Source organism: Dermacentor andersoni, chromosome 5, assembly GCF_023375885.2.
Source record: "Dermacentor andersoni chromosome 5, qqDerAnde1_hic_scaffold, whole genome shotgun sequence".
Lineage (NCBI taxonomy): Eukaryota > Metazoa > Arthropoda > Arachnida > Ixodida > Ixodidae > Dermacentor > Dermacentor andersoni.
Genome location: NC_092818.1, coordinates 199,603,829 through 199,675,917, shown reverse-complemented (window position 1 = coordinate 199,675,917; position 72,089 = coordinate 199,603,829). Strand labels below are relative to the sequence as shown.

Below are 72,089 nucleotides of genomic sequence, written 5' to 3'. Positions count from 1 at the left end.
TATGCCTTTTGTACCGTATGGCTGCAGCCAGAAGGAAACCGAAGCGTCATTCATTAGTAGTATGAGCCATATTGAAGATATCATAATTCCCCGGTGGAGGGTCAAAAATCAAGTGAAATATGTAGGGATTATGGTGTCTTCCTTATGAAGGTTTGTGAGGTTCTCTTATGTGTACTGACAAAGCGAATAGTTCTCCCTTTGTATAATTAAACAACGCTGGATCGAGACGTGGAGAGGCAGAAGGTGCTTGAACTTTCCTTTTCTTCCCACCCTAAGCTGCGCTGTAGTACCTCGAGTATATTTTAGGCGCTGCAATTTGCGCTGTAAAAAACTGCTTCATGGTTTCAATTCAAAGCTGTAGTGAACTGATGGGTGTCGCCATATTTGACTAGAATAACTCACCAGAGTAATTAGAATCATGACGACAACTTCGTTAGGCAATGTCTTTCTAACATGGATAACGTGTTGACACCAAATACGAAGATTTTTCTTCCATGTTAAATGCAATGTGTTTCATAGCTAAGTACTAAGGGAATGTTAAGTGTTTAGCAAAGCATCATGCCCAACTTCGCGTGTTGAATTTGACGACATTCGTTTTACGCAAAATTTGTGGGCAGATACGGCGCATATATGCATTACAAAACCAGCAGACCCCTTCAACGCTATATAGATTGCGATATTCAAGCCGCAAATTTTCTCGACTCACGCGCTTTTGAAGAAGGAACTGTGGTTCAGGCATTGCAGCAGAATGAAGCCGACATATTGACACGTGTACTTGTTCATCTTTATCAGGCGACCGCGTTTCACAGCCTTACAAATGTTGTCGCACAGCGCAGGACGCGCCTGCATGTATCGGAATTTTCTGGAATGTTATCGGTGGTTCCATCCGATGTCTGTCACTGAACCTTCTGTAATCAGATAGCATGTATGATCGACGCGAATAGTGTAGAACTTTGTGGAAGACACGCGGGTCCCAGTGATTACTCTGGAACGTTCGACGACTGATGTATAAAAGTCGACGCGCTTGACCCGCTGATCAGATTTCGACGACCGCCGATCGTGTTCGCCGCTATTGCTCTCCTTTGAGTGTAACTTGCCTTTTGCGGACACAAGTTCGCCCATTAAAACGCTAGTTCCGCCATTCACCGTTTTGCTTTCTTCACCGTCACTACCACGTGACATCTGGTGGAGGTGCTTGTGCGTTCATGTACCGGACGCCCCCGCAAAGCCACGATCAAAGCCCGAGGACAACAACACCATCGCCGAGAACCGGCGGGCTAGCCGCAGGCTGCAAGGACTGCACCCGGAGCGCGGACGTTTGTCTCAGACGACCAGGAAGATCGTTACCAAGTCAACGACCACAATAGCAGCACCAGCGTCCCCCATCGTGCTTCAACAACCTAGAGAGCCACCCACCTTCCGTTGAGCTACGTCGGAGGATCCAGAAACCTGGCTGGAGACTTTCGAAAGGATCTCGGTCTTCAACAACTGGACCTCTGAGGACAAGTTGCGCCACGTGTACTTCTCCTTGGAAGATGCCGCGAGGACATTGTTAGAGAACTGGGAGTCGACCCTTACAACGTGGGAGCTGTTCCGAAGTAACTTCTTACGGACCTTCCCGAGTATCGTCCGGAAAGAAAGGACTGAGGTTCTATTGGAAGCCTGAGTGCCTGCAATAAGTACGGCTCGAGCCACCCTACCCTAAGCATCAACGAAGGGAACGAGCGCGCTCGGCATCCGAGCGAGCCGGAGCGAGCGGCGTCCTGGCCGTGACGTCACTCGCGAGAGGGCGCCGCTCCAAGTTAGCAAAGCATATAACTTTGCATAGCAAAGCTAGGGAAACTATGGAGCATGCTTTATTAGAATGTGAAGACGTCTATCCAGCGGTCGATTTAAGCATCACTGGCCTCCTTGAAGCCCTTGGGTTCAGTGAGAGCAGTGGAGAAGTAAACATGTCCGCAATAGGGATTAGTAAGAGGCGATTGGAGGATTGGTGGAATCAAAGTAGTGAAACGACAATAAATGGAGACGTACAAAAGCAGAGTTCGCAATAGGGGATCAGAAAATTTGGTTGTGGAAGTTCATAGTGTTTTCTTCTTTTTTTTAATTGTTTAACCTAGGTTGGACATTAGGCAGTACACACTCTAAGAACAGTTTACACCCTTTGGCGTGCCCCTTCTGCCACACAACAATAATCGTCATCTGCCTTGATGTGTTTCCTTTCTTTAACGCTGCGAGCCCGGAACTTTCCAGTAACGAACGGCACGCGCGTTATCAGCATAGAACAGTTTACACCCGTTGGAGTGCCCCTTCTGATAACGCGCGGGCCGTTCGTTACTGGAAGGTTCCGGGCTCGCAGCGTTAAAGAAAGGAAACGCATCAAGGCGGCAGATGACGATTATTGTTGTGTGGCAGAAGGGGCACGCCAAAGGGTGTAAACTGTTCTTAGAGTGTAATAGCAAGAGCTTGATGGCGCCACCCACCGCCCTGTTCCAAAGGGGACGCTCATAACATCCATCCATCCATACATGCTTGCACGTCACCAGCGTTCACAAAGTGAAACCTCAGTAACTTTTTACTGTACCTCTTACCTGGCCACAACAGCACCTGGGAGAGCACGGTCTACATAACACACTGGAACAAAACACGGATACTAACGAAATTCTGCACACACTACGCCTTTGCCACGGTTTAAACCCGCGGAGCAACACGTGTGGACGCAAAGAACCATAGAAAAGCCGCCCTTGTGGCCCGAGAACGTGGTGCTATAGCAAAAAAAAAAAAAAATACCAGGTGACTTCCACACTTTTCTCCTAGCGCGCCGAGGTGGTAGGGCTAAAATTCCTCAATGGTTAAAATTAGCGCAATCTCCACCGCCCTCCCCCGCTTCGCGCATGTTTCTCCATGCGTGCTCTCGCCCCTCGATTGTAGTGCCCCCTGGTCCGATGCAGCGCAGCAGACGGTGCCACAGGCTAATGCGAGCGGGATGACAGCTTTCTAGTTCGGGGCTTTTGTTTTAGCTCCTATTTATTTCCTGTCGCACTGAAATTACATCTGAGAGCCTTATTTCAACCCCGGGAAGAAGAAAAAGTGGTACTAACGAAATTTTAAGGAAAAAAACATGTAAAAAATGTATGCTTTGGAGCCACAACAAGAATAGCGTGAGAGCAAACGTTCGCGTCTCTGCACGGGTTTCCGCTGAGTACGGTTTGTGAATCTCCGCAAGTAGCTGTGAAGCGCGGTTGCCTCATCAGAAATAGAAGCTACAAATCTGTTCCGAGTATAGCACAACTGGTTTCCGGCAGAACGTACTGACACGGACAGAGAGGAACGACGACACGATCCACATAAGCCATCCGCCATGATGTGGCTGGAGCCTAGAGCCTTGCAATAAAGATGAAAATTTATTACGTTGGCCCTGACTGTGCGCTCTGGCTGATAACCGTGGAGAATGCCGGATACAGCGTCCGGCTCCAGCTTCTTGTTGCCAAAATGGCGCATAATCAAAGGCTCAAACTGGTCATCCGAAAAAGGATTCTAAATATTAAACAAAATACAAAAGACATCCTACATGAATTAAACATCATCGCCTCGAAAACGATTCATCGTCGACAAACATTAATGAAAAACCTCAGTAAGGATATCACACATTTTGATCGAATGAGCAGCGCTTCCCCCAGAACTTTCAAAGCTGAAACACTATATTTTGCGCAAGTATTATCGCACGCAAGTCTGATTTGTTTCTTGAGCATTATAACAGTTTAATTGACGCTGCATTTTTTTTTTCCACGGCAAAACACAGATGCTTAAAAAGGCAAATTGTAGTTTTTAAGTATCATTTCGTTTTTCTTCTATCAAAAAGCACACAGAAACTCCACTGGAACTATATAAGTATTTGTAAGCACACCGCCAAATTTCATTTGGACCGCCCCCAAATTTTAAGTTGGCCCAGCCGCAAATTTAAGTTTCTCCACCCAAAATTTAAGTTGACCCACCCCCAAAATTCAAGTTGGCCCACCGCTAACCTTAGCTTCCCCATGCATTTTCTGTGGAGCCCTATGGAGTCTGTGGTATTCGTTTCCTTGTGTCCTCGTCTTTTTAGCGCTGTTTCACCTCACTTCTAAGTATGAACCAACTAGCCTTCATCAAGATCTTACCTATGGATCCTACGGGTATTCTCTCTAATCATTTTCATTTCTTTCTTTTTTGGTTTCAACTATTCCATATCACTTATAAAGCTGCCAATCATCTACATTTACACTATTGTAACGATTAGATGTCACGACTTCGCAAGTTCCACATTTTTGCGCAGGTACAGGGCATTACACTTTTCGCGTGATGGACAAACTTTCCTGTAGTGTTCTCCAAAGAATGCTTACGCATTAAAGAAAAGTGCGCACCACTGCTCAAGGAAGAAAAACTGCGTCGACACGGTGCACAGCGAATGAGCGCATGACTTCCGCGGTAACTTGGCGCGGTGTGAAAGCTCGGGAATACATGCCTCGCATACACACTGTGTTATCGACAAACCTCCTACACTTGCCACACAGACGCGCGGGGGCCCGCCCAGTTAAAAAGGTGGAGGGGCTTTAGGCCCAGTTTGCGCGACCGATCCGGTGGATCCACATCTTTCTTCGCTCCACATCGCGCTTGCAGGACGGCAGCGTACAAAGCTTCTTCATTGAAGCGATTACGGCAACCATAGACTCATGGCGAAGAGTAGAAACAGCGCCAAGGAGGCGCACTGTTCTTAACGACGCGCTCACGACGGAAGATACCGTCCCCATATAAACCTACATACTACGTACACTACGGCGCGTATTCATTAATTGCATCGAAAATGACGCTGGAGAAACGCCTGAAAGCGCGCGCTTTCTTCTCACATGAAAAAACAACGAAATGAAAAAACGCGCAATGTCACGTGACAGGGGTAGTCCAATCAGAAAGGGAAGATGGACGGTGGAGGGCGCAAGTAGTACACTGTAGCGCGGGTAAGAGAGAAAGGCGAAGAGCCCGCGCGGCGGCGGCAAAGTTTAGAGGATAACGCTGCTTTTAAACGTTGAGGGAATTTAGGTAGGCCTCTCCCCAATTTCTTTCCTTCCTCCATGTCCTCCGGTATTTTGGACGTATTGTTTAGCTCTGTATTGGCTTATCTTTCGATAGTAGCGCTTTCGGTTCTGAGTTACCTTTGGCTGTTAAAATGTTCAACTACGTCTTCTATAGTAGTGCGCAGGCGGTTGGTGGAGCTGAAAGTGGTGCGGCAGAACAGCCTACTGATGATGCTGCTTCAAGGCAGGCAGCATCCGTAAGCATCTTGCTCCCTTTCGAGTTACCGCATTTGTGCCAAGTTTTTTTTTTTAATTATTATTACTTCCCCACCCCCTGCTTTGATGAAAACAACCACTCTCTGGGCTTCGTTTCTGAGCCACCATTTTGTTGTCTTGTTGCATTATTGTGCCATGCAGCTTTTAAAGCGGCCCAAAACACTTTTTGAGCATAGTAACTGTTGGGAACGAGAAAGCGGAGCCGAAGTAGGGAATGTACTATTTATTTGACGCTCGCAAAAACAGCTAAGAACAATGCGGGCGCATGCTCGTGTCTATTCCATGATAGTTTCGATGGCAGTAAAGGAGTCGTCCAGTCTATGATTTTTTACGCTGATGAGATGCCAGTCTGCTCCTACAAGTACGCTAATCCCATGCTCAGGCAAGACCTGAAATACGGTGACGGCAGCCAAACGTAAGTCCTTACGTTTCACCTTTTCAAGTACATTTATCTCTGTCAATGCTGACGAGTAGTTGCATACTTCTGGAACTTCTATAGTCCCTATTTCAAGTGAGTTTGTACTGACTATACAGCGTGACTTGTACACTCCGATAATATTTCTGAGGTGCTGAAATGTTTCCTAATCCCGAGATGGTGAGCTGCTCTTCGGTTAACACAGTGGCTTTCAGCTTCCTAGACAACTCTTCCGTGATGAAGCTGCATTAACTGCCACCATCAATCAACATTCTTACGAGGCGTTTGCTTACAGTGCACTGAACTCATACTTGTGTGGTCTGCAGAAGAACTGTGTACTTTAACGAGTTTGTTGACGAGCTGAAACCAGTTGTCTGCGTTTCTGTATTCTGCTTCCAGTTTGGGTTGCACATCAATATGATATGTCATCCCTTGCATTTTGCACAGCTTAAACGATGATGGAACCTTTGAGCAATACTACGCCGTGTCACCTGCGCACGTGAGACTCCGGAACTACAAGGCAACTATGTACGCGATAGGAAAACACTCCTATCGCGGACAAATCAAAGAAGTTTTTAGGCATGTAACATTTACAGAATGGGAAGCAATAACTTCCGAAGCTTGTTGCCGACTGTACCTACTGTAATGTTTGGGTTCGGGCACGAAATAGACGGTAGCTAGCCCATGCCATCGTCCAACTTATCCACGCTGAGGACGTTGTTGAAGGGAGAGACTTGTTCTCATCGAGAACGAGGAATATGAGATTTATTTACAGTATCTACATGATAACGTTACAGTTCATCAGTCTAACATGAGTGAAACAGGAATGCACCCTGAACAGCCAAAGACGGCTGCTTATAAACACTCTGTCCTCCCTATATCCCTAGGTGAGGGATAACGGTCGTTTAACCTCCGACCGATTCGGAGCGTCCAAAGGCATCGTAGCCGACCCGCGTTTGAGAGGGAGGATTTACACACTCACTTCCGCACAGGTTGCACTAACCACTCCAAGGTGAGAGGGTTTTGGCAGACACGGGTCTGCCCCGAGCAGGCGCCTCTTAATCGCAGAGTTGACCCCGCAGACAGTGGCCGCCGCGTCTGTCCATTGACTGACGATTTCTAAGGCCCGTGAGATGGCGCCGCAAAACATATCCTTCCAGGAATCACCCCGCTCCAATCTAACCGTGAAGGAGGCGGCGGCTCCACGAACTATACTTGGTCCGCCGACTGCGTCTAGACATCTCGGCGCCTCACGGCAGAGGAAACGGGGCATTGTGGTCCTTACAAAGTGAGCCGTTGCAGCAGACATGGTGACGCCGAAGGACTGCTGACTTGGCGCATTGTTGTTTTCACACAGTGAGTAGTCGCAGCAGACCTGCCGGCGCCATTCCGACGGTCGCTTCCCCGAAGATCGCCAGCTCCCGCCGGTCAAACGTTACAGTACAGAGATGCCCCCTTCTGCTATCAAAGCGAGCGCATCGTGCACGTTATTATTATATTATTATTCGAAACACGAATGGTAGTATGGGCTCTATACAGCAGAGGAAAAAAAGAAAAATAATGCGTGCGAAAGGAAAAGAAAGTATTATGAGACAGTTTACAGTATCACGCACATCATAAGAAAATAACGTAGCGATAACAGTAGCAAAGTTCGCAATACAGATCTTCACCATGTAAAAGAGGTCGTAGTTCGCACCCATCTATTTCCTCTACATTCGCACTTTCATTAGTTTTCGCGGGTTTTCGTTTGTACTCAAGAAGATGACTTGCGCGCATTTGCAACTCCTAAATTACAAGTATTGCAAGTTCGGCGGTTAACGGGACGTCAATAGGTCTCCCGCGCGACGCAGAAGCTTACGCTGTAGCTTAAAGGAGCCGTCGTATAAGCTCTTTCCAACCATAGAGCAAGGCCGCTTCCAAGGTCGCATATTTTACGCGCGGCTCAGAACTATTGTTTGGCGGCCCGCCTCGCCACTGAAAATTTGGCTTTGAGCGAAAGTCTCAGTCAATGCACCGTCCTCACATCCGACGTCTCAGCCTTGCGCGGTGCATCAGTACCAGGTCCGTCTCGTTCGGAAAGACTTCTCCGATGCATTGGACAGGCAGCCAAGACGATGAGTTGTTTGGTGTACCGCCTTGAACAAGCTACTAGTGAATTCCCGGCAAGCGGTGAAAGTGTTTTATTTCTTCTCATATTTTTTTTTCATCACTACATTTAAATATTGTTCAAGTTCACCGAAAATGTATCGTATATCTAGCCGCGTTCATGGCCGCATGCGTACGGGTGACTCCGAAACCACGATGTTGGAACCATTGAGCAGTACAACGCCGTGTCACCTGCGCCGGAACCTGTCACCGGAACTGCGAGGCCGGAACCGTTTAGAAATCGCTCTATATTGAGTTACCCATCGCGATCAGGAAAACACTTCTATCGCGGACAAATCAAAGAAGTTTTTAGGCATGTAGGGCCCTCGGAGCTGTACTTGTCGGCAATAAGGTAGCCTCCCCGCCTGCGGGATTATCTGACTGAGCTAAGGCGAATGCTTGGTTGCCATAGTCGGAAGTTCGAATCCCGCTATAAATTATACACACACACACACACACACACACACACACACACACACACACGCACACACACACACACACACACATACACACACACACACACACACACATATATATATATATATATATATATATATATATATATATATATATATATATATATATGATGGTGAGCTTGAAATTCACCTCCTCCAGTGCACAACTTCTGCAGGCTTGGCGTCACGCCTGTCACCTGCACAAGATGCCGAGAGCGAGTGGGGCTATGCTAGCCCAGGTACAACCACATTAGGAAGGCCCACAAAGCTTCCACAAGACACTACCTCACCAGATCAGGAATTGGCCTCCCTGGTGCAGTATTCGGCCACCCTCTCCCAAATGACTAATTCAATTAGCCAATGGCCTTGAGTCCCCAGCAGCTGCGGAGCACCTGACCAAGGCGGCGATCAGACCTGTAACGCAGCGGAGGCTGCTAAGAATCTCTGGATCCAGACAGGCCGCCAATGGAAACTGAACCTTGCAACGTTTAACACCCGAACCATCTCGAGTGAGGCTAGCTCAGCAGGCCTCTTAGAGGAATTATCAGACATTGTTTGGGATATCATCGGCTTTAGTGAGGTTAGAAGAACTGGTGAGGCTTATACATGTCCTGTGCTATAGAAGTCTCCTAGATAAGCAGCAATACGGGGTAGGATTCCTAATCCATAAGGACATAGCGGGCAACATTGACGAATTCTACAGCATTAATGAGAGGGTAGCTGTAGTTGTAATCAATCTTAATAAGACGTACAGATTAAAGGTAGTACAAGCCTACGTTCCAACATCCAGTCACGATGATGAGGAAGTAGATCAGTTTTATGAAGATGTTGAATTAGCGATGAGAAAAGTGCAAACTCAATATACTGTAGTAGCGGGCGACTTCAATGCAAAAGTGGGGGAAAAGCAGGCTGGTGAACAAGCAAGTGGCAACTACGTCGTCGATTCTAGGAACGCTAGAGGAGAGATGCTGGTAGAATTCGCAGAAAGGAATAAGCTTCCAATAACGAACACCTTTTTCATGAAGCGTAGCAACAGAAAGTGGACCTAGAAGAGCGCTAATGGTGAAACAAGAAATGAAATTGACTTCATACTTTCTACCGATCTCAGCATAGTCCAGGATGTAGAAGTGATAGGTAGGGTAAAGTGGAGTGATCATAGGTTAGCGAGGGCTAGGATTCACCTCGATTTGAAGACGCAAAGAGTAAAATTGGTCAAGAAGAAACAGGCCAACTTAGAGGCAGTAAGGGTAAAAGCATACGAATTCAGGCTGGTAGTTGCAACCAAATATGCAACCTTAGAACAGATAGATGAAGATGACATAGAGGCAATGAATGAAACCATAACTAGGCTGGCTTCAGAGGCAGCAATTGAAGTGGGAGGCAAGGCACCTAGTCAACCAGTATGCAAGCTCTCCCAAGTAACAAAGGACTTAATAAAGAAACGACAACTAATGAAAGTGTCCAACTCAAGAGATAAGATAAAAGTCGCGGAACTGTGAAAACTGATCAACAAGGCGAAAATAAGTGATATTCGAAGCTATAATGTGAGAAAGACTGAAGAAGCCGTAAACAATGGATGCAGCTTGAAATCAGTGAGAAGGAAACTTGGCATAGGACAAACCAAGATGCATGCACTGAAAGATAAGCAGGGTAATATCATCAGCAATCTCGAAGGTATAGTAAAAGCAGCGGAATTATTCTATACTGACCTGTACAGTACCCAGAGGACTCAGGAGTACTCTATTCGAAACAATAATGAACATTATACAGAATACTCCTCCTATAACTAGCGATGAAGTCAGAAGGGCCTTGCAAGACATGAAACGAGGAAGAGCGGTAGGAGAAGATAGAATAACAGTCGATTTAATTAAAAATGGAGGAGACATAATGCTTGAAAAACTGGTGGCTCTTTACGCGAAGTGTCTATCGACTGCAAGGGTCCCAGAAAACTGGAAGAATGCAAACATTATACTAATTCACAAAAAAGGAGACGTTAAAGAATTAAAAAATTATAGGCCCATTAGCTTACTCCCAGTATTAAATAAAATATTTACCAAAATATCCTCCAATAAAGTAAGGGCAACACTGGACTTTAGCCAACCAAGGGAACAGGCTGACTTCAGGAAGGGATACTCTACAATGGATCACATCCATGTCGTCAATCAGGTTATCGAAAAATCCGCAGAGTACAATAAGCCTCTCTATATGGCTTTCATAGATTAGGAAAAGGCATTTGACTCAATAGTGATACCTGCAGTCATAGCGGCAATACGTAATCAAGGGAGTACAGAACGCTTACGTAAATGCCTTGGAAAACATCTATAGAGGTTCTACCGCTACATTAATGCTACACAAGAAAAGCAGGAAGATACCTATAAAGAAAGGGGTCAGACAGGGAGACATGATCTTTCCAATGCTATTCACTGCGTGCTTAGAAGAAGTATTCAACCTATTAAACTGGGAAGGCTTAGGAGTAAAGATCGACGGCGAATATCTCAGCAACCTTCGGTTTGCCGATGACATTGTTCTATTCAGCAACAATGCAGACGAGTTGCAACAAATGATTGAGGACCCTAACAGAGAGAGTGTAAGAGTGGGGTTAAAGATTAGTCTGCAGAAGACAAAGATAATGATAAATAGCCGGGCAAAAGAACAAGAGTTCAGGATCGGCAGTCTACATCTAGTCTGTGAAGTAGTACGTTTACCTAGGTCAATTAATCACAGGGAACCCTGATCATGAGAAGGAAATTCACAGAAGAATAAGAATGTCTTGGATCGTATACGGCAGTCATTGCCAGCTCCTGACTGGAAGCTTACCATTATAACTGAAAAGCAAGGTGTACAATCAGTGCATTTTACCAGTGCTGACATATGGGGCAGAAATTTGGAGACTGACGAAGAAGCTTGAGAACAAGTCAAGGACCGCGTAAACAGCGATGGAACAAAGATTGCTAGGCATAACATTAAGAGACAGGAAGAGAGCGGTTTGGATCAGACAGCAAATGGGTATAGACGATATTCTAATTGACATCAAAAGAAAAAAAAATGAAGCTGGGCAGGCCATGTAATCCGCCGGTTAGATAACCGCTGGACCATTAGGGCTACAGAATGCGTACCAAGAGAAGGAAAACGCAATCGAGGACGACAAAAGACTAGGTGGAGCGATGAAATTAGGAAATTCGCGGGCGCTAGTTGGAAACGGTTGGCGCACGACAGGGTCAATTGGACATCGCAGGGAGATGCCGTCATCCTGCAGTGGACATAAAACAAGATGATGATGATGATGATGATGAGTTATATTTTATTTTTAAGCACGGCGTGCATACAGACGTAATAAATTCGCGGACCGCAACCTTTCCACTGGAAAAACCGTCAAGCTTCTCGAAGAACCTAAGCAAGGTTGATTAGCTCATGCGGTTTGGAAAAATAATGCTATCGGAGCTGTCTTTATGGCAATATTTTGCAGTTCTTGAGCCGCTTTTCTCTGCTGCACATAATGGGAAGCAATGGTTCCATACTAAAAAGATTATTTTTTCTTGTTTACATTGCGAATTGCACAGAAAAAACAGTCGATCACACATTTGATAAAGACACACAGAGACACAGATCACAACAAAAATGTTTTAGCCATGAGAAGCAACGCGTCAGGTGAAACTAGCACTTGCGAATCGGCCCAAGCGCGTCTATTGTGCATGTAGAGTGATGTAGACATGCCATCACAGAACGATCCCAAATGCGCATTAGCCTGCTCGAGCCGCGCCAAATAAAACGTTTGTGTGACGATACGGATGAGCCACAGATAACAAATTCTGCGCTTTAAACCGAAGGTGCTGCAAGTGACTTTTAGAAAATTAGTCATGCATGTGCTCTCCCAGAGAAGACAGGTGCAGAAACAAACGGATGGCTGCACGGTTACGGGCGCCACGGCTCATAGTCCATACTACACATGCAAAATACATAGCATAACAAACGTTTTGCTAATCTTGCCAACAGTGTTTTTATCTCAAGAAACAGCAAAATTATTACGGCAGGCAAAAGGAAACAACTTACCGCAAAAGCGAGGCGACACGTTGAAAAGCGCGGTTGGGTGGGCTACGTAATTGTTGTTGTGGGACAAATTTACACCCCAAAGGGTGCAACAGTTTTAAGAGTGCACACAACGATGATCGTCTTCTGCCTTGCTTGCGTTTCCTTTCTTAAAAACGCCGCGCCCGCTACTTTCCTGTCGGCGATGCTATGCCATGCTGATAATGCGCATGCCGTTCGTACTGGGAAGTACCGGGCTCGCAGCGTTAAAGAAAGGAAATGCGGACAAGACGGATGATGTTTATCGTTGTGTGGCAAGATACGACTCGGAGGGTGTAGACTTTTCTTTGAGTGTAGAGTGCACGGGGTCACGGTGCACGAATTTCCTTTTATAGCGGAATATGATTCCAAAGGTAGGCAACGCTGGACACAAGTGCTCTTTATTTCGGTTTGTTCGATCGCAGATGACGTGCTCCATCGTCCTCGGTTGTAAACAGCGCAGACTCGACTACTGAATTTTTTGCCGTCGTGTCGTGTGTGCGAGGTTCTGTTGAGTCATATCAACAAACAAAATTCACTGATTATACCAAAGCCTCGTTCGGCCCCAGGTGTGCGGCTATGAAGTGGTTCGAGGGCTCCATTCCAGAGGCAATCGCTCTGGCAAAGTCCAAGCAACAACTCTTCCTAGTGTTCATCGAAGGTAATCAATGTCGCTTAACGTTATTTGTGTATATGAAGCTGCTGACGCGAATCGGGACATGTGCAATGTCGGCGCCAAAGCTTTCATATTTGACGTGTTTTGCTGGTTAAGTTGCGCGTTCGTGTTGCGTTCACGTCGACTACTACCAACGTTACTAGATTACGTTGACTACTACTACGTGTGCCTTGGTCGTTTTGTCTTGCGCCACCTTTGCCATTTTATTGTAAGCTGCGAGATCGCGTAGCCGTCTGTCGTGGCAATTAGCCGGCGTGCATGCGCTGATGATTTGCACTGTGTAAGCGGTGCATTTGCATCACGGCGGCTGTTCAGTAATGTCGCCGCCCGTAGCTGCTTGCAGGATGCCTTGCAATTCACCACTTCACTCTCGGCTAGCTGTTGAAGGAATCGTTTCATTGAGGAGCTTAGTTGTTTGAAAGGTTGTCGTCGCTGTTGTGCTTATTGTAGTGACCCTTTTATTGTACGCCGCGCTATTCGGAGCACAAGTTCACTGGTGGGGGCACCGGTCAGTTCACGACTCTGTGGTTCACGCGTTCAAAGAAAAAGAAAAATGGCGACCATTCGTCATTATCCCACTTGTTTCTCAAGTTGTAATTTATTTGAATGAATGAAAACCTGTAACTTCTAAGAGGCTGCTGCTTTATCGTGTTCGTAGAATATAACATTTCTTACGTTGCGACACTAGTATAAAAAATCAACATTTGATCCCGGTATTCAAATTGATGTTCTGTGATTTTTTTGCAGAAAGATTGTCGTCTGTAGACCTAGAAACAACTCTAATAGCGCTGAGGGAAATTCTTGGTGCATGTTTGTGATGCTACGTGAAATTTCTGCACAAAAGTCCAAACTAGCATTAATATCTAGGCAACTGGCGTGAGGTTCCTCTCCAGTCATGTTCATCCAGGAAGCTGCTGCCTGGGAAAAAGTGTGAACCATTGTCTTTTTGGTGTGTACAGCTGCTAAATCTAAATCAGACACGTAATCGTTGATGGGTTGGCTACAAGGGACATACATGGCAGTAATGGGAGGCTTAAGGTTCAGATTGTCATGCGAGCTTTTGCCTTACATGTAGCGGCCATCATTGTAATTTCTTTCTTTCTATGCTTGTTCTCTTAGGTGCATACTTTATGCTTTATGTTCAGCATATGCTTCCTACTTCTAATGCTTCCATAGTGCATGTAGTTGCCTCTTCCTGCTAAGTCCCTCCTTAATTCTGTGTTTTGGTGTTTAAAGCTGCCCTCTTTTCAGCTTTCGGGATTTCTGCTGTCTTGCTTTCTCCAAAGGCTCACTTGTGCTTCTGAGTGCACCCCTTTCCTATGTGATTAACAGTTCACTATATGAATTAACTGTTGTGCTAGTATATTTGGCCCAAAATTTTATTGGAATTGAAATTTAATGTGCCTTACGATGCATATCAAGCTGCAGCCACTTATTACAGTTTTATGTGTAGTATTCATCAAAACTTTCAAATAAATGCTGTCCACACTTGGCATGATCATTCAGCTGGGTTTGTGCCACAGCACCCAAAGCTCTGGAGAGTGAAAAGAAGCTGCAGCCCTCTAACATTTGTTGCCTTTGGGACAAAAGTTCTTCAGCATTGGCTGCACTGTTTCAACAACAGATTCAGAAGTGTGTGCAGTGGTTGGATGCAAGACTTGTCAAAGATATTACACATTATATGACTGCTCATGATTTGTGACACAGTTCCAAACTGTCCTTGCATTGCAGTGCAGTATTAAGGGGCAACTCTGGTGATCTTTGGTCTGTGTTTGTAAAAAGAGCTCTGTAGCAGCATTACTGTTAATGACATCTTGTAAACCTCTTTAAACAAAGTGTTGCAACTATACTTTTGCCATGAGAGACTGAATCAGCTGTGTTTACTGCCATAAAGGTTTTTATGACACTATAATCTTCATTTTGCAACAGTGTTGTTTGATCTTTTCTGCCAAGAAGAATCATGCAATTCAATTAAGTTTACAGCTTGTGGCAGTTTAACACTTAGTGCTGGTGCTTTCATGCTCAGAGCATGCCTGTTCTAACATTACTGCTGACACGCAAGAAGCAATACCTGGGCTGCCCTGTCCAGTTTAAGTGTAGAGCTTTCTTGCTTATTTATGATTATTTCTGCATTATTTTATAAATTTAACAATCTGGTTTATGATGAGGCACAGGAAAACCATAAACAGTTGCTTCCCTGACATGGTCGAAAAGTCGCCTAGATTGCCCATTAAAAGGGCATTGAAAACTTTTGTTGTGCCAATGTTTTCCCTCAAGACAGTCAGCAACAGCCAAGGCCCAGAGGCACAAATTATATGTTTTATACTAAAATTTCCAGAGAGAAATACTATAACGCTTGTGTTTGGACATGGTAACAAAATGTTCCTGATCTGTAGACAATACTCCTATGAACATTCAAGCAAAATAATATTCTGCTGCAGCAAGCTTGCAGTCTTGAATAATAGATAACTTGCTTTCTTCTGTGGCCCACAAGCCCCACACTATTTTTGGCCTTATGCCACAACAGCAGCCGGCGGTACGGCCCATGGATACCAGCCATTAGGGGATTGTCTATGACCACAAATTAGTTTAAAAAAAAAAAAAGTTTAAGAATGCATACATGCTGTTTGTTCCAGAAGTGGGAAATTGGTTAGTGGCAGCTGTTAACATGTCCCATTTGTCTTGTCAGGGCTGCGTAGTGCATCGCTGAAGTAAGAAAGCGTCAGTAGGCAGAGTACTGCTATTCGCGCAGCTCCCCCAGCCAAGTGGAACTGATGCGTTGGGGGAGAATGAAGTAAGTGTACTCAAAAGCTTCCAGTCCTATAAAAGGTCTTTCCCAAAAATTTATTCCAGCATATGTGAATTGAAAAGCATCGCATTCATTCCAGTGTGTTGCCTAAGTTTCAAGAAATTGTATTTCAGACCCATTTAAACAAGCACTGCACTGAATGAAAGTTGCGCATAGTACTTCAAACATTTCCAGCACTTGAAATCTGCATGAAAGCAAGAACTGCATATCTGTACTTAAGCTTGTCCTGTGCAGTCTTATAATGCACAGGACTTTATCGAAAAGTGAACGAGACAAAAAAATCCTGTTAGTGATTATTGCGACAAAGCAGTGGTGCTTAATATGGGATGTCGAGGTTCCCTTGTCTTAGCAGATTAATAATGGTACGCTGAAAAAACTGCTTTTGATGTAGCCATGGCTTCTAACCCTTCTTGCTTGGTAGTTCTGAGACTGGCACATTGAAGAGAAGTTCTAGAAAATTCAATGATAGTGTTGTCACTTTGTTGTTGGGGCATTCTTTACAAATGAATGTGCTGCCTATTACCAGGAAATGATGAACTGTCAAAGGCCATGGGGACCACTTACGAAGATGCGGCTGTTTCATCGAAGCTGCAGAGTTCTCGCTGTGTCGCCATCAAGCTTCAAGCTGGCAGGCAAGCACTCAACGCGTTGGTATTTCATATTGTAGTGGCTTATACCCCTATCACACTGGCCTTTTTAATGTCATTAGATTCAAATGACATTAAGTGCAATGAATGCCATTCAACCCGTGGCAGTGCTACACAGGAAAAATTGATGTCATTCGGTCATGATATCAATGGCAATCATCAAAAAAAAGGCAAGAAAAGTAAAACAAGGTATGTGAGTGTCTGAAAAGTCAATCTATTTTAATATAAACATGGAGCATCGCTTCACTGAAATAACACGCTTCTAAAACTTCCATTTCAGAATTTCAGGCCACCATAAGCCCAGACAAGGCTTAGCCACCTTAGTGTTCAAAGCAGATAAATTGAAGACAAACAATATGACTGACATGGCAGCATTGAACGACTGTGCTCAGTTGCAGCAGGTGAAGCGGTTTGTTGATTCTTACAGTAAGGCCAACCAGTAAAGCGACGGCAGCAAGACACCACTGAGGTGGAGAGTGAAAACATTTGTGACAGCCTGTCGTACCGTACAGCTTTTGTCTCGTTAAAATGACAGATGCCTTAAAACACGCAAGATACATGAAATATTCTCAAATTACGAACAATCAATCTCGTATGTTACCTTGTCCCTGGGGTAGACAGTATACATTTGCTTCGAGTGGGAAGCAGAACGAGTTTCTCTAACTCATTTGACTGAGGAGTCATTCGATTCTAATGGGTTTAAATATCGCTGTGTAGCAGACAAATAATGTCATTCTATGCTATTGCCATTTAGTTCTAATCACATTAAAACGTCCTGTGTGACAGGGGTATAAGATATTAACTCAAACCATTAAGTTTACCCTTTATATTTGCTTCAATGTTGAATTATTGTGGTAATTGTTCTCTTTTTGATCAATATTTTGCCCATTCCACACAAAATTGTGTCAAGGGAAAATTTTTAAGCTGATTGTGTATAAAAGACATCATACAGCTGTATCTGCTATAGGAAAACCTATCTAGGCCGAATTAAACAGTAGCTACCGTTGGGAGTTTTACTGTAAGCAGAGCAAGGCACATTTAGCAACAGTGCTTGGTGGTCATTTGCCTAACAACAGAAACTATGCTAGTAATCATGCAAACTGGAATTTAACACTTGATGGCAGTGCCACTGTAAGTTTTCCAAAATAACACCATACATTGTGGCACATCTGCAGGTAACACCAATATCGTGAATGTCAGCCCTATGATGGTTGTAAGAAGTTGCATTTCTGGTGCCACAATTTGGCACTGTTGTAATGTATTTGTCAGGCTTGAATGTGTAAGCCACACAGCCATCTTTTTCTGCCGTTTGTTTGCTTGTGGAAAGCATTGTAATTTGGTTAAAGTTAGACCAATGCATTTTCAGTTAAAACTGAAGATGTGCCAAATTTATTTTCGGATGTTCAGTTTCGACTAAAAAGAACCACTAATACTAGAGCACAATTTCGCACAAAAAAGAAAGTAGAAGCAATGGGTTGTTTGGGAGCATAAAAATTAAGTATCGTTATTTGTTTCTTTTATGACTGACTTAGGTGGTGCAAATATTTCCTTAATGATTTGTGGCATTTAATGAATATATAAAGTGATTGCTCACTGTAGTTATCACATAATTACTCACAACAGTATCGACAAATTTGCACCATTGAATTGCATGGCCCCTTTGTATGATTGTTGCATATGCCTCATAACAGTTCTGCCTCAAGTCCACTATGATCCCATTATCTATGGTGCCTTTACACCAGTAAGTTGCATAATGCGCAGTCAGTGGACATCCTATTTGTTTCTAGTGAGAAATTTCTATAAAATAACACAGAATTTACATATAAACAAAAAAGTACTGCTATGACTTTATGTGGAAACTTAGTCAAGGATAATGCCCGGAACCTTAGGAGGAATGTTGTCGCAAAATAAAATAAAATAGTTTATTTGTTGTTAAACAGCTTAAATGTATGACAATTCGTGGAAAAACAAAAGCAAACAGTAGCGTTAACTAAAAGTTGTCTTGTGCAAATGCAAAGCTGCCATAATCAGTTCTGCTGTATTGGCTCATGTCTTTGCTTTTGCATTTTTTTGTTCTGCACTATGTAATGCTTGTTTACCATCCCTTTATTCTTCCAGCGAGCCATGCCAGCAGTTTTCACAGATCTGTATCCTTTTTTGATGAACACAGTATGGTGCTACTCATTACAGAGTGGCTGAAGTAAAAGTAGAAAGCTAAATACTGACGGTAATATTCTGTTTAGATGCAGCTTAATTGTGTTCACTGAAACGTCAATTTTGCTAGTGCACATTTACTTATTTCTATCTTGGCCACCATTAAAGAGAGCATCAGGACAAACTGGAAACAGTCACTAATTGATAATTAGGACTTGACAGGAATACCTGAGAAGTCCAAACATTTGGAAGTCTGAAGTGTCATATTTGCCAGAAAATGAGTGACTTTATATTTTGCAAGTGGCCAAAAGGCTTGTCAACATATTGCTGCACGCACGCACACACTTGGCTGCGACCTGGTCAGTCTATATTTTAACCATTCTCATGCTGTCGCTACAGATGGTCATAACTACAGTCAATACACGCAACCTAATCTCCAACCCCTGGTAACATAACATAAGTTGACTGCACTATAATAGCCAAACAGTCACGGGTTTATTCGTCACCGTCATTGACTGGCACTTCCCTCATTTAATTGCGGCCCCCGTCAGCACAGACATCAAGGGTGGAGTTGGTGCCGCTTGAAGCAGCCTGATGATAATGAGCACCAAGAATTAAAGATAGCAATCAACCAACTCAACCAGGATTATGTTGCTATTTAAAACATAAACTAACAAATGCTGGACGCAGGGAACATGCATGACAAACAGCAGATGTGTGCTGCCTTTAAAACTTAGCAGCATGGCTTGTCCCATGCTTTGGGTGCAGCTAATAGCTACTGGATTGCTTAGGCTTCACTAGTTTCAGTTTTGAAAAAGCATGGACCGGGCTGGCGACACATCACAACAAAAATATCACTTTCTGCTCCACTTGGTGGCCAAGTTAGCATGTGGTCGTGCAGGTGGGAGTCGGAATTTTCAAATAGTGCACTGCAAGGTGCCAAATTTTTGTTCATCTTTACGCACTTAAATCTGTGGTGCCAGTGACGGTGTTGCAAAGTGGCCTGAATAACCAAGCATGTCCAAATTATTGGTCAGCAACTGTATATTGAAATTCTTGGGGAAGTTTCAAACTGCCCAAAAATGCGAGCTCCATCCCAGAACTTTAAAATATATTGTGGATACAGGGGAAAAATTGACTATTTCACGTGTAGAATACTTAAATTTTAATAACCCAGCTGTTTGTGAAATTTGGCTATATAAATCTTTGCTGTCTGAAACAACGAAGGAAGAGATCCTGATACAAGGTCACCTACTACAACACCAACAACCACCTAAGTGTCCATCTCCTGCTTGCGATATGATTTGTACAGATTAATTGAATTGGCAAGTATAATTAAAACTGTCTTCAGATGCAGACAGGTCATTGTTTTTGTAGGGACTAGTGAGTGAGTAAAAACATTATTGCAAATGTACGGCGTTTTGGGCGGGGTGCGGCCATAAGCACCCCAGATTAGGTTACAGCCTCGAGTCCTTGGACTTGGGCGGCTTCCTTGGCGTGTTGGACGGCCCACAGGGGCTAGTGATTCATAGTTTTTATCTTGGCTTGTACAATCTCAAATGTGCTGCTGCAAAAACGTTAGGCAGATAGCAACTAACACCAAGAGTAGGGCATGTTTCAGGAGGAGGTGGGGAGTTAAAGTGGTATGTCGATAAAATAAAAGGAAATATTGTTTTGCCTCTATTTGGCTATTGATTGAGCAGGCCTTTTCCTATGTGCATGCTCAGTCAGGCTGATTTGTAGTGTTTGCCATGACCAAGAGATGTTTAGACCCTGTTGTAGTTGTGCCATCAAGCTTCTTCATTGGCTGCAATGGCATTCCTCTAGAGGTGATTGCAGGCAGCGTGGAGCCACCCGAGCTTCTCCACCGCATCGACAAGCTCTTCCAGGTAAGGGCACATGATATAAATGTGGACAGGTGGTTACTTCTGATATTCCTGCTGGACAGAGAGACAGACATGCCACATTGCCATCACCACTGCACCCAGTTGCTAGGAATTCTGTACAGTTCATGAACCCATACACCAGCAAAAGCTCAAACATGTGCTCAAAGAAAAACTTTTATATATTGAACTTACTGCACAGTGGCAATTGTCATTTAATTCCTAAAGAGAGAGGAACCTAACTAAATGCCTCAATGTGTTCAAGGTGAGTGAAATAATTTGGGAAGGAACATTAGAAAATAGACTAGTAAAATTATTTTTTTTAATCTTGCACCGACAGCCAGATCATGTCGTAATGTGGTAAAAAGCTTTTATATGCAGGGTTTATATGACAACCAGGTCTGTCACAGCAGCCTGCTGGCCAACTTAGTTATCCATGTTGGCAAGTCGTAGGAATGTCGGCCAAATAATTCCTGCCTTGTTGCACAGCAGTGCTGTCTACTGCATGTGTATTCCGAGCCAATGTTGGATCCCTGTCAGCATGTCCCAGCCAATATTTGCACCATGCAAGCAGCCTTGGGCTTCTGTTGTCTTGCCTCTGTCTCAAGTTTGTGCTATTATTCCGACGTGATGTACCATCAAGCTCAAGCTGCTCTTATGAACCTTAGGCTATCATTGGACCAGGAATCGTGATGGCACTGCCCATCCAAGCTGTCGATCTTAGGCCACCGTGGGGCCAGGAACTGCCAGTACATTTCGAAAGTTCGCCCAAGTTGATGTGCTGCCTGGGTACATTTGTGTTTACTTTCATGCTATGCGACACGGTTATATTTATGCACTGCAAATGTCACAACTTCTATGCTCCTTACATCACATTGGCACATACAGTAGAACCTCGTTAATACGAAGTCCGTCGGACTGCGAAAAATCATAGAATTAACCGGGTTTTCGAATTATCAAAAATGGACGAAAAACGAGAAATAAACGTACGAAATGTGGCTTTATCAACACTGCACCTTTATTTCGCCTGAAAAACGGTCACTTGAAGTACCGTATTTACAATATTGTAAGGCGACTCGAATGTAAGTCGACCTCCCCCCCCCCATATCGTTTGACAGGAAAAAAAATAAAAAGAAGGAGAGCATACTTGAGGCGCATTCGATAACGAAAATTTATTAGTAGCTGACATGGTCACTGGACTACTGATCTTCACTGGGGCTGCCATCCTCATCGTTGCTACGGTCCCACAGTGCATCGTCGTGCCGCGAAATTTCACATTTGGCAAACTACCGCACCACGACATCTTGTGGAACAGGAGCCCACGCCGAATGCACCCAACCACACGCAGCCGTCAGGGGGGCTCTTTTGACAGGTCCGGTTGGCGTAATTTCGCGGTCTTCTGCTGCCAGCCACTCGTACTCACGGCGGAGCAGGTCCTTAAAAGGCGAAGATCCGGGCTTGTTTCATGACCATGTCGCACTTCACTGGCAGGGACCGATCGCGCATTTCAGTGACATACGCCGCAAGCTTAGCCTACAGCTCCAGAAAGCTTCCAGACTTCGGCATGTGGGAAATCCTTCACTTGCCGTCACAGGTAAAAATTTCGCTTCGCTGCAGTCGCCTCTCGCACCACCCGGTCAAAACATCGAACTTACGGCCCGCTGCGTAGTGATTTGTTTCTTCAGCGTGAAGGATGGCAGCCCTCTTGAACGCTGCTGGGAACGAGTGCCGAATGATTAGTGGGCCTGGAGCACTCATGACGACTGAGGAAGCATAGAAATAGCACGTAGCCGGCAGTCAAGTGGAACGCGTCAAACCAATGCCTTTCGAGAAAGCTAAGCGCAACAGGGAAAGAGAAACCCGCGAGCGGTGTCTGCTCTTCCACGAACTACCAATACTCCCCGCAAGCGCCGCTGTACTGAGGGTGCCGCCGCGAATAGAACAGCAGCGCTTCCATCAACTATCGACACCCCCTCATGAGTGTTGTCTCAAAAATGTTGAAAAACCCTTCCGAAAAGCGAACAAACACGCGGGACAGCGAAAAAGTATGGGTAGGGCTATAGAGCAAACATAAAATTCTAGCTACGTTGTAGCTCTCGTTGGTCTTGCTTTTTCGGCGGTGCCATGTTTTGGTTTCGATTGTAAGTCGACCCCCCACCTCAGATCTTCAAATTTTAAGAAAGTGGTCGACTTACAGTCGTGTAAATACGGCAGTCATCGATGCGTGACTGCTTGGCGAGGTAGTTAGCCGCACCGTAGGCTGCGTCCTCCTGTCTGCTTATAGTGCGCAGTAATTCACTGTTACCGCCGCTACACTCCACAAAACTGCGCACAACGTTCACCGGAAACAATGGATGGATGGAAGGTAGGAGCGTCCCCTTTGAAACTGGGTGATGCCAGTTGCCACCATGCTCAGATTCTTATTTTTATCTGTGTTGTGTGTTATTGAATTTCTCGATTTTATTTAAATGTGTCTTCCTACCCTTTTAACCCTATGTCACCTCTCTGCTTTTGAGCCACCAATCCTCCAATCGCCTTTTGCTAATTTCCACTGCATGTTTATTTACATGACTATTATTGTCTCTGAACCCTAGGGCCTCAGGAAGGGTGACTGTTGCCGCATCGACATCGGGCTTGATACCATCACATATTAGTATGAGGTGTTCCATTGTTTCTACATATTTACCACACACAGTACATGTGTCTTCTACTTCGTTACATTTCTTTTTATAGCTCCGCGTTCTAAGACATCCTGATTTAGCTTCAAAGAGTAGGGCACTGCCTCCCGAGTTATCATAAAACGCTTCCTTCCTGATCTGCTGTTTCCAGTATCGATATAGTTCCACACTATGCTTCTTTTCCATTGAATTTATCCAATTTTTACCTTCCGCGTTTTTAACCTGTCGTTTAATGCTCTGTCTTTCTTCGTCCTCGTGTCTGGCATACTTACTGGTTAGCTTCCTAGTTCTTTTCTGCCATTGTGAGTCAACGCTCTTTCTGTATAGGTATTTAAATACCTTAGCTGCCCACCTCTTATCGTCCAGTTTCCTCAGACGTTTTTCGTATAGGATTTTACTCTGAGCTTCTCGTGCTTCGAACGATGCCCAGCCCATATCTCACTGTACTGCTTCGTTTGTGGTTTCCCGTGGGCACCTAGTGCTAACCTTCCCACAGCTCTCTGATTTACTTCTAGTCTCAACTGAACATCTGCCCTTAAACACAGGACCGCATTCCCGAAAGTAAGCCTCGGCACCATTACTCCTTTCCAAATACCTCTCAGTACCTCATACCTGTTGTACCCCCACAATGCCCTATGTTTCATTATCCCGGCATCTCTTCGCCTTTTTGCTATGAGAGACTGTTCGTGCTTTTCCGTGTACATCTGCCCTTTGTTTATCCATACCCCGAGATATTTGTATTTGGCCACTCGGGGTATTTCATGGCCTTGTATTGTAAGCTCCTGATCAGTTGTATCATTGAAAAACATCCCACCGGACTTAGCTGCACTAAAACTGAAACCTAAACTGTCTCCTTCGTCTCCACAGTAATTAACCAGAGTTTGCAAATCTTCCTGGCTATCTGCTAACAGTACAATATCGTCCGCATACATTAAACCCAGTAGTCGTTGCTCAACAACCTTTTCGCCTAATCTGTACGACAGATTATACCCTAGATTGCTTCGTTGTAACCTTCTTTCCATGCTCATCATATAAAGCATGAACAGCAGCGGTGATAGAGGACAACCTTGCCTTAATCCTTTGTGAACTTCGACAGTTGTCATACTCTTAATTCCTTCCCATGTTATTTCAACATTATTTTCTCGATATATTTCCTGTGGAAAATCAATTACCTCATGACCGATACCTTCAGCTTTTAATATGTTCCACAGGAGTTCCCTGTTCACATTGTCGTATGCATCACTTATGTCCAGGAAGGCTAAATACAGAGGTCTATTTTCCGCCTTAGCTATTTCTATGCACTGGGTAAGCACGAACAGGCTATCATCTAAGCGCCTACCACTTCTGAACCCGTTCTGAAGTTCTCAGAGTATTCTGTTACTTTCTACCCATGACTGCATTTTTAATTTCACCGCCTGCATCGCCAGCCTATATATAACTGATGTTATCGAAATTAGTCGGAAGGATTTTATGTTCTTCTTATCACCTTTTCCTTTATAAATCAAATTCATTTTACTCTGTTTCCAGTTGTGCGAAATTTGCTTATTTGTTATGACTGCCTCCAACGCTTTTATCAGCGTTTCCTTGCTTCTTGGGTCAAGTTCATTAATTAACTTGATTGTAATTTCGTCTATCGCCGCGGACGTGCATTTTGGAACATTTGCTTCCGCCTTTTTCCAGTTAAGATTGGTCAGTTCTAAGCTGTTTTCTATTATGCTATTCTGTGTTGCTCCCTCATTTGGAGTGATTACCCTATCGTCATTCCTAAACGACTCTGCTATAACTGAACTAATGTAGTTCACAGCGTCATCTTCCTCTAAACAATTTCCTTCGGCATTGGGAATCTGTTCCTGTTTTCTGTGATTCGCTTTACCCAGCCAGCTTATATGGTTCCAGAATTTTCTTGACCCCCGTTTAGTTGCATCGCGAACTTCAGCCAGCCAGCGATCAGAGGACTGCTTTATTTTAGCCTGGACGAGGACCTGCACTTGTTGTTTCTTTTGTCGATAATATTCCCATTTTTGGCCTATTTCCTCTCCAGATAACTGCACCCTCTTTGCTTCTCTGTGTTCCCGAGATGCCCACCGTCATTGTTCGATGGCCTCTCTAATTTCCTTACTCCACCAACTTCGTGGTTTCCTCTTTCCTCTCCAGCGGTTTACTCCTTTTACTTCTTTTATTTTTGTACTAATGAGTAGTTCTAACTGATTATAATCCCACCTTCCCATGAGATGTTTCTCTATTGCTTCCTCTATGCCAGCTGCTATTTGCGCTATTTGCTCGTCATTTAATTTTGCGTACTCTTTTTGACTTTCCTGCATTTCTCTTTTGAGTAGGGCTCCCAACTGTAGACTAATATGCTTATGATCACTTCCGAGGCTGTACTTCCCCTCTTCGTCTATTTCCATTATTGCGAGCTTGCTATACAACCCCTGCGACATTAAAGGGACACTAAAGGTTACCAGAAACTCAAGTTAAAGTGGTAGAGCAATGTTCTAGAACGTCTAAGGCGTCAATATAATCGCGAACAGAGCTTTAGTAACCGAGAAATTGAGGTAAATGCATGACACGATTTGAGACCCCCCAGCGACATTCCGGTACTAGCCCGATGACGAAAGCACTCCTCATAATTTGTGTTACTAATACTCAACTACTCGTATTAAAAATATCATTTCATTCGATTATAAGACGAAAAAAAATGCTACTTGTCTACGTCTATTCGATTCTAAGAAAAAATAACATTTTGACGTTACCCTTCAGTAATATCGGTGTTCGAAAGGTTTCGTTTTCGCTCGACTCTGCGCCGCGCACGCTTTGGAGTTTCAGTGGTTTCGTTATCACGTCGTGCTGTGAGGGTTCTGCTGGCTCGCGAAACTTTCATTTGGAACAAGCAGCGAGAATGCCACGTCCATGTGATGTCGTGGGAAGCCCTCGTTGCTTTCCCGCTCCGGAGAGCTGGTGTCGAGGCCGCCGTCGTAGTACGCAACGACTCCGGCAGTGCGAGCCCTCAGCAGCAGGTCACGCTCGTCGGTGCTCAAATCGCTGAAGTTGAGCCCACCATCGCGAGCCAATCTGTCGGTGTCAGGGTCCATTGCAACGAGCGTCGAAGTTTGCGTCATAGAATGAAGTACCAGCTTGTGGGCGTCTTGCGCTGGAGTTTGAGGTATAGTAGCGGCGCCTGGTGGCGGTGCGGGAAACGACATCTGGGTCGTGCCAGCTTGGGTCGTATTGAGCCCTGGCTGTGGCGAAGCACGTTTCTAGGCCAAGTTTTGCGTCGATTCGCACTTTTTTATGCCCTGTTGCGAGATGGTTGCGAGTGCGAAAAGGCTCGTCACTTCTCACAGACCACGCCGACCACGCTGCGAGCTCGCCGCAGCCTATAGTTTAACGAAAACGGACTCTCCGTGAGACGCAATGCTGGAAGCAGAAGGAATCGGCGACGGTGTTCCGGAGAGACCTAGCTCAGCCTCGAAAAAGCGTCGCCGTCGTCACTTCTGCGTCGTGGGCTGCCATGAACAAGACGGCCTGAATCCCAACATCAGATTCTACCGTTTTCCTTCAAGGCCTCACGAAGTGGAGCGTCGGGCGCGCTGCATAGCTGCAGTTCGTCGCGCTGAGTAAGCGAAACTTCGTGCCATGCTGACTGCTTCGCCTGTCTTGAAGCTTGCTTGATTATCTGCGTTCAAAATTTCGGTCTTTTGCACCTACAGTACCGACAGCAGACCGACATAGCAGCAGACATGGCTGGTAATTCACGATTCGAGACCCGGCCACAGCGACAATTAACAATTCGACCGATGCAAAGTGGTGAAGTGTGTGCAAATGAGCACAAATGGTCGGGCTCATTCCATGACAACTCACTACTACTCTACGAGCAGCGCAGGTTAAGAGAGTTAAATGCGCTCATCCTTGATCTCAAGCCAGCACGTCGAGGCAGCGCAGCAAGGCAATATTGATTGCAGCACATCGATGTTCGAGCGCTGTCATTAAAAGCTACATCAAGCGAGTAGCGCACGAGCTCGCGCTGCAGCGCGATTCGCACGTACAGGAATGCACATGCAGGAATGCCGATGCGTTGCGTGGCTGTTGGGTGCTTGAATACGTACTCGAACACAAGCAATGGCTGTGCAGTACAGAACACTGGGTAGAGGGAGGCCAAACACATCTTTACTGTCCCGGCTTTCTGAGCGAAAGCCTGCACCGTGGCCCAGCAGGCAACTGCGACGTGGACCAGCCAACTCGCACAAAGCATGTAAACTGATGTCGACAAAGCTGCACAAGCTACATTTCAACAGCACAATGAGCAAAACAAGAACTAGGTAAAAGCGGGAGCCAACGTTTCGACAAGGGGACTTGTCTTTTTCGAGGGGACATATGCTTTCCTCAGCACAGTATATATATATATATATATATTATATGTATAGACCGTTTTTTCGTAGGCGCCGCCATATTGTGAACGCAGTGGCGCCGCCTATGAGCAGCGTCATACTGGCTTGGGTGAAAGCGGTCTTTGGCATGGCAGGTATACGCTCGGCGGTAGGTTCTGGCGTTTGTTTTCGCGGTCGTGCGGTCTGTTTAGTATGACGTGCGTCTTCTACGTGGTAAACAGTTCTGTGAGACTTGCTGAAGTGGTTTAAGGCGCCATGGCCGGAATTTCTGCTGGCGTTGAGGTGGACGGAAGACGCAGCACGATGGGGGGGTGCACGCATATTTGAGCATACAATCAGCCTCGGAGGGCAATTGTGTATTTCCGAATGTTCCAATCACTAATGTGACCTATTGCAGTATTATCCTCTACTTCTAAGCTGCGGTTTAGGGGCCATGAAACATACGCGACGATCGTAACAGCGTGGGTACCGTTCTGCTACGATAGGAGCTGTGCTGTTATACTTTGACAAGCGTTCAAGCTGTTCGCTGCAGGTTACATTGCGTGACTACTTGGTTGGATGGATGAAGCTTCCACCCATGAATAAAATAGTTTTGGCTAGTAATAGTAGCATACCTTACAGTCTGAATTAAGCTTGTCCAGCAAAGCGACCGTTTACGAACTGCATGAGCGTCCTAAACAGCAGTAGGTTCTGGATTACAGATATCTTTGTTTTATATAGCGCATGGTCCGAGCATACGGCATCAGCGGTTATATATTTATAAACGTTGTGTGGCGTTAGCCCGTTTTCTCTTGGTTTTTGGAGAAAGAGGATGATAACCGAATTTTTTTTCGGTTGTGTTCGTTCAGTTCTCTACGACGCACTCACACGTATTACGGAAATTTGGCGCTCAAAAATAGCCATCGCATTCTTTTATGCGAACCCTCTTATATATTATGGCTGTATACAGGCCAAAAAGGCAATGCCGAAGCACACAGCTTATATATGTATCGTGCTGCCTCACCAACCGCAGTGATCGCTGTGTTGAGCAGCGCCATGGGCCTCATGCAGCAAGGCTAGCGTAGACATACGGTAATTTCAAGCATACTAGACTTGAAATGCGTGAGAACGATGCCAGTGTATCACAAATATTTGATAGCGCCTGCCGCTCATATGTTTCGTGGTTGCCTTAGGTTGGCCGTGCACGAGCATGCGCTCTTATGTTTTGTTTTACTCCCTATGCCAATTGATCAGACAGTGAGCTGATTTACTATTTAATGCTGGTAATACAGAGGCGCTGGTTTTTTTTGTTGAATTAAAATCGATATAAGCAAAATAGTAAACAACACATACACGCACCGCGACTGATAATGCGCGTACACCGCGGCTGATCATGCGAGTCACATTTTTGTGCCCCCAAGACATATTTCTGCCTACAGTAGTTACCAATGCACCGATAGGCTTCCCTGACGACCTTATATGAACGAATATGGCATAAATTTCACAAAGTAAGATCTAAAACATCTCGAAATTGTTCCGGAGCACGCGACAGCAATACTTTCAAGCAGCGTCGCGCCGGATCGCCAAAGCCAGAGAGGAGGAAAGGCTCTCCGCGCGCCCTATACTCCTCGCCCGATGAAACGGTCTATAGGTAGGCTTCTAAAGGGGAGAGGGAGTAAAGCGGCTGGGTACGGCAACGACCGAACGTGTGTTAGTGGTGAGGGTATAGACTTGAGAATAAAGGAGTGCTGTGCACGAGGTCGGTGACACGGCCATCTGCACAGCACCCCTCTGAGGTCGTTTGCTATCGTGTCTCTGAAAGAGATAATAAAAGGAGTGGCAGAAAACAGTGCTCACGAAAAAAGAAATTACTGAAATGGAATAAATACTATATAAATAAAAGAAAAGAAAGAAGGGGAGGGGAAAAAAACACTAAGCAACCAAACTAAATGTTGTTGCCTGTAGCTTGAAATTTAGCATAGCGAATTGATTCTATAGCATCCTTTGAATCGTTTATGCCTATTGGCTGCAATGTCTTGAACTTATGGATAAAGTACAGACGTTTGACTCTAAGATGTAGCGTTGAAGTTCATCAAAGTTATGACCTCATTGGTTGAAATGCTCGGCGACGACTTTGGGAAGCTTTTTAAATGTGTCCGCATGATGTCTGTTTAATCTGACGTTCATTGATTGTCCCGTTTCACCAATATATTGTTTCTTACAGAAGGAACCTTCAAGCATATAAATCACATCCGAACTTGTAAAGCTGGTTTTCACTTCTAGTGTATATAACTATTTACAGTGCTTTTAATTTTAATGTCACTTTGAAGGTGCCTGCAGGTTTTCCACCTGGGGTGACATGCTTTTATTACGAGAGAATGATGTTGGCTGACCTTTGCATGCACTAACATGTCTTTAAAGTTTCTGTTGCGGTGATAGGTAACCATTTGTACATCCTGGAACGCTTTTCTCAGATGCTCGTTACTCGATAATATTGGGTGGTATTTTCGTAGGATGTTACTTATGTTTGGGAGGGCATTAGAATATTTTGTTATAAAGGCTGGCGGTCTGTCAGATTTTAGTGTAGCTGTTTCTTAGCTAGTTCCGACTGTCTCTTCAATTTTGACTCGACATCATAAGCTTTGTCGAGAGCAACTTGTGGATAGTTTCTTTCTGCTAGCATTGTTTTAAGGTCATTTAGGTGGTGGAAAATGGCCGCAAATTTTTAAACATTTTTGTTTTGAGAAACTTGGGAAAATTAGAAAACTCTGACATTATCATATGTACCTACTATGCCCCCTTAATATTATTAATTAGCTTGTTACTGCAACACACATATTTTTTGTGATGCCGCAGTCCTTCCTAAAAGTACACTGAATGCTTTTGTTTCACAGGTTCCTTGAGCTTGTACACATGGTTACAAAAAAATGGCTTTGTCAAACATCTAAATGTCATAGCTCCACAGTGGTTTATGAAAGGTGACACCTTACCGCTATCGGAGCCACACAACATTGGCCAATCTCGCATGCTTAAAAAGCATTTCTCATTATAGGGCTGCCACACTTTGTGGTACGTAGTTACTTTGAAGAGGGAGCACTTGGGCACAGCTTTTGTGTACGGCCATGGCTGTTTGGGCATGCCCATAGTCACCACGCCCTTGAAATTCGCAAAGTAATGATAGTGCAGTGCCGTACTCTTTAATAAATTGATTCAAAGGCCTCAAGTATGTACTCTACACTATTAATATGTTCAATGCAGAAGCACGTTTTGAAGTCTCAATTCCCGTGCATGATGACCCATCGGTGGGTCACTTGTCATATTCCTCTAGTGCATTGCGATCCACCAGTTATTAACAGATACTTGTGCTCTTTTGAAACTTTCTCAAGGTGCAGAGATGGTGCCACAATGCATCAGATCAGAAGCAGCAAGAATTTTTTTTCTCCATTAATTTCTAGCAATAATGTCACTGTACGTTGGGGGATCCATACCTGCCAACCCTCCCGATTCGCCCGGGAGACTCCCGATTTTTGACTGAACTTTCCGATTGTATGATCACTGTCTTATATCTCCCGAAAAGTGGTCTCCATTCGCGCAATAATGGTTATTGCGAAACCGGCACCGCGGAATGTACAGCCACATCGTAATAGTCTGCATCACCAACAATGGTTGCACTAGCACCATTGGTATCATCAACTAAGCAGCTGTGATGTGTGATGCGCGACATGGTGCGGTGGTCGGGACGGACTGGAGCAGACCACAAGGAGTGCGCGCGCCGAGGCGAATTCCGTGCTGGAAGGAGGAAAACGACAATGCCAAAGAGCGTCCGGCACGTGAACGCGCGGCGCAAGAAAAGCAACTAAAAGAAGAAAAGCCAACCAATTAGGAAAGACCACGGGGCGTCAGGCAGCTAATCGGAGAATGCCTAATCGGCCAGAGAGAAGAAAAAGCGTGGTGCGCTGGCAGAAGGGCGGAGACGCCGGGAGAGTTCCAGGAAGCGACGCCAGGAGGAGGTCAACCACCGGACCGGGAGTTGAAGATGGGCCGTCGGGTTCCGGACCCGAGCCACCAGGACTTCACCCGACCGGGCCCTCCTGCCAGCTCGTTCCTGTGCGTCGCCCGTCTACCCGAGCGTGCCGCCAGCTGCTCAAGGCCAGTGAGCTTCTGCGCCCGTGGGCAGGACGAGACAAGTCGGGCTATGGGCCTGAGTTCTACGCCAGCTGCCCGGCCAGAATGCCGCCCCCGTCTGTCGTGCCGCCTGCCGCCCAAGGTCGGCGTTCGAGCTTCTGTGCTCGTGGGCAGGACGAGAGTAGTTGGGCTACGGGCCCGAGCTCTACACCCAGCTGCCAGGCCAGAACGCTGCCGCCGTCTGCTCGTGCCACCAAGCCGCTTGCTTTACCTCTCCAAGCCAGAGCAGGCGCGCTCCAGTCGCCCGGTCAACCAACTTACACCACAACCTTTGGTGAGACCGGTGCAACTCCTTTCGTCAGGTGGTCGCCGCGTCGCCGCGTAGAGACTGTTATGCGTCCCTGCCGTTGTGGCAAGCCCGGACTCGCGCACTAGTTAACTTCATACTAGCCCCAAATGTGTTTCTTATTGCCGTGATGTCTACTTGAATGTTTATTTTATGTTTTCTATTTTCTTCTATTTATTTTAGTCCTCTTTTTAGTTCCATTAAAAGTTTGTGTGTGTTGTCGAAACCAACGGCTTTGTCCTCAATAGGGTTCTCGGAGGCTCCGCCTAAGAGAGCCGTCAGAACCTTTTGAGTACACGAATCTTTGTCCCCATATTTGGGCATCACAGCAGCCGACTACGGTGCCTAGTAAGCCGACCAAAGCCAGAGTCAACGTAGCTCTTGCATTTCATGCATATTTCATGCATGCCTTCCTCTATGGTGCATTTTGTTGCTGCTGCTTGTGTGTATGATTAGTGTTGGCTAGGCTATCTGCGTGCGGTGCACTGTGTAAAGTTAGAATCCTCGTGTGCTTGATGCCATGGCGCTATCAAAGCCCAAGAAAAGGTATTTGCAGAAGTTCTTGCGATCTTATACTTCCGTATTTCCGTGCTTTTTGACATCAAGAAAAGGAGAACATTTTGCATATTGTACGTGTGGATGCAGTGTCAGCGTATCTCACGGTGTCAAAGGCGACTTGAAACTGCGTGTTTCCATGGCGAAGCGTCAAAGCTATGTTCGCACTGCTGAGCAGCAAGGCAACGTAGTGAACACTGAACACGTGCGACCACAGTGTTATACGTGTGGAGTGCCTGTTTACGGGATTCCTCGTCGGAACACGACCTACCCCTTTGTGTCAGCGACTACGTTGGGCCTCTTCTACGGAAAATATTTCCCAATTGTGATGAAACGAAGCGCTACGGATGTGGACGCAATTCTGAAACGCAACTCTGAAGAATGCAGAGGTGGCCAACCTGAAATTTATTTCGCAGGCATCTCTTTCGAGTCTTCGTTTCTTCATTCAGTGTTTTTCTCAGCTGCTGCCCCGAGATTCCACTGAATCTGCTGAAGACGCTTTAGATGCTCTCGAAGCTGAGTTTGCCTCACTACAGGCGCGCAGTCTTCCAGAGGATATTCTCACTAAAGAAAGGTGGGACATGCAGTGGTCTATGGTTGGAAAAATTAAGAACACTGATGGAAAACATGTTTCACCGAGTTGCTAAGGTGATGCTGGATTTACTCGTGATACCGCATAGCAACGGAGAGCGTCAGAGGATTTTTAACACGACGCAAAAAACTAGGACGGAGTTCCGCTCATCAATGTGCAACACAACCCTCCAACACGTGCTGCTAGTGAAGGGCCGTCAGTCTGCACCATGTTTTGAGCAAAGCTACTCCGATGAATTTTTTTAAGTGAGCAAAGTCTGCTGCTGCAAGGTCCTGCAAAAAGACTCATCGAACAGGGCCTGAAAGTAAACCCCCCCCCCCCCCCCTCGTTGGCGTGAATAAAATGTCTCCCGATTTTCGATCTCACCAGGTTGGCAGGTATGGGGATCAGCAGCCGTGACCCACATAGCAATGAATATGTTGAGCTCGCTCCATGTAGATGTACATTCTCCACCCTCTTTCACGTGCCCAGGAACCTAGCTGTGTTGGTGATAATGGCAGCTTGCCAACCGAAGTAGCCCTCGAGCCAGCACCCAGTGTGTCGGCCTCGCAGGCTGAGACTACACCGCCCGATGCAGCTGCAGCAGCAGCTTCCCTGGAGGAGAGGGTCGAGAGGTGAGTTGCAACAGGGAGCAATGCTTGCATGCTTTCTCCGTAGTGGGAAAATTGAATCGTTTACAGTTAAGACGCGAGGTTCTATGCAGCAGATCTATCGCCAAAGAAATAGACCAGTGTAGGCTGCCAAACTGTCTTCATCTTCAATATTTGCCTCTAGTTTCTCAAGGGGCAACTGTGCATTTGGCCTGTCATTTGTGGAACAGATTGTTTACCGTATTTACTCGCATATTGATCATACTTTTTTGTCAAGGAAATTGATGCAAATCAGGAGTGCGATCATTACGCAGGTAAAATTTTCCGTGAAAATAAATTTTTTTTTTTCATCCCGCATTTGCTGCATGATGACATCATTTCACTTTCACTTCATTTTCCTTAAAGACCAACATTTTGCTCCTTTTTTCTTCTCGTGGGTACATTACATGCATTGAAACAGTTTGTTTCATATCAGTAATGAATAATATTGTTAATATCTGCAATTTTGCGGCAATAACGTAGCCATGTCCACTTTGAGGGGACAGAAGCAGAAATGGGCACGCATAGCTGCGAGTGACATAGAAACACATGGCTGGCATGCTGCGAACACTGTAGCATTTGTCTTCACTACTATCTAATACTGCACGTTTCCATTAAGGCTGGGCAAATATCTTAGCTGTGTTACAAGTGTTGGCATTGAATAGGGTACACTTCTAACATATCAATCTGCACGTGGCTACTTTCGTTGCCGCTTGTGATTTGTTGCGTGCCCACAAGTGCAGACGAGAGGAATCTAAAGGAGCCTTTTTTGTTGTTGACCACAACCATTATGAAGCTTACAAATAATAAAGCCAAGGTAAGTTTGGTTGTAGATATTTTTTTTTTTCATGGAAGTGTGGAAAGTGATGAAAGGAATGAAATGGGGCATCTGCTTAAGAATCTGTTCGGTGCGTGCGGACCGTTTGGTATGTCTTGGAAGGGTTGTTAGCATAGCATTTGACAGCATTCGACAGATGGTAAGCAGGATCACCATCAGCTAGACTTGGCACATGACATATCGCTGCAGCAAGTTCAGGGTACGATCATTATACGGGAAAGAAAAAAATTGAATTTGACGACAAAATTCAGGGTTGCAATCGCGTAATGCGAGATCGCACTCGAATAATGCGAGTGCGATCATTATGTAAGTATATACTGTAATAGCAAGTGTCCATTTGGAAATTTAGCTTCTGTGTTTACTTGTATTTGTACAAAGCTTATGTGGCAAATTATTCTCATTTCTTTAAATTCAGGGCGAAGCGTCTAGTTGAGGATCGCCGCCTGCAGAAGATGAAGGAAGAGGAGGAGGTGAGCTTCATGATATTCAAAGCACAACTGCCTCATTTTTTACTATTGCACAGGCAGATGAGCCCAATTTGAACTTATTTGCTTGCTGCTTTCACTTTGTCACCTCTTTTTATCACCTGAACTATAGTATATCTACATTGAAAATCAAAGCATTAAATTTGCTTATTTATATTTCCTTTTATATATATATATATACATACATACATATATACAGTCAAACCTCGATATATCGAACACGGATATATCGAATTATTGCGTATATCGAACAATTTCTATATCACATGGAAAATCGCATGCATTTTTAATTCTTTATTTCGAACGGGGCCGGATGTAAAATGGATATATCGAACTCCGCCGCCCCAGACCAAGTGCGCTCTGTTGACAGGAGGCGAGCTTTCCCGCAACACTCTCAAAGATAGCGGCGGCGCGATCGGCGTTCCAGACTGCTGCGTACGGCAGCTGCCCACATCGGTTGCACCGAGGGCGCCATTTGAACATAGTGGCGTACACACGCGGCGGCTTGGAGCCAGCGCGGCCGCCTCGATCACGCGCGCACCTATGCGCGCACGGCGGGGCAAGCCGCCTCGATCACGCGCGCACGGCGAGGCTTGCCCCCGCCGTGCACGCGTGATCGAGGCGGCCGTGGAGCCAGTTGGAGCGCTTTGTCCGTGCTGAGCCACACATCATGTGCATTGCGGACTTCGTTGGCGGTGACGACAGCACCGAAACAGTGGCGGAGTTAACAGACGTGGAGATCGCGGCAGAAGTGACTGCTGAGCGGCCAAACGAAGACGCTGCCGAGGCTGATCCAGCAAGCGCTGATGTTGCCCCGCTCCCGACTGCAACTGAGGCTGTAGCTGCTTTGGCTGTTGTACGCCGCTACTGCGGCGCAATAGAAGGCACTGGACTGTCTCTTGTGGACCGTTTGGACTATGTTGAGGACGCCGTGGTCAAGCACGCGGTTGCTAATATGAAGCAGGCTACGCTGCTTCAGTACTTTCAGCGAACTAAATAAATACTTTGTTTGAAGCTTCATGTGAGTATCTATTGCGCCACGATTGGTTCATTGATTGATTTGCGCTACTTTCTGACGCGTTTTCTGCGTGATTTTATATATCGAATTCTGGCTATATCGAACTATTTTGCGATCACCGCGCTGTTCGATATATCGAGGTTCGACTGTATATATATACACACACACACAAACCGTATTTACATGTTTGTAAGTCGACTCGAATGTAAGTCGACCCCCCTATATCGTGTGTGACAGGGAAAAAAGAAAGAAGAGCATACCCGTGGGCGCATTCCATAACGAAAATTTATTAGTAGCTGGCATGGTCACTGGACTACTACTCACCAGTGCTGCCATCGTCATTGCTGCTACGACCCCGAAGCACGTCGCCATCCAGCAAAATTCCGCATTTGCACACGTAAGTCCACGCCGAAAGCACCCAACCACACAGAGCCGTTGGGGAAGCTCTTTTGACATGTCCGCTTGGCGTAAGTTTGCGGTCTTCTGCTGCCAGCCACTCGTACTCACGGTGGAGCAGGTCCTTAAAAGGCGAAGATCCGGGCTTGTCTCATGACCATGTCGCATGTCACTGGCAGGGACCAATCACACATTTCAGCGTTGACGCCGCAAGCTTGGCCTTCAGCTCCGGAAAGCGTCCCCGACTTCGGCCCGCGGAAACCTCTTCGCTTACCGTCACAGGTGAAAATTTTGCTTCGCTGCCGTCGCCAGTCTCGCACCACCTATTAAGAAACATCAAACTTGCGGCCCGCTGCGCAGTTATTTGTTTCTTCAGCGTTAAGGATGGCAGCCCTCTTCAACGCTGCTGTGAATGAGCACCGAATGTTTAGTGGACTCTGTGCGCTCGTGACGACTGAGGAAGCACGGAAGTAGCACATGGCTGGTAGTCAAATCGAACGTGGGACACTAAAGAGCTACAGGGAAAGAGAAACACGCGAGCCGCGAGCGATGTCTGCTCTTCTATGAACTAGCAATACTCCCCGCAAGCGCCGCTGTTCTGAGGGTGCCGCCGCAAATGGAACAGCGGCACTTCCATGAACTATCGACACCCCCACAGGAGTGCTGCGTGCGCTGTAAAACCCTTCTGAAAAGCGAACGAACCCGCGGGATAATGGAAAGCTACGGGTGGGGCCGTAGAGAAAATATAAAATTGGAACTACGTTGTAGCTAACCTAATATCTCGTTGTTCTCGATTTATTTTTTCCGGTGCTATGTTTCGGTTTCGGTTGTAAGTCGACTCCACCCCCCACTTCAGATTTTCAAATTTTAAAGAAGAGCTCGACTTGCAATCGTGTAAATACGGTACTCTCTCGCTCTCTTGCTGTGTGCATGCGTGTGAGAGAGTGAGTGAGTTGCAGTCTGCCTTTTAGCACTCCTGACAAGGCTTCTATATGTGTTACCAGGAAGTATACTGCTTTCTAGACACTTCGTTTCTTCAGCGGACATAATGCAGCACTGTATCAGCAGATCCTTCTGAATTAATTAGGTTTGATGCTGACTAATGCATGCATTTGAGAGAATCTGGCATTGCGTCTGGGTTATTAGACTTATAAACAAATGAGCTTTGAAGATATTAGCCTTTGCTGTATCAGCTTGCACAAATGCCTCCTGTGGAAACAGTCAGGAATTTTAAAGGATAGTGGAAAGCATCATGAAATGCCAATGAGACAGCTGAAGAGAATAGCAGTGCGTTTGGCTGGTTGTATGTGCGGCATCATGGCACTAAGCACTATAATCATCATCATCAGCCTGGTTACGCCCACTGCAGGGCAAAGACCTCTCCCATACTTCTCCAACTACCCCGGTCATGTACTAATTGTGGCCATGTTGTCCCTGCAAACTTCTTAATCTCATTCGCCCACCTAACCTTCTGCCGCCCCCTGCTTCGCTTCCCTTCCCGTGGAGTCCAGTCCATAACCCTTAATGACCATCGGTTATCTTCCCTGCTCATTACATGTCCTGCCCATGCCCATTTCTTTTTCTTGATTTCAACTAAGATGTCATTAACTCGCGTTTGTTCCCTCACCCAATCTGCTCTTTTCTTATCCCTTAATGTTACACCCATCATTCTTCTTTCCATAGCTCGTTGCGTCGTCCTCAATTTAAGCAGAACCCTTTTCGTAAGCCTCCAGGTTTCTGCCCCATACGTGAGTATTGGTAAGACACAGCTATTATACACTTTTCTCTTGAGGGATAGTAGCTACCTGCTGTTCATGATTTGAGAATGCCTGCCAAACGCACCCCAGCCCATTCTTATTCTTCTGATTATTTCAGTCTCATGATCCGGATCCGTGGTCACTACCTGCCCTAAGTAGATGTATATTCCCTTACCACTTCCAGTGCCTCGCTACCTATCGTAAACTGCTGTTCTCTTCCGAGACTGTTAAACATTACTTTAGTTTTCTGCAGATTAATTTTTAGACCCACCCTTCTGCTTTGCCTCTCCAGGTCAGTGAGCCTGCATTGCAATTGGTCCCCTGAGTTACTAAGCAAGGCAATATCATCAGCGAATCTCAAGTTACTAAGGCATTCTCCATTAACTCTTATCCCCAATTCTTCCCACTCCAGGTCTCTGAATACCTTCTGTAAACACGATGTGAATAGTATTGGAGAGATCGTATCTACCTGCCTGACGCCTTTCTTTATTGGGATTTTGTTGCTTTCTTTATGGAGGACTGCGGTGGCTGTGGAGCCGCTATAGATACCTTTCAGTATTTTTACATATAGCTCGTTTACACCCTGATTTTGTAGTGCCTCCATGACTGCTGAGGTTTCGACCGAATCGAACGCTTTTTCGTAATCAATGAACGCTATATATAAGGGTTGGTTATATTCCGCACATTTCTCTATCACCTGATTGATAGTGTGAATATGGTCTAGTGTTGAGTAGCCTTTACGGAATCCTGCTTGGTCCTTTGGTTGACAGAAGTCTAAGGTGTTCCTGATTCTATTTGCGATTACCTTAGTACAGTAAATACTTTGTAGGCAACGGACAGTAAGCAGTAAGGACAGGTCTATAATTTTTCAAGTCTTTGGCGGCCCCTTTCTTATGGATTAGGATTATGTTAGCATTCTTCCAATATTCCGGTACGTTCGAGGTCATGAGGCGTTGTGTATACTGGGTGGCCAGTTTTTCTATAACAATGTGCCCACCATCCTTCAACAAACCTGCTGTTACCTGATCCTCCCCAGCTGCCTTCCCCCTTTGCATAGCTGCCAAGACATTTTTTACTTCTTCCGGCGTTACTTGTGGGATTTCAAATTCCTCTAGACTATTCTCTCGCATTATCGTCGTCGGTGCTACTGGTACTGTATACATCTATAGAACTCCTCAGCCACTTGAACTATCTCATCCATAAAAGTAATGAAATTGCCGGCTTTGTCTCTTAACGCATACATCTGATTCTTGCCTATTCCTAGTTTCTTCTTCACTGCTTTTAGGCTTCCTTCGTTCCTGAGAGCATGTTCAATTCTATCCATATTATAGTTCCTTATGTCAACTGTCTTACGCTTGTTGATTAACTTAGAAAGTTCTGCCAGTTCTATTCTTGCTGTAGGGTTAGATGTTTTCATACATTGGCGTTTCTTGATCAGATTTTTCGTCTCCTGCGATAGCTTACTGGTATCCTGTCTAACGCAGTTACCACCGACTTCTGTTGCACACTCCTTAATGATGCCCATAAGATTGTCGTTCATTGCTTCAACACTAAGGTCCTCTTCCTGATTTAATGCCGAATACCTGTTCTGTAGCTTGATCCGGAATTCCTCTATTTTCCCTCTTACCGCTAACTCATCGATCGGCTCCTTATGTACCAGTTTCTTCCGTTCCTTAAGTCTAGGCTAATTCGAGTTCTTACCATCCAATGGTGACTGCAGCGCACCTTACCGAGCACGTCCACATCTTGTATGATGCCAGGGTTAGCGCAGAGTATAAAGTCTATTTCATTTCTAGTCTCGCCATTCAGGCTCCTCCACGTCCACTTTCGGCTATCCCGCTTGCGGAAGAAGGTATTCATTATCCGCATATTATTCTGTTCTGCAAAGTCTACTAATAACTCTCCCCTGCTATTCCTAGTGCCTATGCCATATTCCCCCACTGCCTTGTCTCCAGCCTGCTTCTTGCCTACCTTGGCATTGAAGTCGCCCATCAGTATAGTGTATTTTGTTTTGACTTTACCCATCGCCGATTCCACGTCATCATAGAAGCTTTCGACTTCCTGGTCATCATGAGTGGATGTAGGGGCGTAGACCTGTACAACCTTCAATTTGTACCTCTTATTAAGTTTCACGACAAGACCGGCCACCCTCTCGTTAATGCTATAGAATTCCTGTATATTACCAGCTATATCCTCATTAATCAGGAATCCGACTCCTAGTTCTCGTCTCTCTCCTAAGCCCTGGTAGCGCAGGACGTGCCCGCTTTTTAGCACTGTATATGCTTCTTTTGTCCTCCTAACCTCACTGAGCCCTATTATATCCCATTTACTACGCTCTATTTCCTCCAATAACACTGCTAGACTCGCCTCACTAGATAACATTCTAATGTTAAACGTTGCCAGGTTCAGATTCCAATGGTGGCCTGTCCGGAGCCAGGGATTCTTAGCACCCTCTGCAGCGTCGCAGGTCTGACCGCCGCCGTGGTCAGTTGCTTCGCGGCTGCTGGGGACTGACGGCTGGGGTTTGACTGTCGTATTCATATAGGAGGTTGTGGCCAAGTACTGCACCAGGGCGGCCAATCCTGCTCTGGTGAGAGAGTGCATGACCAGTTCTGGTCACCGGGATCAGGCCGCACTCCAGGCCTGTTTATGCAAGTTTATCCACACGCGGATCTTTTTCTTTTTTTTTTTTATTTGGTGGGAAATTGCACGGCACCGGGATTCGAACCACGGTCCTCTTGCACGCGAGGCAGATACTCTATCTCTTCACCACCGCAGGAGTTGTACGTCTCATTTAACCTACAGTGGTGCCTTCTTCGATCAGTGAAGGTCGACTAGTCTGACCTCTGTTAAACCACCCAGATGGCATTCAACTGGAGAGACCTGGTAGTTTATGACCTGCACATGAGTTCCCATAAATAATAGAGGAGAAAATATTTTTTTTTTTAGTCATAAACTAGAAGAAAAGAGATTAAAAAAAGGAAAAACAGGAAAACAAAAGAAAAGGAAGAAAACAGGGGATTTGAACTCGTGACCCTTGGATGTTGCCCGGAGAGATAGCTCAGCCGGTTGGTCCGTCAGGCCCCAGGTTACATTGAAGCGGCATAGCTCTAGAAAGGGTTCCGAGCGATGTTTAAGAGAATGAAAAAAAGGATTATATTCAAGTAACTATCGCCCGATGTCTCTAACCTGTATCGCATGCAAACTTCTTGAGCACGTCATCGCATCAGGCATCGCGCATTACCTTGAACGCAATAACTTCTTTTTCCCAAACCAGCATGGATTTAGGAAGGGATATTCGTGTGACACGCAGTTAATAGAATTCACCAGTGAACTTTTATTCTAACATGGATGAAGGTTTCCAGACTGACTGCATTTTTCTGGACTACTCCAAGGCATTTGGTCGTGTTCCACACTCCCGCTTAATAGCTAAACTATCGTCGTTGCACTTACATTCTTCAACGATTTCATGGTTGCGTAATTTCCTGTCATTTCGTAAGCAGTTCACCGTCGTCGACGGATATGAATCCGATTTAACTGATGTCTCCTCCGGTGTTCCCCAGGGCAGCGTCTTGCGTCCATTACTGTTTTTAATCTACATCAATGACCTGCCGTCTAACATTACTTCAACCATTAGACTTTTCACAGACGACTGCATAATATATCGGAAAATTAGCTCACCCTCTGAACACCTTGAACTTCAGAACGACTTAGATCAAATCACTAACTGGTGCACATCGTGGCAAATGACGCTGAATCCTGACAAATGCCGAACTGTGACTTTTACTCGCAAAAAGACGCCTTCATCCTTCCCATACTCCCTAAATTCTAACCCTTGTGCACGTGCGACTTCATACAAGTACCTTGGCGTGTATCTCACTGTCAATCTTTGCTGGAAGACTCAAATTAATAAAATGACCGCCAAAGCATTGCGTACTCTTGGCTATCTGAAGCGTAATCTTCGAGATGCCCCTTTAACCACTCGAAAACTAGCCTATCAGACTTTTGTTCGTCCTCAACTTGAATTCGCCTCGCCCATATGGTCACCGCATCAGGCATATCTAATACAATCACTTGAACGAATTCAGAACCGCGCGGTACGTTTTATAACCAGGATATATGACCGACAGACTAGCGTTACTAACCTGAAGTTCTCGCTATCACTCCCAACACTAGAGCTGCGAAGGAAGGTAGCTTTGCTCTGTCTCTTCCACAAAATAATTCATAGTCAGCATCCTACTACCCTTCCCCTTACCGAACCACATCGTACATCCCGTCGTCTTTGTAATAGCCGCAGCTTTAGGCTTGGCCGAACCACGGCTTTTAATTCATCAGTGCTTCCACGTGCCATAAGCTACTGGAATGATCTTTCTGATCGCATCGTTGCATTACATGACTCTGCAGCCTTCAAAGACCAAGTACTGCTCTGGTTTTCCTAACTGCTTTATTCACTGCCTTGTACTTTGTTAGTCACCCTTTTAGCCGCCATTTCAATGTTCCTTCATAGATTGCATATACTGTGCAATGTTTTTCTGGCCTTATATTTGTAACTTTATACTTCTCATTAGTTCTTTGTGTCCTGTGAAACTGTTACCCATTGTATAATGATGCATGAGCTGCTTTCTTGTATCCTTCATTTTCTGTACATGCCCCCCTCACACAATACTCCTATTTGGAGCCTGTGAGTATTTTCAATAAAATAAAATAAAATAAAGGTACATGGTTGATTGTTACAATAAGGCTCTAACTATCGGAGCATACTATGCTATGTCTTTTCATGCCCAAGTGTCTCACTGTTTCCGAGCGTCCCCCTCTTCCCCTCACAGCCGTCTGTGTGAGCCGTCTGGATCCGTTTTTTATGCCCTGCACCGTCATTGTTCAGTTGCTTCCGCCAATCCAGTATCAGGAGACCGATGACTTCAGGTCCCACCAATCAAGAGGTTTGTTGCCCTTTCCTTTCGACGCGAGTTTTGTCAAAACACACAGATATCACTGGGCACAAACATGGGAACTGGAATCGTACGCTGACTCCGTCTCCGACATGGTCGTGCCAGTTTGTGTGGCTGACAGGTGTGAGGAATTGTAGCCTTGCACGGACCTCATCTCCGGCATGGACGTTCAACATCTCATTTGACGAGGCTGTCGGCTCGTCTCCCATAATTACTTTATCCGTGACTGGAGTTTTGTCGCGGAGTGAACAGCCGACCATAACAGCCTTGGTGAGCTCTTCGTGACAGTCAGGAGAGATGACGTTGCTATCTTCAAGTGAGCCGCCTTGAAATGAACGATGAGGTGTGACAACTGCATGTCGCTGGGGTGGCATCCCCCGCTCTGAAGGACTGCCGGACACAACAGGGTCCAGCTGCTTGCAACGACACTCCATGATGAAATTGTGGGAGCAAGAGCAAGCCATCTTTTGCCGTTTTTGACATGATATTGTAAATTCCTTGCTGTGTGCAGTGCAGTAATATTTGGCCCACATGTTCACAGTAGCCCCTACAAGACATCAGCAAGTTTTTTTTTTTTTTTACTTTGTTCAAAAAGTGTTTCAGGGCCCCTTAAAGGCTAACTGCAACAAAATACTGAGCCATGTAGAAAGTTTATCACGTAGTGTAGATACAAAACAGCCTGTTTGCAGAATGTTATGTTTCAAAAACAAGTGGATGTATCATGAAATATCATGAAAGGCTTGCAAATGTAGGCGGTTCTGACACTGAAACTGAAAAAACACTGCAGATACTGCTCGGAGGAAGTGACGCACGACTCTGTGCGACTCCTTGGCATGGCATCTGAGATTAGGGACCACCTGCGGCTGCCAGCAATGCACTGAAAAATCTCAGATGCGACTGGCTGGTACTTGCACCGTAGCCCTTAACCACCAGGTGCACGCATCTGGTTAGGTGCTATTAAAAGCCTACTAAAAAAAATGTGACGATCACAAGCCCTGCAGTTTTGTCGAGATTGCTTCAGTAGTGTATACAGTCACTGACCGATAAATCGGACATTGATAATCCGGACGTACTCGGTAATTCGGACAGCTTCGCGGCACCACTAATGGTCCCATAGACTTAATGTGTAAAGCCGATCTATATTTCGGACAGCTGCCAGCTCTACATTCGGTTATCCAGGCTCCGTTTGCCGACTCTGCCGCCATCATCCCCTCTGGCAACTTTGACAAGACATCATGTATGTCCTCAGAGATTACACGCTAAATGGTAAGCCCTAAGGCCTTGCCTTGGTCACAGCACTGCATCTCAGCGATTTATCTGCAAATGCCAATCCTTGGAGGCTTTGCCTCAATTGTGAGGTGGCATCAACATTGCGATCATCACATACATTCCGGGCACCACCGCGTATGGCCCCTGCATGGCCCGCTCTTGTTTGTTGAATTTGCCTTCAGGACAGCGTTCCGTCATTCTGTGCTTGTTTGTTTGTTAATTATGCATTACAGACAGTGCTCTGCTGGCTCGAAAAAGTCTTTCTCATGAAGTTATCAACAGTCCGCATCAAATGGCACCAACGATGCCCTTGCAGTCCAACTCCGAATGAGTCTTGAGTTGCAAACTGAAGAGCCTGAGCTGCCGCCGACCCCAATGAGCTCAAATGCAGACATTATGAATGGCCTGCTAGGCTGCGGTGTGCCTATTCCTGGCACCGTTACATTTGAAGACCTTGTAGATGTCGACAGCACGGTCTCGTCGTGTGCTGAACTAAGACGAAACAATTGAGCAAGTTCTCCCAGCATCAAACTGAGACTCGGATGATGATGGTGTGCCGTGTCCTCTGGAGCGTTCACATGTGGATCTGACTCGAGCCTTTGCAGTCCTTGCATCGGTGTACAGAGACAATACAAAAGTGGCAGAAATACAGGTGGACTTGGTTGCACGTAAGCGGAAGTGCGTGCAGCAATGAATTGATCACTTCTTTGCACAGGGGCCTTAAAATGTAAATAAAATAATATTTTTCGGATACATTCGTTTTTTCTTTTCGGACTTATTTGCACTCCGCAGGGAGTCCAAATTATTGGCCGTCAACTGTATACTACTAGTACTCGCTTATTGCCAAATAATGTCATGCCTACCCCTTTCTTCACCCATGACTTTCCTTTAAGTTATGTTCTGGATGGCAGGTCCCACCCCCGCAAGGGCACCTTGAGACTCAAGGTGATGGTGCTTGGCGCCACCACGGACCCTTAGCCCCCATACCGAAGCTGTAATCCGCACCGTGGCGACAGGTTGTAAGGTGAAGGGTAGAAACCATGAACGGTGGCGGTCGGAGCCATGGTCAAGCCCCGGCCGACGGGCTCCCCATCTGTTTACCAGGTGGGGGACTCCGGGACCTTCTTGTGTCTATAAGGGTGAAACACAGGTGACACAATAGGAACCCTTAATCCATACATGCCGCATGGATTCTCAATTTCCCCCTCTAAAAAAAAACGATCGGAACCGGAAACTGTACCGCACCGAAGGAACCAAAGTTACAACTCAGAAATGTGCTGAAAATTTTCCACAGTTCCTGGTAGTTCACGCTGTTGAGCAAAACGCTCCAGTGGCCACTCTATCAGTGTTTGTAATACAGAAATGGCTAGTAGCTAACATAGGCGAAGAATATGAAGCAAAAAAACTGTCCTCAGGAGATCTACTTGTAGAAGTCAAATCCAAAAAGCAGAGTGATGCGCTACTCGCACAAAAGAAGCTTGCTGACCTTACCGTTACTGTAACACCTCACAGAAGCCTGAACAGCGTTCAGGGAGCAATTTCTGAGCGGCTGCTAATGACCGAGAACGAAAATGAGCTCCTCGAGAATTTGCGAGACCAAGGAGTAACGTCCCTTCGCCGCATAAATATAAGGCGCAACGGCGAAGAAAAAACAACACCTCACATCGTACTAACATTCGGCAGCACTCGCTTGCCCGAGTCTGTCCGGGTTGCATTCATCAGATGCCCAGTGCGCCCATACATCCCTAACCCTAGGAGATGTTTCAAATGCCAAAGGTATGGACATGGCAGCAACACATGTAGAGGCAAGGAGACCTGTGCCAAATGCGCCGAAACCGAACACAATACTGACAACTGCCAAGCAAGTGAAACAAAGTGTGCAAATTGCAACGGTCCACATGCAGCGTACTCACGAACCTGTGAAGTATTCAAAAAAGAAAAACAAATAATCAATCTAAAAGTACGAGAAAACATATCTTACCCTGAGGCAAGGAAAAAGTTCACTCAAGAGACATCCAGATCATATGTTGACGCCGTGCGCCGGGGGGCCAAGCGGCGTCTGGTGACAGTGGGCACACAGTACACCATTGTTGATGTGTGCCTGCCCCGTCCCCACCCGAACGGCACTCCGGTGTCGGCACCATTGACATCCCGGAGGTGCACCTGACGGCGGCCTCTGGCGCAACCAAAGTTAGCGGGAGTAGCGACGCACCACTCCAACTTCAGGCCACTGCCCAGGCAGGGCCATCCACAACTATGACAGGTGCAGCCAAGGCTGCCATACTACCACACAAGAAAGGCTCGCTGGCCCCTGAGCCGGTAGGCCGCAGGGCTTCCCCCCATCGAGAGAAGCCACAAATCCGTACCCCCACGGGTTCCCCGCGGAAACCCATCACCTCGCTGGAGGCGATGGATATAAGCAGTAGCCCGCCTCCGCAGCAGCGGCGGCGCAACTCCCTTGAGTACAAAAAGGGAGGAAAAACTCCAATAACGGGCCCTACAAAACTGGGAGCATAGCTTTTGAAATAAATCCGTCAGAGTTATTAGATATGGCGTTCCTAATTCACTGGAACTGTCGAGGAATATTAAAAAGCTATGGTGACATAAAAGATATTCTTGCTGTACATTCCCCGGTTGTTTTGTGTCTCCAGGAGACAAACTTGGGATCAAAACATAAAAATATTTTAAGTAAATATAAAGTCTATCGTCACGACCGAGAGCAAGCAAATAGGCTCTCTGGAGGTATTGCCATAGTTGTTCAAAGTAGTGTGGCTAGTCGTGAAGTCAAGCTTCAGACTGCACTTGAAGCCGTTGCAGTATCTGTAGTACACTTTAAAACAATTACAGTATGCTCCGTATATATCCAACCACACCTGATAGTAACGCTCCATGACTTAGAAGACCTTTTAAAACAATTACCAGAGCCATATCTGTTAGTCGGTGATTTTAATGCTCACTCCAATTTGTGGGGAAGCGAACAAACGGACACTAGAGGCCGTATTTTAGAAGACTTTATTCTCTGCAATAATATATGCCTGCTCAACAGGGGCAAACACACATACTGCTCTCCAAGCTCCGGAAAATGGAGCTGCATAGATTTGTCTCTTACATCGCCTTCTGTTTTTAATGCTTTTAAATGGGATGTCTTGGACAACCCGTATGGTAGCGATCATTTACCTGTTCTTATCAACCTAGCGTCATCTCCGCAAATCATTCCTACAAAACCACGACGTTGGAGGCTCCATTTGGCCGACTGGGCGCTGTTTCAAGAAAATGCCAGCTTAGAAAAAATAGATCCACATAATTTAGGTATAGATGAACTTAATGAAATTGTCACAAACTACATTATTTCTGCCGCGCTCCTGGCCATACCTCAATCTTCTGGAGTGGTGAAACAAAACCACAAAACCTGGTATACAAAAGAATGTAGATTAGCAAAAAAGAAACAGAACAAAGCATGGGGAAACTTTCAAAGGTACCCCACGCAGAAAAATCTCATAGACTTTAAAAAGGCAAGAGCACAAGCCCGATATATCCGCCGTAGAACCGAAAAGATTTCGTGGCAAAATTACGTGACTTCCATAATTAGCTCAACCACATCAAAAGAAATGTGGGAGAAGGTACGAAAGCTAGATGGTAAATACTCCCCTTTCACACTTCCCCTTCTAACAGCCCCTGGTACACAGACAAACATCGAAGGACAGGCAGACATTTTAGGTGAATATTTTTCAGCAGTTACCAGCTCATCAAACTACACAGAATCATTTCTTACGTACAAAAACACAGCCGAGAAACAAAGACTCCCTACAAGCAGATATACAAATGAACCGTATAATAAATTATTCACAGTTCAAGAAATCAACACAGTCTTGTCCGCTGGTAAACAGACTGCACCCGGCCCTGACGGAATACACTATCAAATGCTGTCCCACCTCTCTGAACCTGCCGTAGAGGCACTCTTAAGTTTTTTTAATAAAGTTTGGGTATCGGGTAAACTACCCGAAGCCTGGAAGAAGGCCATCATCGTTCAATTTTTAAAGCCCGAAAAACCACCAACCCCTCCGAGTAGTTACAGGCCCATAGCGCTCACCAGCTGCCTCGCAAAATCCTTTGAAAGTATCGTGAATATGAGATTGACCTTCGTGCTAGAAGCCCGTGAGCTTCTCGATGTCCATCAGTGCGGTTTCAAAAAGGCATGCTCCACAACAGACCACCTGGTTCGTCTTGAAAATACTGTCCGTGAAGCCTTTATACACAAACAACAATGTCTTGCTGTTTTTTTTTCGATTTAGAGAAAGCTTATGACACAACCTGGAGGTACGGAATTCTTCACGATTTGGCTGAACTTGGCATTCGTGGCAGGATGCTGAACTGTCTAAAAGACTTCCTGTCAAACCGTTCATTCCATGTACGCCTCGGTTCAACCCTGGCGAGAATTTTCATTCAAGAAAATGGAGTGCCCCAAGGGAGTGTTTTAAGCACGACCCTCTTTGTTGTTAAAATGAATTCAATCAGTAAAATAATTCCAAGGTCAATTATGTATTCAATCTATGTCGACGATCTTCAGATAGCTTGCACATCCTCAAACATAGCAACATGCGAAAGACAAGTGCAGTTAACAATAAATAAACTTTCAACGTGGGCTGACCGAAATGGTTTCCGGTTCTGCCCGCAGAAAACGGTGGCCATCCTTTTTTCACTCAAACGTGGCCTACAGACAGATCCTAGACTATACCTGAACGAAGCGGAATTGCCCGTAAAAAGTGAACACAAATTTCTGGGCATAATTTTTGACAGAAAACTGACCTTCTTGCCACACATAAAGAACCTGAAGAAGAAAACCTCCCAATCATTAAACATATTAAAGGTGCTTTCACATAAACGCTGGGGGGCTGATAGGACCTGCCTTTTACACATCTACCACAGTATAGTTCGCTCTTGCCTCGATTACGGGTGCATAGTATACAACTCAGGTCTGCGCCTTGCAAGTGGGGCATACAGAACATCACCCATAAACAGCCTATATGTCGAATGTAACGAACCAGCCCTCGCAGATAGAAGAGCCATGCTCACATGTGCATATGTCCTAAAAACCCGTTCACTACCAAAACATCTCTGCTACTCCATAGTTACGAAGTGCCCGTCTAAGCAGCTTTTTAACAACAAACCGAATGCGACGAGACCCCTTATTCTCAGATTTGAAGAAATTTGCCAGGAATTAGGTATTCTAGACACACTGCCTGATGTTGCCCAGAGACCCGAACCACTACCACCTCGGCACACCTTTCCCAGTGTATGTGACTACACACTGACACAATTTCATAAAAAGCAAACTCCACGTGAACATATAATACAAGAATTTTTGGCGCTAGACAAAAAGTACAAAGAACACACAGCATTTTATACTGACGGTTCTAAAACATCACTTTACGTCGGAAGTGCTGTAGTGCAAGATAAATGGGAAAATGTAGTCAGGTTGCCTCAGTGCACGTCAATTTTCTCAGCCGAATGTCATGCCATTTCGGTGGCTGTATCAAAAATAGTCGAGGTGAACATTCAAAACAGCATTATCTACACGGACTCGCTAAGTGCAATCACAGCACTGAAAGCCAGAAACGTAAGGGAACCTTTAATAGGAAATATAATCCATAACATAATAACTGCTCAAACACAAGGACACGAAATTAAGCTTTGTTGGATACCAAGCCATCAAGGAATTGGAGGCAACGAGAGAGCTGATGCGTGCGCCGCTCAAGCCTGCCATAAGGATGTCAGTACTGTAAATATACCCTATGCAGATTGCATGAAGTTAGTAAAATACAAGCTTAAAGAAAAATGGCAGCGTACATGGAATAGCGAAGAAAATAACAAACTACATTTAGTAAAACCTATTCTAGGAGAGTGGAGATCATGCAGGCATCAGGAACGTTTCATAGAAGTAATTTTATGCCGCCTGCGCATCGGACACACACACCTAACACAACTTTCTACTGACAAAACAAAACAAACCCTTATGTGAGAAATGTGGAGATGCACTCACTGTAAATCACATTTTATTCTCGTGCACACAACTCGAACGGCTAAGGAAAAAATATTTTACTGTATTTTACAATGAACGCATTCCCTTTCATCCCAGTCTGCTTTTAGGAGATAACCCACTAGTAGAAGCTTCATCTGTTTTTAGTTTTTTGAAAGATGCAGCGATCCTAAACGAAATATAATATATCACAGAACTACTAATTCTAAAAATTATTACCCAGTTTTTTCAAGCATCTTATGATGCACCTCAACCATTTTCTCAGTCCTGAGAAGAAGGCTGAGGTCTTCATTTGGTTTGTTGGGCTCCTCAGAGTCCTTGTCCGGACAAGGACCTTCGCTGAGGATACCCAATTTTGAAATAAATTATACCATGTGTTTGGCGCATGATAGCCTGAGTTGCTTATGCGCCATAAAACCCAATACAATACAATACAATACAGGTCCCACCGTATCATTTTTTGGTGACTCTCTATCACAATGCTCCAGGCGGTGCGGCAGAGCGAGGTGGAGCGAAGGCGTGTGGCAAGGGAGCTGCAGTTGGCGCAACAGTCACGGGAGGATCAGCAGCGCCGGGAATGGGCGCGGCAGCGGGCACAGGAGAAAGAGGAAGAACGGAAGCACCGGGAACGCATCCAGGCACAGATTGCACAAGACAGGTAAGGCGCAGCTTGTCAGCACCTTCCCAATATGGCCTGTGCTGTTGAATTAAGCGGCACAGAGTGGGCTATAGAGAGAAAAAATGAGTTGAAACAGATGTCTTCACATTTGTTCACCGTGCCAATGTGTAATGGTAATCTGGATTTTTCTCTCTTTTCTTTTTGAGAATAATTATTCACACCAGGCAAATTTTCAAAGTGCCTGGAAATGTCCTAGGTACATTGCACATGAAACGGTATACCTTAAATAGTAAATATTTAAATAGTTTAATGGGCTCCTTAAGGGGGCACACTGCTTCAAAATACAACTCGCTTATTTCTTTATCAAACTTGATGAAACTTGGCAAACTTGTTCAGTTTCTTTCGCAGATTCCAAAAATGCACTTACATTCCTTCTAGCTTGCTTAGTTCGTCAGATAATTAAAAATCAGTTGTCATTATCTGTGAAAGCAATAAAAAAATAATCGCTCGTTAATAATTTTCGGTCTACGTGTTTGTGGACTTAGTAAACCATAAGGGAAACAATAATGCAAGCAGATTTTAGTTTGTAAAATTCTGTCCCATATTAATGCCCATTGAATACGAGTGTCTCATAAGAGGTGGAATTACCCATTGAGAAATTGCACCATATAAAATATTTGTCAAAAGGAAATAAAAAAAATTGTTTGCATCAGTGTGTGCTCGATTCATTCAGTTATGCACTGCAAAAAGAATTATTATGATATCTGCAACTGGAGCTGAGATATCACATTTATGGATGCACTGAGAGGCCAAAATTTTCGTTTTGAGTAAAGTGAGAAAAACGAACAAAAGCTTTATTGGCGAATCAGCGCCGTTCGGCCAACTCACCTATTCTACCACTGTGGTCTAAAGGCAAAGTGAGGGCAGCACACAAGTATTTGTTGCTCGAAATGGAACCAAGGTACACCTTATTTCATTTGTACTTTTTCAGAACCTCCTCTTTTTTTATCTTGTTTGGTATGGTCAAGGCAACCCGTCACAGATGTGTTGCAGCAGTAGTGGAATGCCGCTAGCACACCTGTACCCCCATTTGATACACTACTACAACTCCTTGGTTTTCATAGGGCAGACCGTGCTGAGAAGTACCAGAAGGACAAAAGCCAGGAGGAGCAGCGCATGCGTGAACGCGAGGCCCAGCGGCTCCTTGAACAGCAGCAGAGGGCAGCACAGGAGGCTGCAGCACGGAGGTGTGATGGAGGCAGTGTTGGCCTTTTTGTTTTTATGTGCTTGTGTGCATGCGTGCGTGCAAGCGCAAGGATTCTCTTGAAACAGCATTCATAATCTGAAAAGTGAATGACAATAAGAAGGCATTTTTAAGACCTGCAAAAGTTACGATATAATTAAAAATAATTAAAAATACATCAGTTCGTCTGTACTCAACTCTTTATCTGACACCGTGTCCAATTAGCCCCCTATATACTAAATTCTTGGCTTACAAATTATTTGTTAGATCGATATTAGAGTATGCAAACATTGTGTGGTTCCCGTTTACTAAACAAGACATCAATAAACTTAAGGGTATATAGAAAAAGGCAGTCAGGTTTATTTTGTACAGTTACGGGCCATATAGTTCACCTACCATGTTGATGGAAACTGCTGGAATAGAAACACTGCAACAAAGGGGGCCAAAATAGCTTGCTCAAAATTCATGTACTTACTCATGCAAGATCAAGCAAATATTGACGCAACTAAATACATCTCTAGCATACAAACACGTCCAACCAGACATAAACATTCACAAATGCTTACTGAATACCTTTTCCATACCAACTGTTCGAAGAAATCATTTTTTTCAGAAGGATGGATAGGTGGGCTAGTTGGTAATGCATTATAATAAAAACATAAGAGCACTACAAACACAAAGGATGTAGAAGTAGAAACACACACTATACATGCTCAGCATTCATTTTCCATGTGTGTATTAAACATCAGTTGTGAGTGAAAAAACATGTGCTTCTTCTACGTCCTTTGTGTTTCTGGCGCTCTAAGTTTCCATTAAGAATAAGAGAATGCAATAAACTTCCTGTATACATTATTGAAAGTGCGTCACTTACCCAGTTTATATGTGCATTGAAAGCAATATGCTAAACCTATGAGACTGTTTTTACCGTTACACCTGATTGGTTTATAGAAGTATGCTTGGCGATTTCTCGTCCTTTTTTATTCTACCCTCACAAATTTGAATTGTCTTAGTATGCATCTTTCTTTTTATCGTCTAGTATTTTCTTATGTTAGTTTTCTTTTCCCTGCTGAACTTCTTAGTTCACCTAAATTATTGCTTGAATTTCCTTTTTCTGTATCTGTCTGTCTATATTACCCATAGATGTAATTGTCATTCATTGTACTTTCATTGCAATGATATTGTTATTGTATTTGGAATAGTATTGTGTTACAATTTGTGTTATTCTTAAGTCACATTTACCCACATTATATGCCCACCTGCTAGATCCCGTTAAGATTGGCAGTATCTTCAAACAAATAAATACATAAATAAATAGTCTATGTGCAAGTAAGGCAGCTCTAAGGTGCTTGTTTACATGGACATAAGTGCAGAAATAACCATTAGTAAAATGCTCATGTCTTAAGGGGGACGCGGGTTTTGCATCGCAAAAAATGGCCAAAAGGTCGATTTTTTCAAAATCACATTTTCAATTTCTATAACTTTTTTATCTATCTGATTCCGAAATATCGTCCATATAAACCACGTAGAAGGGCTCGAAGAAATTTGTTTTATCAGCCAAGACGGCGAAAAATTTCGCGGAAATCAAGAAAGAACCGCGCTTTTCAAGCCACAATATTTCTGGAACGGCGCAACCGAGCGCCGCCATCTTGGTCTCGTTGGAAAGCGCATTTCTCCGTCTTCAAATTTGTCGCTTCAGCTATCTCCTCCGTACAGCAACAAGCACAAAAAAAAAACAAATGATTGAAGGTCGTGCCGGAGTCTGCGATTGGCCGCGCCCGCAACGTGACTCCAGCGCGGTTTGCCATTGGTCCGGCGCTCGCGTCGTCTGCTCGGCTCTTTCACGGCTCTTTGCACCTCGCGAGCCTGGAAGTCTCCAATCGCCGTAATCTCGACGTGTCAAAACGGGTGCTACACGGACATTGTGCTAGCGTGGCCGATCCCTACGTTTATGGACGTCTCAGACCCACGCCAAAGTATTCCGAGCATCGGCGACGCGGACATCGCGACCAAGATTCGTGCGCGGAATCCTCGGACATGCGGCTAGGCCTTTCAGCACTCGGTGCTTCGCAATTCGAGACTAAGCACATCGCGCATGCAATCCTCGTACCGCGGCTAAGCAATTCACGCATAGGAGTCTCCGATTCGTCGATCAAGCACATCACGCGCGGACATCTCGGGCCCTCGCCTAAGCATGTAGTGCATCGGCGCCTCCGACTGCGCGACTCATCGAGTGTTGACTTCTCGAGCCCGCGTCTAGGCATGTCGCGCGTCGGCACCTCGGACTGCGCGAATAAGAGCATCGAGTGTCGACTCCTCGAGCCCGCGTCTAGGCATGTCGCGCGTTGGCACCTCGGACTGCGTGAATAAGAGCATCGAGTGTCGACTCCTCGAGCCCGCGTCTAGGCATGTCGCGCGTCGACACCTCGGACTGCGCGAATAACAGCATCGAGTGTCGACTCCTCGAGCCCGCGTCTAGGCATGTCGCGCGTCGGTCCCGCGGACTGCGCGAATAAGAGCATCGAGTGTCGACTCCTCGAGCCCGCGTCTAGGCATGTCGTGCGTCGGCACCTCGGACTGCGCGAATAAGAGCATCGAGTGTCGACTCCTCGAGCCCGCGTCTAGGCATGTCGCGCGTCGGCACCGCGGACTGCGCGAATAAGAGCATCGAGTGTCGACTCCTCGAGCCCGCGTCTAGACATGTCGCGCGTCGGCACCTCGGACTGCGCGAATAACAGCATAGAGTGTCGACTCCTCGAGCCCGCGTCTAGGCATGTCGCGCGTCGGCACCTCGGACTGCGCGAATAAGAGCATCGAGTGTCGACTCCTCGAGCCCGCGTCTAGGCATGTCGCGCGTCGGTCCCGCGGACTGCGCGAATAAGAGCATCGAGTGTCGACTCCTCGAGCCCGCGTCTAGGCATGTCGTGCGTCGGCACTTCGGACTGCGCGAATAGGAGCATCGAGTGTCGACTCCTCGAGCCCGCGTCTAGGCATGTCGCGCGTCGGCACCTCGGACTGCGCGAATAAGAGCATTGAGTGTGGACTCCTTGAGTCCGCGGCTAGAAATTTCGCGTGTGGGCACATCGAACTGCGCGAATAAAGCATCGAGTGTCGACTCCTCGAGCCCGCGGCTAGGAATTTCGCGTGTTGCCACATCGAACTGCGCGAATAAGCGCATCGAGCGTCGACTCCTTGTATCTGCGGCTAGGCATATCGCGCGTCGGCACCTCAGACTGCGCGAATAGAGCATCGAGTGTCGACTCCTCGAGCCCGCAACTAGGAATTTCGCGCGTCGGCACCTCGGACTGCGCAAATAAGCGCATTGAGTGTCGACTCCTCGAGCCCGCGGCTAGGAATTTCGCGTGTTGGCACATCGAACTGCGCGAATAAGAGCATCGAGTGTCGACTCCTCGAGCCCGCGGCTAGGAATTTCGCGCGTCGGCACCTCGGACTGCGCGAATAGGAGCATCGAGTGTCGACTCCTCGAGCCCGTGGCTAGGAATTTTGCGTGTTGGCACATCGAATTGCGCGAATAAGCGCATCGAGCGTCGAGCGTTGACTCCTTGTATCTGCGGCTAGGCATTTCGCGCGTCGGCACCTCGGACTGCGCAAATAGGAGCATCGAGTGTCGACTCCTCAAGCCCGCGGCTAGGAATTTCGCGTGTTGCCACATCGAACTGCGCGAATAAGCGCATCGAGTGTCGACTCCTCGTACCCGCGTCTAGGAGTTTCGCGCGTCGGCTCCCGGGGACGAATTTAGTTTGTAATATTAATTGGCAAGACAATTTCACTTGGGGAAAACGAAGTTTTAAATACATGGTATCTACGAAAATTTCAAGATGAATTTCGTTTACTTCGTGACATCCATTATTTTGTTATACCCCGTTTCATTACAAGGAGGCTCGAGTGTAATAGCCATTTCATTGCAGCATCTGTAGTTTGAAAGGTAGGCACTGCAAATTACTGCTGCCATTACACTCTATTGGTAGAGTCCTCTAAACGAAGACTCAAACTCAAGTACAATCTGCCAAATATGAGCTAAGAAAGGTTTTATGCAAGATTTGTTAGTGTGGCACATTTCTGTCAAACCAGCCGATCGAATACCAGCCCGGTGGCCGCATTTGATGGGGACAAAATGCAAAAAGATCCATGTACTTAGATTTAGGTGCACATTAACCCTTTCGCTGTCGGACGTTTCTGGCGGTGACGCACCCCCAGTGTCGGCTTGGTTTCAGGGAACGAGCATAACAGGGAATGAACATAGCAATTTATTTTTGATTATGATTGGTATACAAATAACATAGTCAATGCAATATGCACATTTCAGTGTTCTGCAGCTGTTGTTAGTAAACATCATCATCATCATCAGCCTGACTATAAAATCCGTTCAACATTCGAATCTGACGATGCGGAACCCTCTTCCTCTCATGCGACTTTGTCCGAGTCCGAATCCGAGCTCGGCTCGTATTCTGAATCGGAATTCAGCCACCGCTCCCATGAGCAGACGAAGGTCCCGCGCGCCGAGCCATCCGAAAGTAACCGCGCGCAGGGAGGATGCGCTTTCAGTCGCCCGCGCAATGGAGAGAAATGTGACGTTGCGTGATCAAGAAGACAGATGGAGATGGAAAAAGGCTAAACAAAGTTCGAAGGGCTTTACGTTTACTGCTGCAAGTCGGAAGCGAGGGTGCAGCGAGAGAGCGAAAGCAGCAATCGAGTCACCCTTTTTGGAGAGGCAACGGCACGTGCGCCTGAACTTGACGCGCCGTAGCAGGCACACCAACAGAAGAAAAATAAAAACCTTCAAACCAGCGGAGATTACAGAACAACCCTTGAACCCATAACCACACGCACGCAACGCATGATCCAGCGAACGCGGAGCCACCGCGCCACTCAGCAAGGAGAAAGTGGGGAGTGGCAGTCGCACCGTACTCTTCAATACATGGACTAACACAGGTCAGAGCGAATATACGAACTTGTAGAAAGAGTCAACAGATGGCATGGCCAATCCAGGAGCGCCTGCTTTGCGCTCAGGCGCGAAATTTTGAACACACGATAGAGAACGTACCGGTACGTCAGTGACACCGTGGGGGGGGAAGCGCGATGACGTCCCGGTACGTCCGTGACAGCGAAAGGGTTAAAGAACCCCAGGTGGTCCAAATTTCTGGAGTCCCCCACTACGGCGTGTCTTATAATCAGATCATGGTTTTGGCATGTAAAACCCCATAATTAAATTTTTTTTTTCTCATAAGCTACCCAAAGGCTTGCTAAACTATCAACGGATGGGATATAGCTTCCACATTAGCTTCTCTCATAGAATCTGTAGCAGCCAGGTGACCAGTACAAAGTTAATAATTTCAGACTGCTGAACAGTACTGAATAATGCTGAACAATGAATGCTAAAAAGAATTCAAGGTGAAGGTGGGTCCGTGCGTCTTGCACTTGCTACAGCAACGCTCTCAAAGGAGTTTAAAAAAATTAATACTATCCATTGGCTAACTTGGTGACCGTGAGAAAGTGACAAGACGACGGCATAGCTGTTGGCGGCTGTTGTGAGCATCCGCGTCATGCTGTTTAGTATAGCATTGCACGCCAGCTTAGTGCAATCAAGCACAAAATCAAGCAAGCCACAACTGCCTTCTAGTAGCAGCTGCCAACAGCTACACCGTCGTAGCTGTTGTAGTGGGCCCAACTCCACTATGCATTCTTTTTTTTTTTCACTTCACCCCTTAATTTTGATATAAAGATGGAAAAAAAAAATAACTGGGAATAATGTAGCAAGTTGGAAACTGTCAAATCTAATGTTTTTGAATGCAATGCACAATTTGACGTGCATAATTGTAAATGCTTGTAATTAGGAAGTTAGACTAATTAGCTATTCAGTGATAACATAAATATTCACCAGTGTGCACAAGGTGACTGCTAACAAAACATCATTAGTCCCATCATTGTATATTGTAGGCCTTTGTTTAAAACAGCTTGGCCCATGTTAGGTTGGACACATGGTATTTAAACTGCAGTGCTAAGTGCAATGTGGTAATAGGATGTCTTTCTTTTTTTCTATGAAAGAAGGATTTTCCACAAGGCACGATTCTACAAACCTTTCTTTACAATTCTTTCTATATGCAATTCTAAAATTTGTTTGCTGAAAGCTTTGTAGAAGTGCAATAAAAAAAATGGATTGTATCGGCCAAGGTGGTGCGTAATATCTTGGGAAATATGAGAAAAAAGAAAAAAATATATATGTGTGTGTGTGTGTGTGTGTGTAATCAACCCACAGTATCTTTGTAAGAGTGCAACCGAGCACTGCCATCTTAGTTTTGTAAACATCGCAATTCCAATTTCATTTTCTTCTGCCACTTGCAGCCAAGTAGCAAGGATACAGTTTCGTCTGCCAGATGGATCATCTGCTACACACACCTTCGATGCTAATGCCACACTTCAGGATCTGCACAACTATGTTATCGAGGTATGAGAGTGGGCATACATTGTATATCTACACAAATAATGAACTGAACAAAATAAAGTAGTTGAGAGTAATTAGCATTTAATCTAAAGAAGCCTGTAGCTCACATATAAATATGCAAAGTTATTAGAGCTCTCAATATTTTTGTGTGGCCTCACTTGACTCCAGAAAGCTTTACTGTTGCCAAGAAGGGACGGTTTTGGAGCTGCTTTAGGGCTTATTCACACCAGATGTTAAGAGGAGTCACGCAACTGACTGCAACTGGCGACTAAGGAGCGACTCAAGGTGACCAATGTTCACATGAGCAAGTGGGACTGGCCTGTTACCACACTGAAATGTCTCGCGATTGATGCTGTTCGTGTCTGCTTGCACCACCATTGCCACCATAAAATAAGGAAACGTCATGCTCCTGGATTGCTGATTAATTCAGTACATTTGTGAGTGAAGTCATTCAACTGAAACTGAGCAGTCGGCGACTGACCCAAAACAGTTGCTCTTCACCCAAAGAGACCATTTGCGACGAATGTTGTCTCGCTACCTCTGTGAGTCATTGGTGTGAATGAGTCCTAAGAGTATAGCAGCGTAACTGCGAGTCGGCCTAGTTGGAACAGATTCATCTTAAAACTTTTTGTGCGCAAACAAACAGGGACAAAGAATAGGAGCAACACAAGGACGAGCGCTCGTCTTTGTGTTCCTCCTATTTTTCGTCCCTGTTTGTTTGCGCACAAAAAGTTTTAATTTAGCAGCGTGGTGTGGTTTCTGTGCTAAATTCTTCTGTTCACCACACAGACAGTGCAGCCAAGCTTTTCAAGCTTCACCCTGTCAACGACATTCCCACGCCGAGAGTTCACCCAGGAGCAGTACCGGAGCAACCTGCGTGAGCTGGAGCTGGCCCCATCAGCTGTTATCCTTGTCGTACCTGTTAGCGTGAGTTTCTCGCCCATCTATCCATACAGGGTTCTGTGCAGGAACTAGTACTAGAATGTACATTAGCTGTGGCTGACGAGCAGCAAGCATGGATATGGATGTGCTCTCTAGAATAACGTGGAGAAACCCAGAAAATCTGTTTTGTCTTATTAGAATTTGGTCTTAATAAATTTCATTGCAATTATAGAGAGCTAAACACCCCACTGCCCAGCTTACCGGGAAATAAAGAACGCATCTAGGTAGCACATTATTCCATCCTTGTGCCTCGTGAAGAAAAGAAAAGGTGGTGGGTGTCAGTCACCTTTCAAGGAATCGAGTAATAGTAGTTGTGGCAAGTGGCAGCGGAGAGGTTTTTAAATGATGTTTTTGCAAGTACTATAATGTAAGTAAACCAAAGAATGACATCACTTCGTAACAATGCAGGAGCATATTTTGTAACATTGCTGCTGGAGCTATTTTGTATTTCATGCTATGTGTGAAGCTAACACTTGAGCAAAAACAGGAGCACAAAGAATGCATGCACAAAGTTTACATACGTGGTCTTTGTGCTTGGAAAAGCCTACAATACAGGTGGGAAACATTTCATTTCTGCAGTGGTTTAAATCTTATTGGTACCACCCTCATGCACAGGCATCCACACTGAAGAAGTTGACCATCCACCATGATGGCACATACCTGTGCCGTTTTGATTCTGGGCTCGATTCACAACAGTGGTGACCATATTTTAGCTGAAGGCAAACTTGAGATTTTTGGGCTCGCAAGGGAAGGTGTGGGACTGAGCTAGTTGGCAATCCATGGCGATATGTAGCGCTTGTGTTCATCGTATTTACCCGTCCCTTTTCCCGGTCGAACTGTGTACATCAACACAAGAGGAACCTAGGTGTAGTAGAACCACTTATAACGATACCGGTTTTAACAATATATCTGTTACAACATTGAAAAGCTGCTGCACTGTCAACTTTTGTATGTTTTCTATGGGGAAATAACCTGCTTACTACAATATCCCCATGCCACATTATCGGTTATAACATAGTCTGGCTGCTTGGTGTCCTTGCCAAAAGGTAATGGAATGTGAAATGCAAGCCGCTGCATGATGGCTCGCTACCCCAACTGCCGCCATACGCTTCTCTCCATGAGAGATGCACGCCAGCCTCGCGCGCACATCTCCCGTCGCCCTTCCACCCCTCTGAACACTAATGGGCTGCACCTGTAGCACTGTGCCACGCTTTTCTCCGAAACACAAATGGACCGCCCCAACTGCACTGACAATGCTGCCGGCGCTGCTCCCAGATTGCTCGCTGGGCCCTCATATGAGCCAGTGAAAAGAAAGTGCACCGCTATAGATCTGGAAACTAAGTGCTTCTAATCGATAAGGTGATCGTCACCAATGTGTTTGCATCGGATAGCGTTGGTGACGACAGCAGCGATGACGCGGATGGGCAGGCTGTTTCAACATTGTTCCTGCGGGAGGTCCTGCAGGCAAGTGAGTCCCTCGTGGGATTGTTTTCGCGAGGGACCTTCTAGTTCACTACGTGGAGCAGCTGGATGCCATGGAGAAGGATGTCGTCAAGTTTTGCGTAAAGCAAACAAGGCTGACGGACATGCGGTTTTCTCGTGCAAGCCAGTTGGAAGTACATGGCGAGATGCTTGTGCCAATCATGTGCCAGCATTTCTTCTGTTTCTTAAGCTGAGATGCTGCCGCGGCAACCTTCCTGCATTCTTTAAAAGGCACCTTTTAGGGCCACCAAAGCGATGCCTCGGCAGAGCTCGTATGTCACTTGCTGCCCTTGACCCCTCTTCGTAGTTATGGCAGTGCCATTCTTGAATGCCAACAGCCGCGGCTTGTTAACAACACGTGATCAGAGCGTGCAGGCAGCAGAGTTAAACAGTTGAACGAGTCAACACAATCTGAAGCCGGATGGAGCAAGGTGGTGGGGAGGAGAACTGGCCATTTCTGCCATTATAGTTTTCTTGGAACAGCTACGCCATCCCCATGTTGATATTTTTTTTCATGGAACGCGGTTATAACAATTATCGGTTATAACAATGGAATTTTCGTGGCACTTGAATATTATTATCAGTTCGTTCAACTGCACTTAAATTATTTTGGAAGTTCCCTGCTGCGGCATCTTTCATAGTTAAAGGACACAAGAGAAACAGTAAATCAATTTGACTAATAAAGTATTTTTTCAAACCTCTGTTCTGGTTAGTAGAAGAGGTCAAAGTTCCATTTATTGAATTTTGTGCTGAAACTCTAGTGCCAATAGGTCAATTTGACATAACACATTGCTAAGTATTTTTTTTTTCATATTTGGGCTGTTGTGGCACATTAAACGTCTTTGAAGTTTGCCTGAGTTCAGTCTTTGACTGTTATACAGTCGAACCCGGCTATATCGAGCTCGCCAAAAAACGCCTATCAGTTCGATATACAGTCGAATCCGGCTATATCGAACTCGCCAAAAAACGCCTATCAGTTCGATATAGAGCATAATTCGATATAAGCCTGCTAAATAATTGGATGTCATAAAAGCACATACCATTTATAAAATCACTTTATTGATGAAACTACCTTAGTTTCGCACTAAATAGTCCTGCATTTTCTTCTGCTTGGGCAATTTCGCTGCGTGCGACGCATGCACTTTTCCACTTTGTTTAAGAAGTCGGAGCAGCTGAGGCCGCAACATTCCGCATTCGCCCAGAAGCACCGGACTAGTGTGAGCGCACCAATCACTTCGGAGGATGTGGGCCAAAGACGGTCGTTGCTTTCCTCATTGTGCCCACTTTCACTTGTGCTCGGCACGATGTCGGCAATGTAGTCTTCGTTTCCGGGCTCTCCCGTGGTCGCGACACCGTCATTTGCGCTCACAAACTCGTCCACCGTTGATTTGTCAACAGCTTCCGGAAATTCTGACAGCTCGCTCCAAACTTCGGCAACACCGGCAACGGCTTCGTCGCGTTAATCAGAATTTACAGTCATCACCGAGCACGCGGAAGTCGGTACGGCTGAAGCTATTTCGGATGAACCACTCGTACACGGCCGTGCGTATGCGTCGGGCGCCACGGGCACCGAGTCTTGAGTTAGGCCGCTTTAGCCCTAATTTCCCCCTTCAAGATCGTGCTGAGAGTGCACCTCGGAATCTTGTACGTTGCGGGGACATCCGACATCTCACCGCGTTCGACCCGATTTATGATTTCGAGGTTCACGACGAAAGGCGAATTCTGCCGCTCCATCACGGCAACACTGCGGGCGAAGGCGCACAAGACGCACACAATGAACCAGAAAAGCAGCGAGACAACTCGCACTTTCGTCTTTCATCATCCTGCATGACGAGGGCACAAGAGCCTCTGATTGGCTGTCTGAGCATGTGCTGCGGGCGGGCCAGGATCATTTTTTGGAGGGGGGGTGTCGGCGGCTCCGAGGTAGCGCGGTCACGTAGGGAGAGCGGTTGGATGGAGCAGCGCCGCCGGGTTTTCCCGCCACCGCGAGGGAAAGCAAACTTCCGGGGGCACTTTCCGCCGCTTGACGTTCGATATATCGGGAGTCGCTACTAGTTTTGTTCGATGTAAGCGTAATTTTTGCTATATATACTCATTGTAACTATACCGTGTCCAGAAATTGTTCGATATATGGAATAATTCGATGTAAACGGGTTCGATATAGTCGGGTTCGACTGTAGAACACAGTGTAATCTATCTGCAGCAATAAAGAAAGTCAACTAAGCCCAAGTAGATGCTGTCAAAATTGGCTTTGCCACCAGTATTTCAGTTTTGCAAGTTTTCTGATTTACCAAGCCTCCTCTCTTGCTACAAGCTCTTTAACAATTGTGGCATCATCTGGAGCCATATGTGCACTCTGACTTGCTAGCACGGTAAAATTGGACATGACAGAAGAAAGCTGCGGATATGCACACTCCTCGCACTGTTGTATAGGATGCAGTAGTGCTTGCATGGTGAAGGCAGCAACTCCTCTGTGCAGCAGTGGTGTGTTGCAGCCCACCTTGTTGCAAATTGACCTTTCAAAAGGAACAAACCGATGTGTTGCCTTGGGTGGTGTTGCTGAATGTGATTTCTGGTCTCTGTCTGCGCAGACTCCCAGCGTGGTGGTCCCAGCAGCAGTGAGCAAATCGGGAGCATCACTCATGAACCTCTTGTGGTCTCTGCTGACACCATTTGGCGTGATCTGGAGTCTCTTCGTAGGCCTCATCTTCGGATCGCCTGACCCCCCAGTCTCAGATCCAGCTTCTGACATCAGTGCTGGTGCCACTGCTCAGCACACTGATTCTTCGCAAGAGCAAGCACAGGGGTAAGTCCTTTGAGGCGCTTTATCCTGGGCACATCAATATGGATGCTTATTCTGCGGCGTTTTAAAGGCAATACATTACTACCATCTACAGTCAAGCCCTCAAATGATCCTACATACAGCCATTTTCCTGTGTTTTGGGCAGTCAACGACCAGTAAATAAACCAAGCTTTGTTACTTTCACTTTTGAGGAAGCATCAGTGACATACATGTATTTAAAAATTACGGCAAAAGTTGTCTCATGACAACTGCGACTACAGTATGACAACGAATGCATGACGATAGTTGTGTGGTGATGACACAACGATGACAACGGTATCAACTAGCTTGTATGACAATGATGTGACGATAACGGCATGATGAGTCCGATGACAAATTTGGAGTAATGATCATGGAACGACCACGATGGCATCACAACGGCATTGTGACAATGAATGCATGACAAATGTGTGATAACGACAGTCGGATGACAGCACAACAACCACGACGGCATCACGACCACCAACACATACCTCTGGGTCAGCTTAGGAGGTCTGACGATAATGGCATGAAGAGAGTTGGTTCACGACGCTGGAGCAACCATGACAGCATGACGACCACAAGCATATACCTAGCTGCCCAAGCTGTTCGACAACTTTCGCCACTGTGTCTGTGTGAGAGGCTATTATGATGATGTAAGGGTAGTTAAGAAGTACCATGACCAACATGTGGGCAAAATTTGTGAAGTGCTTATTGTTCACAAAAAGGGAGCAGCTTGTATGTACCATCAGTCACTCTGATAAAGAGATGAGGTATCTCGACTCCCAGTTTTGATTGATGCACCTTCCTGGCATGTCTTGTTTTATTTTTTTGTTCTTTTCCTCATTTTGGGGACTCCAGCATTGTTGAGACATGTTTACAAATCTTTTTTGTTGATTCCCATTTTAGTCTTTTATCAACCATTGACTTTTAGTGCTGTTCCGAGTTTTACACCTGTTGTATTTAGCATCAAGAGTGACTTGTCCATTGAATTTTAACTGCTTTTCTGTGCTGGCCAGCCAAGTCACTTACAGATAGCATTGTACCCTCTGTGTCCTCTGCCTTATATTATTATGTTGCTTCAAATAAATAATCTCTTCATAGTCAGCCCATTGTTCTGTCCGTTTTTCATACGTCCCATCGTCTGTGCTGTTTCTACATGATCGAAAGTCTGCCACATTTTAAGGAGGGTTTGTCATAAGTCAAAAAGTGACAGTCACTCATGATGAGCTGAGGTCACCAAGATGACATGTGCTTTATTGGAGTGAGCTGTTGACGCTGACCTCTTCTGACTCGTTCCTTGCATGTTTTGCTGCCTACAGGGGGGCACGACGGCGACGGACACCACAGCAGCCACAAGGCGAGGGTGTGTACCAACGTGAAGGAAACGTGTACCGCTTCTCCAACCAGCGCTTCAGTGATGAGGACGATGACACGAACACCTGGAATGGGAACTCCACGCAGCAGATGTAGCATTGCCGTAACTGCATACGCATGGGGTGATCAGGAGCTGTACAAAGAGGGAAAAAAACATATATATGTGGAGAGGGAGTGGGCTCAGATGTGGCAGCAACCTGCTGTTAAATTGAAGATGAATTAGTTGTGAAGGCACAGGTGGTACTGCAGCAATATTTGTATGTGAGGTTGTTTGATCATGGTACAAAGTGCAAGTCACACTTTAGTACATTTGTGCCTTTGTGCAGTAATAACCAATATGGAGCCCACAGTGATTATGGGAAAAGAAGCTCAAATTAAGCAAGGAAAATAACAGGTGATTGTCTAAAACTGGCAATTTTTTTTAGAACAATTATGTTGGTTACTAGATTACTAAAATGCCTGGGAATGCACAAACAAAATGTTTTCCCATGTGTGACAAATAGGAAAATCATTGTAGATTACCTCCTGTGGCTCCTAAAGCCTTTCTTAGCCTTTATGTATAGAATTTCCAAGGAAACAAATGCGTCAAGCTCCTGCCTGTAGTGTTCCCCGTCCTGGTTTCTTTTTTTTTTTTTTTCTATACATGTGTGCCCCAACTTACCATAATGTGCACACTTAGCTGCAAAGTTGAAAGACCATGCGCGCCCATGCCAAGCTGGATATCCACACCTTCTGCTGGCATGGTGGCCGCTGTTGAGAGCAGTGCTCGGATGAAACTGCATCACTCTGCACTCACAGGCTTGTTGATTCTCTTCCACCGCTTGACGGTTTGTATTGCCATCGCTGTGTTAATACTTCAGCGACTGGCACAACTTATTTCTGGCTCAATAGCAATGGGATAGAAAAAGGCGCACATCTTTGTGTCCCCTGCCAGAGACTTAATATTGCCTTGGAGGATGAACAGTTCGTTTTTGAACATGGCCCCAAAAATGATTTCTGTCTACCATTGAAGTATAATTTGCTCAGTGACAACCATGCGAAACTGCAGTATGAAAGAACTTACATTCTTGTGACACTTTTTGCACAAGCTGGGCTCAACAGCAGCTGTCACGTCAGAAGGGCAGTAACGGATGCACTCACATGGTCCACAAACTTTTGCTGTCAACTGTGCGTCAAAAAGATGGGCTCCTAGTAAGCCATTTAAATTGATGGCAAGGTCTTACAGGTATCAAGTAGTCATGTCCCAGCTTACTTTGATTTGTTTATTGGCTGCAGGAACAATGTGGCTTTCTCAAGATAGCAATCGGTTGTCACACCAAAAGCAGTGTATCTGATGCTGAAAGAGAACCAGTTTATGTTGCCATATACAGGTTCATGGTATCTGTTTTGCATGAAGCTTGATGAGAGGTACAGCATATTGGGCATTGACTGATTTCTTGATTTGCTGAATTCATTTTCTAAAGTGGCTACCACAAAGGGAAGTTTGAACTTGCTGCACAGAGACCAAGCCCAATCATTAACAGGTGAATGAGGCCCTTTATTGTTGTTGTTTTATGTCGGGGAGCATTTTACATGAATAGATCAACCAATGACACTAATTCAGCAGATGACTTGAGCATGCTTAAGCTAAGTTAGTTATTGTTGCTGGAGCTGCATTTTCTTAACAGTCATGTAAAATATACGGAGCCCTAATTCGTTGGTCATGCCAGCCATGAGGTGCTGTGGCCAGTCATGTAGACCACAGTACCTTTGTTTTCTTAGCTAGGACGTTTGACAAATGCAATTTGTAAATGGTCATAAGCAAACATACTGCAAAGAAGCTGTCATGCTTTGGGCAATGCTGGAAATTCAGATTTTAAGCTACAAGCTTTGTTTCCACCTGTAGTTGGGACTGGGCCATATTGGAATGCTAGGTGTTGTATAGATGAGGATGCAGCCATTTTGAGTGGTGTACCTAAAAGTAATGTTTTTTGAAGGGCTGAGAAGGTGTGTAGCATTCTGATTTGTATTTTAGGTAACTAAGAGGGTGTATTCAAATGAACTTATATGTGCACAGTGCCATTGTTTCTATTGACTTGAAGAACAACTGGACATTTCTTTTGAAAGTGCAAATGGCTTGCATAACCTTTTTCTTTAATGAGTTTGTTACAGGCTGGGCAATCTCCTTCATGCTCAGAAATTTTTGGAACTTTATTTTTTATGTATAACATCTTCAGCTGACCAGCATGCCAGTCTGCTTGCGGTTTCATGAAGGCAGCATGGCTCGAAAATAGCCTGACTCGAAGATAGCCCGGTGCCTAGCCCAACAAGCCAACATTGGGCAAGGAATGTAAGCCAGGCTTACATGAACTGAAAGCTGCAATTAGAACTATGGGCATGGCTCCTTTCCATTTTATAATTAATGTTTCTTGAAACACTATTTTAAATGTGCTTATCAAAAGTGAGAACTTTTCAAATATCAAATTACTAAAATGTTTAGTGTTCCTGAAAATGCTGTCAGCTCTGTGTACCAATAGAGGTTTCTCTTGCATGCAATTTCCTAGAACTTCAGCCGTAATTTGCTGGGTTGACTGTGTTGTGGCAATTCAATGTCCGACGTGAAGTAGAAACATTCCTATGCAGTGCATTGTTAACTACTGCCTTGTACTGAATGTGTCAACCTGCAAATCAATCTGCTGTTTTTAAGCCTGTCACAGCCTGCGCTCTGTGGAAGTTGATAAAATAAATGCCATTGAAAAGCATGCGTGGAAACTCCTGTGTAGAATTTGCCAGGTAGTGTTCTGCATAAAACCGAAAGAAAGAAGTGGTGTCGAACTGCACTTCATTTTTAATAATCAACATTCCACTGTAACCGCTGTAATTGAGCCCTGTTTTGACAGTATGTATGCCAAACGGGTTACATGCCGTTGTTGCCTATCGGAGTTTTTATATAGGCGTATGATGAATCGAGGGCATTCAGTAATAGGTAGACGTAAAAATACGGTTGCTGGCACGTGTAGCACGAAACCTTGCGTGACCACAAAAGGATCTGGCAAGGTATAAATCATACTGAGCCATAACGCACGTTTGAGGGCCCAATATTTCTGAGACACTTTACCCATGCAAGAGGCAAAAATTTTGAGGACGCTTCAGTTTCAGCTTTAAGAGTGGAACACGATAACATTTGAAGATCACCGACTGCATCTCACTTTCTGGCAACTGCAGCGTATGTAACCGTAATGTTTACTGGGAAACGCTGGCGGCGAACGCTATGCACCAAGGCAAGCTTTCTGGGAGACACGTGGCCTCTTGTATAGGCCACGATGCGGCGGAGGTGAGCGCCATCTAGAGGTGTTGCAAGGAACTGGGTGCGTCAGTTTATGGCCTTTGGGATTTGCGCACTCGGAGGCCATGGCCGCTCTCTGGATGGTAGAAACGCTGGGAGTTAACCGAGGGGCCCGATCTTTATTAATCATAAGAAGCGAACAAAGACGCCAAGGACAACACAGGGGAAATTACTTGTACTTACTAATTGAAATAAAAAAAAAATTAATTAATAGAATTGAAAGTGGATTAAAAAAACAACTTGCCGCAGGTGGGGAACAATCCCACGTCTTCGCATTACGCATGCAATGCTCTACCAATTGAGCTACTGCAGCGCCATCTTCCCATCCACTTTCTGGCGTATTTATGCATTACTACTAGAACTAACCAGGCACTTGTTCATTACATAATGAGGGTCTCGAATCCAGCAACATTGATGCCTTCAGGTAGCATGTGTGGGTTTATTGACCAGTTGCCGTCACCCAAGAAGTTCACGTACCGTGATGCCTGCCACAGAAGGGATGTTCCACACTTTCAAAGAGATCGTTGAGCTCTACCAATCTGGCCATTCCATCTATCCTAAGCCTTGTAAGGGCCTCGCAAAGGTGGAGGAGCGCATTCTCCTTTGCCTTCACACCAAAACTCTATTGTGCCTGGCAGCCTTAAAATACTTTGACCCCGCTTGCACGGGGAAGTGCTTCACTGTGAGGAAGGGACCTCAGACATTTTCCGCATGGTGTGGGCATGTTAAAAAACCCCAAATCTAACCCCCCTACCCCTACCCAACCCTTCCCAGGAGGACTGGGAGGCAGCCCTATTCGGCTGCTCTGACCTGACGGCCTAACGGGCCTTGGTCGAGTGGGCCTGCACGGCGGCCAACGACAATGGGCTCCCGTAAGGGGGAGCCCACCTAGTGTTGGTGCAAAACTTATGTAAATAAATGTTTTTCAGACAGACAGAGACATCTGTCGCCAAGGTTTGTGAGTGGTTGCGCTTGCTAACACTCTCAATGTTAGTTCTAGTAGTGACACATAAATCCTTGCTCCAAGAGCACAAACAACTGTCTCGCTCAGTTATACCAATGGTATCAGTGATGGTATCCGCGTTTTCGTGAAAGAACAACGGAGCACTTAATTTATGCGAGCACAGTTTTCTCTAATAATGTTTTACGGCACTCGCAAACTAAGTATGATGGAGTTAAAGAAAAGCAAGAATCAAATAATTATCAGCGTAATATGTTATCCGAGTCACAGTTCCCATTGTTTAAGTGGTTCAGCCACCCATGTTGACTCATCTCTGGGTGGAACACTTATGTGCTGATATGTTTTGCTACGTTTGGCATTATTTCGTATCAGCGATGCACCTTTTCCACAATATTTGATGCTAACAATGATCTGTGTCTATAGATGTCGATGTAAACAAGTGCACCGCTTTGATAAATCCGGCGCGGAAGGCTGCGCTTGAAGACTTCTTGAATATGCAAAATGTATAAATAATATTTTAAAAGAATACAAAAAGCGAGCTCCAAATAAGTGCAGAAATCAGCGATGACAAACTCCAAGGCAGCCATGTCGGCAATGGGAACTCGGCGTGTCCTTATCATCCGCACTGTTTGCACAACAGCACATTCCGGCCTGCTCAACCAGTAGTCGTCAAGTGCTTCATGGCTTCCAATAACAACATTCTGTCCCGGAGAAGCCAGTAATAATGATTCGCGATCCACGATATGCACAGCTGACGCATTCTCAACGTGGACGCATGCACACAAAATCAACGAAAGCTACGGCATGCTTCCAAAACGTTTCTAGCGGCATGCGGCAGAGGGAAGCACTGGAAAATGAAAAAGAAAGAAAGGCCTATTGCGTGGAGCTTTCAGGAGAATCTCTTGAGAAAACAACTCGGTGCCCATCCACTCTGTGAAAAAGGATGACCAACGAAGCTGTGTATGTGGGGCCCTTAATGGCGAACTGCGCCTCCCCCGCGGGTCAGCCCGGCATTGCACGATTTTCGGGATTGGTCCACGTATGGAGAGTGCGTAACGCCTGCTTCACCTTCGCCGCGGGTCGTCCTGGCATTGCACTATCTTCGGTATCGGCCCACGTATGGGGAGTGCTTAACGCCTGCTTAACCTGCGCCGCAGGTCGGGCCGGTATTGCGCTATCTTCGGTATCGGCCTACATATGGGGAGGGCATAAAGTCTGCTTGACCTCCGCCGCGGGTCGGTCCGGCATTGCACTATCTCACGGACTGACCCACGTATGTGGAGTTTTTCGCTTACCATGCCAACGACACAAAAATTTCCTTGGACGGTAGTGACAGCTTCGCTGTAAAAGATGCAGATCCCACGCACTGTGGGAAGTGGTGTAAGCGAAGCTTTGTCTGCTGTTTGCGCTCATTGACATTCTTTGGCGGTGATATATTGACTGCATACGAGTCGATCGTGACGTGATGTGAAATATGTCACCTTGCCTGTCCCGCTTGTGTTTGTTCTTGCTCCGCTCGACGCTTTATGCGAGCCTTCTTCTCGTTGGCACTAAGTGCACGCTTCGGCGCCATTCTGGGTTCTAGCTCACAAAACTCCTACCTCTCGCTCTCTCTCCATTCCCTCGCTAACATTCTCCCCACCTCCTCCCTCTACTGTCGTTGCTGTTGTGGGTGAGCACGGAGACAAGCGCGGCAGCTCCTGCACCGCATTTGGGAGGAGTCGCGCCTAGTTAAACGTCCGGAGGGCATTGTGCAGATCTTGACACGAGCTTCTCTGGTCGTCTTTTCTTTGTGCCACACTCCTGTCATGTACTAACGCGATAGTGTTAAGGGCCCCGTGTCGCAGAACATCCGGTGTCGACGTCGCAGGCATTGCTTGGCGAGTGAGTGAGTGAGTGAGTGAAAAACTTTATTGAGCTCTAGATTCGCTGGTCTTCTGCGGTCTTCAGATGGCTTCGTCCATCTTCTTGCGCAACGGTCGGTTGCCCTCAGTCCAGGGCTCCGCTGGATGCTGCTGCCAGTTGTGCTCGCCGAATCAGACCTTGGTCGACCCGGCGATCGCTGGAGAGCACTCCCTCCCATTGCTCCGCACTCGGGTTTGGTATTACGGGTACCACGTCTATCTTCTGGCATGCCTACGTTATGGGATACAGCGTGGGTGTTTCGTGGCACCAGGGGCATTTGTCATTGTATTGTGTGGGATACATTTTGCGCTGTACGTTCAGGTTCGGGTACGAGCCCGTT

At 45.6% G+C, this 72,089-nt stretch overlaps 1 protein-coding gene across 2 annotated transcripts; it reads left to right on the top strand.

Moving 5' to 3' along the window:
* The first annotated feature begins 12,803 nt into the window (after window positions 1–12,803).
* On the top strand, window positions 12,804–68,301 carry LOC126532346 (UBX domain-containing protein 4-like). 2 transcript variants are annotated; one of them, XM_050180053.3, is made up of 12 exons: window positions 12,804–13,065; window positions 16,416–16,521; window positions 18,655–18,683; window positions 20,461–20,579; window positions 33,708–33,850; window positions 35,119–35,173; window positions 51,103–51,272; window positions 52,358–52,480; window positions 58,837–58,939; window positions 59,726–59,863; window positions 63,952–64,166; window positions 65,504–68,301. In XM_050180053.3, exons 1-12 carry the CDS (start codon window positions 12,984–12,986, stop codon window positions 65,652–65,654), a joined length of 1,434 nt encoding a protein of 477 aa, XP_050036010.1. In that variant the 5' UTR covers window positions 12,804–12,983; the 3' UTR covers window positions 65,655–68,301. The 2 variants fall into 2 exon arrangements, with proteins under 2 accessions (XP_050036010.1, XP_054927498.1); XM_055071523.2 differs by lacking the exon at window positions 12,804–13,065 and adding an exon at window positions 15,467–15,874.
* The last annotated feature ends 3,788 nt before the right edge of the window (window positions 68,302–72,089 follow it).

Coding starts and splice junctions, on each gene's coding strand:
- LOC126532346 (XM_050180053.3), top strand. CDS start 12,984: ATGAAGTGGTTCGAGGGCTCCATTCCAGAGGCAATCGCTCTGGCAAAG. Junction 13,066..16,415: donor CTTCCTAGTGTTCATCGAAG/GTAATCAATGTC, acceptor GCCTATTACCAG/GAAATGATGAACTGTCAAAG. Junction 18,684..20,460: donor CCAGCAGTTTTCACAGATCT/GTATCCTTTTTT, acceptor AGAGATGTTTAG/ACCCTGTTGTAGTTGTGCCA.